The following is a 72,089-nucleotide window of genomic DNA, read 5'->3' as shown; positions in this document are numbered from 1 at the left end:
TTTTCCTGCATAGAGAATTAGGAGGGAGGCAGCTGCCTTCCGCTTTTTCGGCAAGTGAAAACAAAAGATTGTTCTAATAACAAGCATTGCACTTGGTGGGTTTCTGTCATTTGGAATTCGAACTAACACAGCACAGTTGAGAATTGTGTTCACACATTCAAGCCTCTGTCGTTGTAGCAGTAATTAACCATGATCCTTGTCTCTATGTTGTGATGGGTCCTTGAATTTGGGGAATTGGGCCTTAAAAGTCCTTGAAAAGTTCTTGAATTTGAAGTTGAAGGACGTGTGGGGACCCTGAATTATGTAAACATTACATGAATAATAAAACACAAATAGGTATGGAATGACACATGGCACATTTATTTTTATGATCTTAATTGTGTATTCTCAGCCAAAGAGAAGTTCAGCATCCCCGAGGCCAGTAGGGTGTATCTGACGGATGACACAGGATTGGAGGTTGATGAGGAGGTGTTCAGTGACGTCCTGGAGCAAAACACAAACATGCTTTGGAATATTGTTGATCCCAATTCAGTGATTGGTAAGTACAGGGTCCCCGCGGGCCGCGGGGTCTTAAAAGTATGTAAAAAAAGTATTCAATTTGAAATTCTCAAAATAAGGCCTTAAAAGTATTGAATTTAGTTTACAAGGTATCAAATTTGGTTTACAACGGTCTCTTTTTCCCCCCTTTGAATAAAGGAATAACTTAACGTCATCAAGAACTGTCAAATGTATAAAATGTTTTTATGATGCGACAAGGATTTTACAGGTAACATTGCTGTGTTACATCAGCACATTGTGGGATGTGGTTTTATGCAGGCAAAGATGGTGGGACTAATGGTGGGTCACCTCGTGAGTCGCAGGTCGGGTCAATGGGCAAGTGCCGTTTTAACCCGAAGTGGCAGCAGGCTCTAACATGAGTGGGTTAGGCCTGTTTCAGGCAACGACCACAAGGCTCTTTGTGCCGGAAAGCGTTCAAGCTGGGGACGTTGGGAATGGCATTTGTGAGATGTGTGTGATTTTATTTCAATAGCCTATACCATAATTGTCCACTCGGGTTAAGCTATTGTTGCATGGTGCAATTGCAGGAAGAGAGGTTACTGTATAGCCTACTGGCTGGTGTTGTGTCAAAAAGTGATTTGCTGCCAGAAACCGATTTCGATCCGCGGGACAGCGCACAGCGCTGCCTCAGTGCCTCTACCCACCCTGTGCACCGGCACACTAGCCGAACACAAAGCACCCCTCCCCGCGCTACACACAGACTCCCGCCCCGCCAGACCCTCGTTCCCCTGGTAATCCAATTCAAAACGCAAATCATTTTTCCCACAAAACCATGACAAACAAATTCTCATTGTTAAGTCAATGTGTGTTTTTTTTCTGCACTGTAGGTTAGTTGAAAATCAACGTGGCATTGGAGGAAAGTGTGTCCGCGCGCGAGCCGTGCGTAATGGGCCTATCCAAATGCGGAGAACAAATTTGCCTGAGTGTGCGACAATCAGTGGGACTTTGACTTTGAATGCTGTCTGTGCTCAGGCGTATGCCTGGTGTAGTGGGGTTGTTTGCACTAAGACTAGCTATTTGCTGGTGTTAAAATTAGAGATGCACCGATTGGCATTTTCCCTGGCCATTTCCGATTTTTGAATAGTCTGACTTGCCGATTCCGATTTTCTTTCTAAGAACAATAATTGACGTGTTATTAAAAAAAAAAAAAAATTTTTTTTACTTTGCTTTAATAGAAAATTAAGATTCATGTCACATTTATCATTTGCATGAGGTAGGACGATCTCCTCTCAAAAAACATCTCAAAATAAGTGTTCCAGGTTACTGGACAGAGCTTTTATTTTTTGTGTAAATACAGTGAATATAAAACAACCAGTATATCCCACAGCTATCATGCATTTACTTTTCCAAAAGAAAAAAGGTGCAACAGAAGAGGGGCTCCAGATGGAAAGTAGCCTATGGCTAAATCTGTTGCAAAGCATCTCTTCCCCTATGGGGTTTAATGTTTTTTTTGTATATGTCCCTGCCAAATAAACGAATAGAATAAAAATAAATAAACGTCAAAATGTTATCCCTGGACAAGGAGTTTATAGCCTATAGGTCTGGAGCCCAGACCTTCGAAGCCATGCCCACTCTACAGTTGTGGATTTGGCTGTTCTTGAGTAGATGAGGAAATGAGTTTTTGAGTTGAGTTTACACACAGTCCGTTTCTTTTAATCCGCCATCCGCAAAAAAAATCATCACGCACAGTAAAGCTTGCACACTGGTGCGATGCGTTTTATGTTTGTCATTCTATTCGCAATACGAAACAACTGTATCCACGTTACAACGTGATTGACTGACAGATAGCAGCAGCAGCTGATCTGCAGCAAGCAGCGGTGATATGGACTGCAGCTGGTCAGGGAATGTAACCAGGACACAGGGCTCGATAGTAGCCTACCTTCACTTCGCCAAGTTGCGCTGTGGCCAGGGAGAGAGAGGGGCCAGTGAGGTGAAGCGAGCCGCTCAGACTGGAGTAGACTCCAGCCGAGCGGGACTCGGCAATGTACCCTGCTCCTCCGCGGCTTATTTTCAACTTGCATGTGTGACAAACTACGATTTCCACAATGAGGACGACATGCTGGCGTGTTTCCTTTTGGCTGCTTGCGGTGCGCGCACGTCACGTGAATGCATGCATCGTGCAGCTGCAGGTAATTGACCAAACAAAAAAAGGGGAAAGCCGACCGGCGCACAGAATCGGCTATGTGGACTGACCGGGGCCGGTCACCGGTCGAGGCCGATCACGTGAAAATCGGCCATTTCCGGTCATGTGCCGATCGATTGGTGCATCCCTAGTTAAAATTGAGAGCACCCACGGCCCCTTTTTCTAACACATTGCACTGGAACGCCTATTTCGGGACGGGCAACGCCCAAACCTCTCTTTGCGCTCGGCACATACCGACGGTATCTTCCCCACAGCGCTAAATGACACTTGCGCGAGACATGATAGGCTAGAGGCCCACGGACACGTCTGGGCCACGCCTACACCTGTGTCATCCCAGCGCAAAACAGGACGGTGGAGGCAGGCGATAGCTTAAGACGCTGGGAAGATAGCAATAAGGGGCGCAAACGATAGTGCCCTAACAGTTAACAGCGAAATCTATGCAAATCTTGTACTTGTTTATTTTAATGGACTATGCATACTGGCTTCCTTCTCAGAGTCTCCAGCAGGGTCCTCGTCATGTACAGACACCCTGTCTCTCTCATCACAATCATCCACCCATTCATCAGAGAGTGACAGCACTCTGACAACCCCGAAGAGGCAGCGCGTTGATGACAGTTCCACAAAGGCCAAAGAGGTGATCTGTTTGAGTAGAAATTATTTTAATAATTAATGCTGAACATTTATCATATTTTCAGTATTGTGTGTTTTTCCTTAAATGAGAACTTCACTGAAAAACAATGCTGATTTATTTTGCACATGATCTCACACAGGGGTTTTCAAAGTGGAAAGCGGGCCTCCCCAGGCGGCTTCATGCAGTTTCAGGGAAGGCTCAGTGAATGAAAGTGAAAAAATATGACCTCAGTTATCAAAAGGAGATCACATAATAGCCTAAATGTATGCGATTTGGTTAAAGAGATAGTTCAGAGATTCAGTAGTTGTGTGGAATTTAACGGTTTTTCCTTCTACCCCAGAGTCAGAAACTAATACATGCCTTAGGATAGGGCAGACCTTTTATGTATTCTGTGTATTCTGAAGTATGTCAAACAGCGATATCGGGTTATCTGGGCTCAATTGTTAACGTATATGAGATCAAATATATAATCATGGTCCCAAAGGCATCTAGGGATTGAGCGAGAGGGGCGATTTCTTTCCCCCCAGCTTTGTCTGGGGGGATCCCACAGTCTCAGACTTTGAAAACCACTGATCTCACACATCTGAAAACTGTAAACCAGGGGCTTTTAAAGTATGAGACTGTGGGCCTCCCCCCAGACAATGCTTGGAAACCCCCCCTCCCCCGTTAAATTCCTGAATGCCTATGGAATCATGTTCTTTGCTCCCACACAACAATTGAGCCAAGATAGCCTGATATTGCTGTTAACCATACTTCAGACTACACCAAATACATAAAAAGGTCTGTCTGAAGGCATTTAATTGTTTCTGACTCTAAGAAAGTGGGGGGGGGGGGGGGACTGTCAAATTCCCTCAAACGACCCTTTGAACTTTCTCTTTAACCAAATCACACATATTTAGGCTATTCTATGAGATCTCATTTTAACAACTAATGTAAAAAAAAAATCACTGCCATTCACTGGGCCTCCCCTGAAACTGCTTGGAGCCCCCATTCCTGGGAAAAGAGGGGGATGGCATACATCCCACTTTAAAAACCTCTGCTCTACACAATTTTGCAGGCATTCATTTAGTTTGACAGTTGATTTGAGTTAAGTTGTGGACCAGTGATGTAATTTGTTCATGAATAACATCACTGACCCACAACTTAACTCAAATCAACTGTTAATAACTGTCAAACTAAATTAATGCCTGCAAAACGGTTTACAGTTATTGGTTATGTGTGAGATCATTTGCAAAATAAACCAGTATTGTTTTTCGGTGAAGCTCACTGACTTGTATCTACCACCTTGGCCTCAAGCTTGTCAGAACAGTTCTGGAAACAAAGCCAGGAGGGGAGAAAATACTTCAAGAATACAGCCAGACCAGGGAACTCACGGACCAAGTACGGCGCAAGCTCGTCAACATCCTTTGTGCTGATATGGTTGAGAAGCATGGGTAAGTATAATGTTGTCAATGGGAGAAGAACTGTCGGCTAACGTGTTGAATAATATAAAACAGTTAATAAATTAAAATTGGTAACTCAATAGAGGGTATGCACACCCACTGGAACACGCCCCCTCAATCGGGAACGATTGTCAAATTCCTCCCTGAGGAGCAGGTGTCAGTTATCTAGGCTGATTACTGCATTCAAGCTCAGTCTTGCTGTGACTCAGTGGCCGTGACCCCACAGTGACTTCTGCCTCTGTGACATCACATGCATACCCTCTATTCTCAGTATTGACAGTGCTGCCGACAGCCCGCAATGCAATACCCACAAGCAGAACCAGCTGAGCGAGGTTCTGCAACAGCATGTGTTGTAGTGTTAAGCGCCCGGCATGGTTTTGCGCAGCCACGACTTTGAGCCTTGCCGCCGACGAGCGGTGACAGCCAGACTGCATACTCGAACGTAACTTGTCCAAAACGTTATCGTGTTGTTTACCAAGAACGTGCAATCATGTCGTTGGGGGAACATTTTATTGTACCTCCATTTCAAAACTCATTCCGGTGAGCCTGCAGAAGGCTTTGCTAGATGAGGGACAAGCACCTTAAATGAGGAAATGGCATTTCCTCATTCCTCACAACAATGAATTGATGGCGCAGAGTCACATTTTCGCCCAGCTGTGGCGACACCCTCGGCGCAGTCAGCGCCGGCGATTTCGCGCGAGCATAATTTGCGCTTTAGGGCTCCAGCCCTAACACTAACCCCTAACACTAACCCTACCGGGCTGTCTGCACTGCAGGCTGTCTGCACTGCAGGTGGTCGGCATAATGAGCGGACCCCGTATTGACTCTGGTCACCCATTATCACTGAGCTGACCAGAGCAGACTTTCAATGAGGCTATTAAATGTCTAATTCTATCTTGTGAAGTTAAAGGCATACGCAAACATTTTTTGGATATTCGCCCATTTGCCATATTGGCGATTAGTAAAAGTATACTGTAGATGCATTTATCTTCACTATGTGTGCATTAGAAAGTACTGCTATTGTAGTGCTAGCTGTAAGTAGCAGTGAGGGGTGAAACGCACTTTCGAATCCATGCCCAGTGAAGATAAATGCATCTACATTATACTTTTACTATCGGCAATATGGTAAATAGGCAAATCTCCAATTTTTTTTGTGTATCCCTGTAAAGTTACATTATTGGCTTTGGATAGGAATTAACATTATAAACCATGTTTTTAACCCGTTCAGGAGTGCTCCATGGATGTCAGGACACAGTATGCTATGGGGATTGTTGCGCTTTTCCCCTCCACTAGAGATCCCTACTCCAAGAAAGGATATGTAAGTAATAAGTATACATCTGTAGGCATGATTAAAGGTTTATGCAAAATTGGGAGTTGAAGATGAAAGCTAAATTTGTGTTATTTTGTTATTATTCTGTTATCTATTTTTCTTGTGAAATGTGCTAGAGGCCTATTTTAAATGTTATGAAGCCAAAACATCTAGATCAAAAGTGAAGCCAAAACATCTACATCACCCCTGGTAGCTGGCTGCAGTATAGGACATAAATACCGCACCCTCCATATGGAGAGGACATGAGCCAAACTAAAATCAAAGTGCGCGTCAAATAATTTCCCCCTAAAGATGGTTTCTGTTATTTTAGGTAGTTCTGTCAGATGGCGGCATGGCTGAGGGGGCTCAGCCCGACTGTACTTTGCAAACTCAGACTCCAAATGGTGTCACACAAGCAGATTTTGGCTTAACTTTTGCAAAGTGGTGCATATAAATGATTACAGTCAATGTTTTTTGCACTCATGCCTCTGTCTTTAGGAGCACTTCTTTGATGTCAGCAGTAATGAGGGCTTCATTGCAACGAAGTTAAAGAACATGATGCGAGAAAACAAATGTGGCAGGAGGAGCAGCAGCTCGCAGAAGCGCCCTTTAGCCACTTCAGACAAAGGACCACAGATTGAAAGAGAGGTGACCACAGAACATCAGCTTGAAGGAGACCAGTGTCGGGAGGCCATATCTCTACTGAAGCACAGCACCGACGCAGACCAGATCCTAAATAAAATGAGACAAACCTTCCAGTACAGACAGCAATTGATTCATGATCCTGAGAAAAGCAGCACAGTGCTTACAGTGTTCCCAAGATTCCTTGACACTAAGGGATTGGTGAGTTGATCTGAAATGATCCATTATGATAGACTGTGTATAATTTAGTGCAACTAAATAGCCATTTCAAATTAAATTGGCTTGCCTGACACGCACAAAAACGATCCACTGCTGTCACCATCATCTGCAAACATACCATATGATGTTCTCACCCCTTCAGGTCCTACAAGATTTCCAGCTGCTGTTTGGAGAAGAGACCTCATCAAAACTTCTGGAGAAGTGGGGAGCCCTGAAGCCAAAAGTCATAAAAGAAGCAAAAGCCCTCACCAAGACAGCCATGCTTGATGCCCTCATCCAATCTGCAGAGGAGAAACCCGATGAAGATGTCCAAGGTAACTGTCAATTGAGCTCAAATTAGTTTATCACCAGCCACACGTCTATAGTACTTGTATTTCTATGACATGAGTGTTTAGATTTATATTCATGATTTATATTGTCCCTCTTAAGGTTGGGATAGTGACATGGCCTCACTGCTGCTGCTGGTGTATCTCCTGCCTCCACCACCCGGTGGAACGAAGAGACCTGTGAAGATCAGTGTCCGGGAAGCTGTGGATCACGTTGCCAAGTTTCACAAGGTCAGTTGCCTTAGATTTGTGCCGTTATCTCGTATTAAAGTGTAATTTCCGATGTCGACACAATATCAGCACTGACTGCCACAACAACAAAAATCACATTTTAATCGTAATTGTTTGTAGCATATTGATTCACTCGGCTCCTAATTGCTCCACGCAATCTCTCTCTGTCGCTTGCTCTCTTTGTTGCTCCCCCTCTCTCACCCGCTGTCTTACTGGACACAACTGTTCGCCGCCCACTGCACATGCAAGTGATGACCCTAGAGTCTAGGGGAGTCTAGGGCCTAGACCACACATGGGCAAAATGCGGCCCCATCTCAATCCGGCCCCCAACATGCTCAAAGGAAAACAAAACAACCAAACAAACAAAAAAGACTGCATTATGTTAATAAATCTGATCCGCTAAAGCCATTTGATATGTATCACTATGATATCAGGAGATTAACAGCAGAAATTACCAATCACAGCAGGAGAGAGGGTTAAAGATAAGACTCCCATGAAAATAGGGAGTGTTTGGCAGTTATGAGTCCCAATGTGTGGCCCTCTGGTGAAAAATGTTGCCCACCCCTGGCCTAGACTGATGAAATTCCAGGTCTGAGTTTAATGTTTTCTAATTTTATCTTACAGTCAACCCGCAGCCTTGAGGAGGTCACTGGTGCAGACCAGAGAAGACAGCCGTACATCCTGGCAGTTGGCACATCACGAACCAGCATCCATGACTACTACATCGTGGTGGACGGTCAACTCCTCCCCTGCAAGGCTAAGTCTCCCCTGTCAGCCTTTGATGAGCTTTTCAAAGCCCATTATGTGTTTGGCATCTCCTATGATCAGGCCCTAAACACTCTGTACACATTTGTGCAGACCACCATCTACAACATAGATGTAGGCCTTTGTCATGAAACCCCAACGGTCAGAATCATGAGATCCAAGCTCCTCAACTAAGTCTCTGTTTAGAGATTTTGGCATGAGGCTCAGGTGTTTTCATTGCAAGTCCACTTTCAGTACTGTTAAAGAGTTGGTTCGGCATCTTAAATGCACACATGCCTTTTATCCTGGTAAGAAATTTCGACTGATATGTGATCAAAACGGGTGCTGCCAGACATTTCAGACTTTCTCCGGCTTCAGAAAACATCTCCACAAGCAGCATGGTACTGGAAATCTAGATGATGATGATGAACCACTCCCCCCTCCAATTGATGTATCTGACCAGCAAAGTGTCTCATCCAGTTTAGAAGAACCAGAAAGTTCAACAAGCGGTACTGAGAATAGACAAAAAAATACCCAAGAAATGTGTGCATCCCTTATTGCAAAACTTCAAAGCAGTGGTGTGGCAACTACTGTCATTACGTCAGTTGTTGAAAATCTGGAAGAGCTTGTACATGAATTGCATTCAAATGTCAAAGATGATGTTACAAACTTACTTCCTGATGATGAGAATATAAGAGCAAAGTTTGAAGATTACTTTGAGAGCCTTGAAAATCCATTTACCAATGTGAATACTGAGTCAAAATGGAAAAAATATTTCCATGATAAGTGGGGTGTGGTAGATCCCGTTGAGATCCCCCTAGGTGTAAGGTACGACACCAGAAGGAATCGAGCCTCTGGCACATATGACCAAGTTCCTGTGACAGACAAGTTTGTTTACATCCCCTTATTGGCAACTTTAAAGTTTATATTCTCCAACAAAGAAATATGCAGCCATTTTGTCCAGCCTTGTGAAGAGAGTGAGCTCTACAAAGACTTTTGTGATGGCAGCTATTTTAAAGGTCACCCCCTCTTCTCCAAAAATAAAAATTCTCTCCAAATACAATTATTTTTCGATGAATTTGAAACTGCCAACGCGCTTGGAAGTAAGCATGGTATCCATAAGGTTGGGAGTCTATACTTTATTTTAAGAAACCTTTCTCCAAAGATCAACTCTGCTCTTATGAATATTCATCTTCTTGCACTCTTTCATAGTGAAGATGTCAAAAAATATGGATTGAATGCAATACTGGAGCCCCTAGTACGTGATCTGAAAGTGCTTGAGTCTGAAGGAATTGAAGTACCTTTCTCTGATGAACCAGTACGTGGAACAGTTGCACAAGTAACTGGGGACAATTTGGGTTTGCACACACTTCTTGGATATGTTGAATCTTTCAGCGCAAACTATTTCTGCCGCCTTTGTCTACTAGACAAACACACCTGCCAAAGGGTTTTCAGTGACGATGATCCAAGTGTAACCTTACGCAGTAAAGAACTACATGTTCAACATTGCAATGATTTGAAAGACCCTACACTGCCTTCATCATTTGGAGTTAAACGACCATCTATACTCAATGATCTGAAGTACTTTCATGTTTCTGACAATTATGCAGTTGACATAATGCATGACATATTGGAAGGAGTGGGACAGCTGGAGATAAAGTTGCTTTTTGGGTGCTTATCTGACAACAAGATCATATCGAAGCAAGATGCTTGTAATAGAATTTACGCGTACAACTATGGATATCTTGAGCGGAAAAACCGTCCAACCAGAATTAATTTGGAGCAAGCTGGTAATGGAATAGGTCTCAATGCCATTCAGACATTTTGTTTGATCCGGAATGTGCCCTTGATATTTGGAGATGTTTTACGAGAAGGAAATGAACACTGGAGACTGTTGCTGCTTTTGTTGCAAATTATCAACATTATATTTTCTCCAGTCATTACTGAAGGCATGACCGTTTTTCTGAAGCATCTTATTGTTGATCACCATCGGCTTTTTAAAGAGCTGTACCCAAAACGCAACTTAATCCCTAAACACCACTTCATGACCCACTATCCCAGATCCATTCGAAAACTTGGTCCTATTCTTCATTTTTGGGCAATGAGATTTGAAGCGAAACATCGTTTTTTTAAGAACAGTGTCAAAAACTTCAAAAACATAACAAAATCTTTAGCCAAAAAACACCAACTGGCTATAGCATACCATTGGGAATCATTGCCATTTAAAAGCCTTGGTTGTGGACCAGTAAAAAAGGTTGAACTTGCTAACCTGACAAATGGTGAATTGATAGCAAACTATCTGCATGTTGACATGGACTGTGAAGTTGATGTGGTGAACTGGATTACATCTTATGGTACAGAGTATCGCCCAGGTCTCCTGGTATGTTCAAAGATAGAGGAGGGGATGCCAATATTTAGTCAAATAAAAGACATTGTCGGATTTGGTGGACAGTATTTTCTTGTAACAGAAGAATTTGAGACACTTGGTTTTGCAGAGCATCTTCATTCCTACCATGTGCTGGAGGGAGTAGGGGGAAATGAATGTTTGTTGAAGGTTGACCAGTTGCGCTTCTTCAAACCATTTGACCTGCAGACAACTTATGGTTTTGACAGAGATGACCAGTACATTGTTCCTGTTCATGTATTTTTGTAAAAGAAAAAGAAAGTGGTTGCCATGGACTATTTGATTTTTTGATTTTTGAGATTGTTGGTGATCAACTTTATTGTAGCAGGACTGGGACAGTTTACTTTATGAAAGATATTAAACACTTCTATGATGGTCAAACTAATGTACATAAGTGAATTTCCTTTGTCATTTTATTTCAATGTGCATTAGTGATTTTAATTTTACATTTCATTTAAATTGACTGAACAGAAGGTCATTTGAACCCAGCCTGCTTCATTACAAAGGAAAGAAAAAAAAACTCACGTTGAACTTGTCTGCATGTTGATCTGGTCAGCCATTTGAACAGCAATCAGTGTACGTAATGTATATGCACTTTAGAGGTGACCAATATGTGGTTGCATTGTTTACAAACTTTACATCAATGTTACATTGATTGACTGTACTTTATTGCACTTTCCTGTATGTTGTAAAATGCTTTTATAGTGTGTTTAATAGGCATGTCAGTTAAAAATATTCCCAGCTTTGTTTGCTGGAACGTTTTAAAATAAAATGAGGTGGACTGCATTTAAACTCATTTGTGTTTATTAAGCTTTGAATTGAAGTCAAATGTTACATTCAAATGTTGGCTTAACACTCATTTCAAACCATAGTGTCATACATAACTTCTGTGGTGGTACATTTAGACTATATAGAGGCCAAAAAAGAGTGAACTACATTTTTATTCTCCATAGTGCCCATAAAACACTGAATTGAGTACATATTAACACTGCATTAAGTAAATTTGTACTCCTTATAGTGCCCTAAAAACACTGGGATAAAGTACATATTAACACTGAATTAAGTAAATTTTTACTCCTTATAGTGCCCTAAAACACTGAGATAAAGTACATATTAACACTGAATTAAGTACATTTGTACTCCTTATAGTGCCCTAAAAACACTGGGATAAAGTACATATTAACACTGAATTAAGTACATGTTTACTCCTTATAGTGCCCTAAAAACACTGAGATAAAGTACATATTAACACTGCATTAAGTACATTTTTACTCCTTATAGTGCCCTAAAAACACTGAGTTGAAGTACATTTTTACTCTTGGAGTGTTATTCTCCTACACCTATTGGTGTAAGGTTACTCTAAATAGTGTTTAAATAGTGCCTTTGAAAAGTAAATTTTTACACTCCCAGTGTCAATCAATTAACTCTAGATTAGTGTACATATTTAACTCTGAGAGTAAGTGTTGGATGAACACTGACTCTTTGGACCCAAATAGACACCGAGTTCGGTGTACATTTTACTCTTAAAGTGTTAAATATACTCTGTCATTTTTGCTGTGCACCGCTCCCCCCCTCCCTTCTCCTGCTCTCTCCTCCTTCTCCCCTCCTCTGCTCCTTCTCCTTCTCCTCTTCTCCCCTATTTTTCCCGAATCCCTGCCACTTCCTGCTCTCCCCTCTCTCACATTCCCCCTGCTCTCCCTCCCCTGCACCCTCCCACCTCTCCTTCTCTGTTCTCTCCTCCCCCACATTTCCCATTTTCTCCCCACCTCCTCCCTCTCCTCCCCCACTAGTTTGGGCCAATAGTCCAATAGTGGGGCCAATAGTCCTAACGGTGGCACTACAGCGACCGTCTAAAGTTTAAAACTTAAAAAATTCATAAAAAATCAGGCATATGTGCTACGGCTTTGCAACTTTCACCGAAATGTGCGCCTAAATGAGGGGAAACTTTTGTACAATGCAACCTATGGCCAATTATGAAGTATAAAGACCGCAAAACGGCAAAAACTGCAAAAACGAATTAAACCCTACTCCTCCCACATTTTTTCTTCAAACGACACCAAACTTCAGCATCTGCATCGTTAGACTGTTCTACACAAAAGTATCGAAACAGATTTTCGATCGGTCAAAAATTGAGCCCACAGTGCATCAAAACATTGAATTCTGGCCCCGTGTATAGCCTAATTACCTTAATTATCCTTGGCAATTAGGTTGTATTTGTGATGTCATCAGTCAGTCAAGCAATTGTGATGCCATCACTGATGTCACTCGAGCAATTGTGATGTCATAATAGCTTAAAGCCTTGAGACTTGCCCAGCCACGACCCATTGCTGCGCAGCAGCCACTTTTTTGGCGCGTAATAACCCCCACAATTTCTGCGCCACATAGACATGTCCGAACTCAAAACATGCGGCTTATTGAGGACAGGTGTGCTATGACTTTTCTAAGGGTTTGGTCAAGCGGTTTGGCACTTCTTTTGAATGGACCCAGACCCGGCCGGGTCCGGGTCGGAACCTCGGGTATTCGGGGGGTCGGGCATACCCGAAGACCTCTAGCTCAAAGCCTTGAGACTTGCCCGGCCACGACCCATTGCTGCGCAGCAGCTATAATTACTATTGTAATTTGTTAATGTTGTGTCAGTTAGCCCTCCCTTCCCTGTTCTCTCCATATAGTCTCCCATACTCCTCTATACTCATACTCTTCCATACGCTCTCTCCTCCCCCACATTTCCCATTCTCTCCCCACCTCCTCCCTCCCCCTGCTCTCTTCTCCCCCACACCCCCCCCTTCTCTTGCTCCTTCCCCACCTCCTATACCCTCCAACATTTCCCATTCCCTCCCCACCCCATCACTCTCTCATATTCCCCCTGCTCTATCCTCATTTCTATATTTTCTACATTTCTCCATCAATTGTTCAAATGTTATCTTTATTCTGTATATTCTTGCTACTGTTGTGTCAGCTAGAATTAGCTAGACATATTTTCTGTGAAGCCCTCTGAGACATGCTTGTGAATTAGGGCTATATAAATAAACTTGACTTGACTTGACTTGATTGTGTTACTTATGGATTGAATTCACATGTGAATGAAAACATATTTGAATGATTTCAAATCCTTGACTTGCTGTGGTAAGTGATGGAAAAAAAAATATATCTATATATATAACTTTATAATTCACAAATTGAAATTGATGATATATGCCAAGTCCTAGAAAGTGAAAATGTAGACAGCGAGGGGAGGCTGGCCAGTGATGATGGTGACAAGACAGGTAAAATCCAGCATTTTAAAACAAAATCAAAATGAATAAAAATATACATTGCAGCTATCGACATAGAGCTGTAGATTTTTATTGCAAGCAGTCTTCCCCCAATCTTTTCCGACTCTGAGCTGTCCGTGGCTAGAAAAGAACGTTGATAGTCCTCTTTTAAATGAATACTGCAAACTCACAGGGCCCAGTCCCAGCTAATGGAGCCCTATGCTAATGCTAGCTACCTAGGCTAGCCGTAGTGCTCAATCTTTTGGGAAACAATGTGAAATAAGCGCTTTGCCAGTTTCCTCTGCTTCTCTCCTCTTCTTCGCCATGCACAAGCTAACTACACATTTAACCCTTGCCATTATCGTTTGATGAACAAACAAAGTAAAGTTGAGTAGTAGCAAGATTGCGTAAATAATGTTTTTTAGCCAGCGCCCCTTCTTCTTCTTCTTCTTCTTCTTCTTCTTCTTCTTCTTCTTCTTCTTCTTCTTCTTCTTCTTCTTCTTCTTCTTCTTCTTCTTCTTCTTCTTCTTCTTCTTCTTCTTCTATTGTTTTATGACGGTTGGTAATCAGCTTTTTGTGCGTTACCGCCACCTACAGGAGTTTGCCCGCAGGGCCTGCGGGCTGGGCGTGGACTGGAAAACCATGAGCCCAGTGCATTGTGGGAAGTGGAGGATTTCTGCCTCCCGCGTAAAGTCCCACGATACTTTCCTGCCGACTGGCCAACTACAGGTAGGACGCTTTGCGGTGGTGGTTTTAGCGTAACCTATGTGGGGTTTGGCATAACCTTCGTTATTTCGAATCCCACATAGGTTACGCCAAACCCCACATAGGTTACGCTAAAACCACCAGCGCAAAGCGTCCTACCTGTAGTTGGCCAGTCGGCAGGAAAGTATCGCGGGACTTTACGAGACTTGGTGACCGAGATCACGTTTGAGGCAATTTGATCCCTGGGAGACTCCAGGAAATGGCCTGGGGCAAAATATCACTCTGGTGGATGGGGCGGCTGTAGCTCAGGAGGTAGAGCGGGTTGTCCACTAATCGCTTTGGCTCAAAGAGGTCGGTGGTTCGATTCCCGCCTCCTCCAGTCTGCATGTCGAAGTGTCCTTGGGCAAGATACTGAACCCCAAATCGCTCCCGATGGTGTGTAGGCACCCTGCGTGGCAGCCTGCCGCCATCGGTGTATGAATGGGTGAATGTAGACTACCTACTGATTGTAAAGCGCTTTGGATAAAAGCGCTATATAAATGCAGGCCATTTAAATGCAGGCCATTTGAGGGATCACATTACGACGATATTTGGCGAAAACGGGAATAAAAATAGCTATTTAGATGCAGGAAAGACAGGCTCACACTTGGCCCCAAATCAGCTCCATTTTACAACTGACTTGGAAGCTATTGATCTCAAAACAACGGTAGGATGGCCAGAAACGCCACGTACATCGCTGGGTGAGTGGCCAAATCATAATTATTGCCAGGAGATGGGTCCAGGTTCAAAAAAACCGAAATTCTCCTTTAATAGATCTTCATATTCACCACGGTAAAGCCATCCTTTAAGTCCTTACACTGGTTGTCAGTGTGTCATAGAATAGATTTTAAAATACTGTTATTAGTCTATAAATCACTTAATGGCCTATGCCCAAAATACACATTTACATTGCTGAATTGCTCCCACGCTACGAAGCGTCTAGACCTCTCAGGTCAGCAGGGTCCAGCTCAGTGGCATGCATTAGGCGAACTAGGCAAATGCTAAGGGCACTTGAGCCGTTAGGGGCGCCAGAGAGGGTTATTTTTATTTATTTTAACAAATACTTTTTCATAATAGGCCTACTATTATTTTGCAATAGTAGACAAAAAATAAGAACAACAACGTCTTAAGTCTTTAAATAATAGTGAAATCATTTTTCAAATTCTGGCTTTCTGGCTGCCTGGGCTGCAGCACTTTCACCATGCTCCTAATTCATACCACCCCACCCCCTGCGCGGCCGTGCCCCCTTCTACCTGCTCGGAGCTTTTTCCCAGAGTGGGGGAAGGGCGATTCTGAGCCTGCACTGTAGGCAGCAGTTTTAGCGGTGACATGACGTCAGTTTGTTTTGATGCTCACTCCACTGACTGACTCCAGCAGCAGAGATGCGCAGCAAGAAGCAAGATAAGCAAATCGCCCAGAGATTAAACACACAACCAGGCCCATAGCTACCATTGAGGACACCGAGGTCATGACCTCGGTATTTTCCACACACACACACACACACTTTTTTTTTTTTTTTTAGAAAAATAGCCCCGGTCCCCAGATCTATTCATCTGTCATTGATGTTTTAATGCGACAGTTGATCGGAAATGCAACAATTTGCTTCCTCTCTGTGTGCTATAGAAGGAAGAGAGATAACTCAGAACATTCAGATTTTGCATTGAGGCTAGATTGGGGCTAGACTTTGGGGACAGTTCTATTGAAGTGAATGGGTAAGTAACTCCCCTGTAAAGTGATGTTTGTGTAGATGGGCCATTGTATTTATTTGAGCAGTATTCTGCTGTGACCTGTATGCAGAATATAAATTATATTATATGGCGAGACGTTTATTTTTTGTATCATTTTAAAGCAACAGCAGTTGTAGTTCTTTATAGATCTAGCTTTCTAGCCTATTAATTCTGCTCTCAAAGTGCACCAGATTGAAGCATTTTACTTTAAAATGGAAAAATAATCTTACCGGGTGGGCACAGCCCCCCCTGGGCCCCCCATGACGTGCTAAAATGACCTCGGTATTCCACAAACCCTGGCTAGGGGCCTGCACACCAAACACCCTAATGTGTAAGTAAGCAAAGTTTGATGTTTTAGTTGAGTTGGGGTTTTAATGTTATGTGAATGTGATGGGTGCAGATTTAGGGGATTTATAAAGACACGTGTGTCCCAGCTAGCAATCTGCCGCTGCCGCTGGTGGCCCGTGGTCGCATTTTGAGCGGCCGAGCGGCGGTGGCATTCCTTCAGCGGCCATCCGGCGGCCCACTGGAGGAACGCCGCTACCTTCACTCTGGCGGAATGCCGCTGGAGGGCTAGCAGCGGCAGGCCGTCGGCAAGCCGCCAAGAATTTTCCCTCTCTAAGTACCACATCAGCGCTGGAGGGGCGTCTGGCCGTGGGCAGATAGGCCAAGATACTCCATCCATTAAACTGCATTCATAAGCATTATGAAACTATAGCTCTAATTTGAAACGATGGGCTAAGTTCTGTTCTCTTTTGTTTGAAAGAGACTATTTAATGGATTTCTGTTTTTATTAGGCTACACAAAGGCAAAAATACCTTCACAGCATTCGAAAATGAACTTAGCAAGATTTTCCAAAGCTCTATAGGCCTATGGATGAAAAACACAAATGCCCAAAAATTATACATTGTATTTGAGAAGTTTATTGTAGCCTATTTAATTTCTGTAGTAATTGTTTTGTCCGTGCAGCATTTACTTTTTATTTATGTTGTTCTCTCAAATTTTTGGGTTAGTCTTTGAATTAAAAAACATAGTGGACAAACATTTCTAATCACCTGTGTTGGAATGTTCTTTGAATACCAGAAATCAAAATCAATAGCTTATAAATTCACCTCGTTGAATAGTTCACGCCTGAGTCGTAAACCAGAGCAAATTAAAATACAACCGGATGGATGTTGGACTTTGAATGGTTTTGAATGACCAAGCAAAGTGGTCTATAGCTTATGTGCTTGATAGTGCATCCATGGCCTAGCCACTTGACTTGATGTCTAGTGCAGTGGTTCTCAAACTTTAAACTGACACAAATTAGACAACGGAGCCTCATTTGATAATATTTTGTCCCAACTGATATGATTTTTAGCTTTTGTGACTACCCTCCCATGTGTGGTCGTCACAATGTTTTATAATATAAAGTGTATGAAACCCATGACCAAAATACTCATGCATTCTGTCATTGTGTTACTTATCTTTGGAATTCTTCTGAAAATGAATTACTTTTTTTGCTGGGTACCCCCTGGAAGCCCCTCAAGGACCCCTGGGGGTACCTGGACCCCACTTTGAGAACCTCTGTAGATTTTTTTAAATCAAAAAGCTCATTTCTGGCAGTTTGTAAGTAAATAAATAAATAAATAAACTTACTGTAATTAAAAAAAGAAATCCATTGTTCTCAGGTGGGACAAGGCCCAAAATGATCACTGTAAGCGGAGTATTGATCACTATAAGCAAATTATTCATAACAGCATGGAATAATTCAGGACCAAGGTTTTTGATCAATATAAGCAGTTGATCACTATAAGTATGTATATATATATATATATATATATACACACAGATCCTTTCCCAAAAATTTGAATATCATGGAAAGTTTTCTTCCATAATTCCTTTCAAAAAGTGAAACTTTCATAGATTATAGATTCATTACACACAAAGTGAAATATTTCTAGCCTTTATTTGTTTCATTTTTCATAATTTTGGCCTACAGCTCCAGAAGACCCCCAATACAGTATTTCAAGAAAGTATTATAGTGTGAAGAAAATCAGCAGTTACTTCTCAGTTATGACTGACTCCAGCCTCAATCCACTCCCTCTGAATCTCTGCCAAATTTTTTGAATCGTCTTTGCTTGACAATCCGCTGAAGTCCACGGTTATCCATGTTATTTCCATGATATTCAATTTTTTTAAAGGATCTGTATATATGTGTGTGTGTGTGTGTGTGTGTGTGTATGTGTGTGTGTGTGTGTGTGTGTGTGTGTACACAAAGGGGAAAAAATCATTTTAGGAGTAGAATGTGAATCTGTATGAATTTTGCAATACAGATGTGGAGACAACAGATCACTTTTTTCCCCTGCAAAATTACTCATAATTGGCCTAATTTTAATTTATGGATAATCTAGCATTGATGCATTTCTACTTGAACATGTCAAATTTGGAATGTTTATAGAAGATAGCAACATATTTTTGGCAAAATATTGTATAGGCCTACACAAAATTTAAGGCACAACAGGGCTGTGTCTACCCAGTTGTAGCCTAATTTAACCTCTGGAACAATTGTTTTGTCCCTGGAATATAAATAAATAAATAAATAAATAAATAAATAAATAAATAAATAAAGTGCAAATAATAATAGGTAGATGTCCAAGAAGAATAAATGTGGGTCATTTATTCACTGGGTATGCAGTGTTATATTTTTCAGCCAGATGCAGGATGATGGCTCTCTCTCTCTCTCTCTCTCTCTCTCTACTTTATTACACTGGTCAGGTCTGCAGTCTATATATCCCCCCCCCCCCATGTCTCATCTGTATCCATTTGTCTGATGTTGTTTTTGTGTGTGTAATGTTAACAGTTTGAAATAAAGATTATTGGGAGGGAGGGGGGGGGGTTGAGAGTGACGATGGGAAGTGAAGAATTTTGGCACTTTTGCGTTGCCGTAGTGTGACGTTGTGTCTGCGTCCAGGCCATTGAGGCTACGTGTGTCCTGGCGCCATTTTATGAATGGGATTTCAGGAAGCAAACATGCGCCCAGAGTACTGAGCAACAATCTTTGAAAAAGTCGTTTTAAACCATAACTTGTCTTCACCTATCTACAAAACACAGGACTGATTATAAAAGCGATATACGGACAATAACAGACCGGTTGGTGGCGATCATCCGCTGCCTTCTTGCAACTTCATCACAAGAAAAACAAGACGTGCACGACAACAAAGAACACTGAAAACTTCGGGGCTCTTTGAAAAGCAGATCGGTAAGAATATTTAACGCTATATTTGTAAATCCTATTGTGCTCTGCTGCGATCTTACCATTAGCCATTTCGCTGGTTAGGCAGATAACAACAAGTTAGATGGCTAATAGTTAAATGACGTTGTGTAGACAGCTGTTTGTGTTACACATAGGCCTACAAGTAGCAGAGGCTAGCGTTAGCCACTCTACCCAGTGAAGAAATGCATGGGCCATCTACATCTTGTTAAAAACCTTCCACGTTTCTTGGAGTAAAACGTAAAAAGGCATCGGTTGCAAACATCTATTTTGTGCTCATTCTGGATATATCAATACACCATTTAACGGTGTTATTCGGCCGTTTAACGTTAACGTACATAATTCCGTTTGCTTTCGCGGCTAACAGACAATTGATTAAACTAACATTACAGAGTACAGACCATTGTTAGTGTGTTGCTGCTCACGTTAATTTACTGCGTGCATATTCTTCTGTTTGCGTGCACGGCCATGTAAGATGAGATCAAAACTAACATTACAGAAAGTTACAGTCTGTGACTGTTAGTCTGTAAATCGTTTGTATTATTTATTTCCTTTTACCCCCACACTGATGCAAGCTCTATTTTGGACCAAACAGGCTTGAGATGAGCCATATGAAGCTGCTAGAGTCCAGCAGCTGCATAAATACAAAAATGTGAAATTATTATCGCTTATCGGACAAGAGAAGCAGATATTTGTCTGTTATAGGTATCAGCTCAAAAATCCCTCCTAGCAGCATCATAAAAGGCATTCAAATAGCTATTTTATTTTTCTAATGTAGCTCCCTTTGTTTGTTTCAGGTTGGGCCAATGGACAGCTTTGTCAGAGACACATTGGCGGAGTGGCAACTTCAAGACCTCGTAGATAGTTTTAAAGGTAAGGTTTCTATTTTATTTTTTATAAATATTCTTATTGAAAATTATTATTTCTTTAGCCATAGCTTGGCCTCGCCTGCCCTATTGGCACGCCCGTGTGTGTGTGTGTGTTGCTCTCACTAAATATTATTGCATCAGTGATGTCACAATGCCTCCATGTGTATGTGTTTGTGTGCCTCATTGTGTGTGTGTGCCCCCCGCCCCCTTTTTGTTTTAATACATATAAAATTGTACTTCAACAAACTGTAATGACTAGTCTTCATGTCCTCAATCTTTCTTGTTCACCTCTCGTCCATCTCTCTCCGCTGCATAGCTGGGTTTCGGAGGAGCCGGCCTTGTCCATGGACACCAATGTGAAAATCATGCAGGCCAGCCTGAAGGCCACGTGCAACGCCGTCAAAGAGAAAAAGACCTGTGACTCCCTCTGCCTGCAAGTGTTCTCAAGTCCAGGAGTCCAAGTCCAGGACTCGTGACTCGACTCGAGGCACTCGTGACTCGGACTTGGCTATCCGCCTCTTCAATGAGACCCGAAAGCCTCCACAAGCCCATGCCCCCCATGGACTTATCCCACAGACACTTGAAGACACTTGACATCTTTCATATGGACATTATTATCCCACGGCCATGGACACAACCATTACACATCACTTAAGGACTTACTGGGCATTTTATTGACTTATTACACGCCACGGACATTTACATGGACTCCACTATGTCACTTTCAAGGTCTGTTACTTTGCACTTTAATGCAAATTAATTTGAAAATTGCCTTTCTGTCTGCCTGATTTGTATTGCTGCGCTGCATACTGCACAAAGGCAAATTCCTCATTTGTAACATTTTGGGGGGGGGGGGGGGGCACCAGCAAAAACCTTGCCTAGGGCACTGGTCCAGCTTATTAACTGTCCCTAGGATCAAATCAAATCATGGGAAGGCTGCATTTACCCACTATGCTTCTGCTAGCTGGAACAAATTGCCTGAAGACCTCAGATCTGCCCCAACTCTACTTACTTTTAAAAATAGACTAAAGACTTTTATATTTACCTTCGCTTTTAATTGCTGACAGCTGTTTCTATTGTAATTACTGCTAAAAACTGCAGGTCGGGGGGATGGTTCCGTAATACGGATATACTCACAAGAGGGTGAGGTGATGCATTAGGAGGGACGCCTATTATGCAAACCCAATGAGTCCTCTATAAGTTTTTAGCTCTTTTTGCAACTGCTGCGCCTGTTGCTTAATGCACTTTGTATCCTCTTTTTTAAAGTTTTACTTTGTTTCGAACTCAAGCTCTCACTCTAGTGCCATCTCCGCTGCGCACGCAGCAACTGGAAGAATGTTATTTTTGCTCCAAAAATGATCTTTATATAAAACCAAACCACCCACCAACAGGTGGCGTGGTACCCCCTGGGGCTGAGGCGGCCACCCTCATTCCTCACCACGTGACTACGTCACGTCCACCCAGACCCAGGAGGCCACTCCTTCGTTCTTCCAGCTCGCTAGTGGACGTGTTTTTGAAGCTCCGTGTGTTAACTCATAGTTTGCGCTCTTAAGCTAAGCTAATTCCGTGTTATTGCCCACCTTAACAAGGCTTGCGTGGACGAGATTCTTCAGGCTTCGGGGACCCAATCCTGCATCTCTTCACCAGCGGCAACGGACGAGCTCATCATAAGCTAAGAGCATCTTGCCTTATTGTGTGGTTAACAATTGTTGCTACCGCCGTGTAGCTTGCTTCGTTCACCCCGGCTGGGGTAACGATAAAGAAAGGGCATTTCTGAGAGTTAACTCGAGTGGTTGCCGCTCTCAGTTATTTGAATAGCTAGCTTGCATCCGGGCGGATAGCATCTTATCTTGTGTGTTAGCACATTGCACTTAGGCTACCGCCGTGTAGCTGGCTGCGTTCTCCCCGGCTGGGGTGACGTTGGTCTGAGAGTGTAACTCAAAGGTTGCCGCTCTCAGTTGTGAATAGATAGCTAGCTTGCATCCGTGCGAATAGCATCTTGCTTTGTGTGCTAGCATATTAGGCGTAGGCTACCGCCGTGTAGCGCACTTACGTTCACTCCAGCTGGAGTAACGTTAAAGAGAGTAGTAACTCAAGAGCTGTGCTCTCAGTTATTAGCTAGATAGCTAGCTCGCATCTGTGCGGCTAGAATCTGGCCATATTGTGCGTTAGCACTTCTGCTACCACCTTCTTACCATTGCACGCGCAGGTTCGTTAGCCTTGGGGCGGCTTACTGCTTAACTTCTGACACGCTAGTCCCTAGCTTCATACGGTAAACTCCCGCTATCCGGGTACAGCCTGCGAGAGCTTGCTACGAGTTAGCTTGTTAACTCGTGCCATGAGCCAGGCGGCTGCCATGGAGAAGGGAGGGACAGCAAGGGGCTGCGAGGTGTTTAGGGCTACGCTGGCCGATTACGATCGGCACGATAGCTGTGTGTTCTGCCTAGGGCACGAGCAAGCTGCACAGGCGCTGCTGAAACCGAGGTTTTGCAGCATCTGTGCTGACTTCAACTTGGCAGTGTTACGACATAGAGCCACCCTCCAAGGCGTACCAGCTAACGGCCAGGCTGGAGGAGAAGGCGTATTTGGCGGCGGGGCAGTCCGCCGCCAAATACAAAGGAAATGGGGATACGCCCACAGGTGAATCTCCGTCACTATCCAGTTCAGCGCCTCCAACCGCACACCGCCCTGCTTGTTCAGGTGGGCGATCGCGCGCTGTATTGTCCGAGCGGATCAGAACATGGCGCCCATGTATGAGCCGCTGGAAGTGAACCAGAGCCAGGCGAATCGCCCCAGGGGGCACCACGCCACCTGTTGGTGGGTGGTTTGGTTTTATATAAAGATCATTTTTGGAGCAAAAATAACATTCTTTCAGTAGCTGCGCACGCATCGGAGATGACACTAGAGTGAGAGCTCTCGTTCTCACTCGTAAAACCCGGGTTGTAGCACAACCCTAACGTTTTGCTGTGATGCTTTTAAATGTCCATTTTATTATCTTCTTTTATTCTTTTATTTTCCTGTCAACCATTTTATGTGAAGCACTTTGAATTGCCTCTGTGTATGAAATGTGCTATACAAATAAACTTGACTTGACTTGACTTGACCTCGTAGGAGGGGTCAACAATCAGCCAAACTGCAAACATTTTATTTGTTTGCCTATAGAGACACTGCGTAACGCGTCATCATTCAGAAACCACGCCCAAGACGGGGGAAAACAGAAAGCCCCCCTCCAATCCTGGCATTCTCCTATGTTACGTGTATGGTTGCGTGTTGCACAGAAATATCGTATATACGGAAGATGAACACTCCAACTTACTTCTTGACAGCTAGATCCACATTTTTCTTCTCGCCAATTCTCAATGGCTTCCTTGTTTTGCTGGCGATTTTTTACATGTGTTGTCTGCGCAGCCCACCACACAACAGCTTTTAGCTATGTTTAATTCAAGGAAAATGACGCTGGTGTGTGGAAATGAATGGAGCCTTTCCCCCTTGATGGGCGTGGCCTATTCCATGCAGTGTCTCTATGGGGCAAACTTGCATTCTGGCAACGCAGTAGTATTAAAGGATGGGTTTTCCGTGGGGAATATGAATATATATTAAATCTCACGCTCCTAAGGTTTTCGAATCTGTTGAAATTTTTGAAATTGGATATTCACTGCCATGCCTATCAAGCATCTATCACATTATTTCCATGTCGCTCTGACGCAAAACGCGTCGGAGCGACACTCCCCGCCTTGCGGAAGTCGTGCACCTATGAACTACAACTGTTGTTGGCCATGGTCCCGCCTCTAGAGGTCCTCCACGCCCCTTCAGAGGCCTTGACAAAAACAAAAAGGCAGCCATCTTTTTCAACCGCCTAGCCTGCTGTAGCTAATATTAGCTTCCCATAGTTCCTTGCAAAGAGACCATATCTCGGGAACGGAAGCACTAATAGACACGGGACTGGCGGCATTGGAAAGCTCGTCAAATTTTACATCTAGTAGTAGGTGGGTTGAAGTAACGAAATCAACGCTGAGCAATGTACCCGTTTTTACACATTTTTACAGAAAATAGTTACAACATCAGATGCGCGTAACTCCTACGAAAATGCCTTAAAATGCATGAAAAAAAATTTATGAAGACATCTCCCGACATATATACTACCGTTTACATTTGGTGCAATTTGGAGGCAATTTTATTTTCGATTTATTTCTTCTTCTTTGTATGTTTTATTGTCGAAGCCTTCTTCTTCTTCTTCTTTGAGTTTTATGGCGGTTGGCAAACATATATGTGCATTACCGCCACCTACTGGAGTTTGATATCAGCCAAATGCCTGAGGGGTGGGCATGAAAACGAAGGCCACGCGAGCCCAGTGCATTGTGGGAAATGTAGTATTTCGAGTCCCCGCACCCGCACCTAACCCCCACCACCCCCCCCCCCCACACACCCAGAGTGGATTTCGGTTGATATCTCTGTGAGTAAACCTCCAATTTCAAAAATTTCAACGGATTCGAAAACCTTAGGGGCGTGAGATTTAATATATATTCATATTCCCCACGGAAAACCCATCCTTTAAGACCTATATCCACACTTTGTTTTAGCGATGTACCAGCGCCGGAGAGAGTAATGCAGTGACTTGAAGTTACTTGGATTAGTAAAACTAATAGCCACTTTCATGAACTCCGGGTCAGGCTCAGGGTTGCTTTCCCTGAGCCTGACCCGGGCAATACGTGAAGTGCACCCTTCCAGACATGAGGCATGTTGCTTTCATACATGTGGAGCACCTCCAGGTGTAAAGTCGAGAGGGGACGGGGGCGGGGGGAAGTGGGGCATGACGACACAATTGGGCGTTGTAAAACTGACAACACAGCTGCACTTCATGCATGGAAGACAGCAGTCTGAGCGTATAGGCTACAGCCTTAATGTCACAAAGTGAATCACATTGACATTCAACAAACTAGCATGACAGGCAGAGTCTGATAACAAGTTGCTAAAAATACATAATAGGCGATAACTGCCCGCTAAGGTTTGCGCATATATAATCGTTTCCGCATAACGCTAATTAATTAAATAACTCACGCCCAGATGCATCAATTTCCTCAAGTCTCAGAAAAAAGTGCTGCAAAGAAATCAAGTCTGCTAAAAATAGCCGGGGTATGGTGGCGCAGTCGGTATCGCTGTCGCCTCACAGTTAGAAGGTCCTGAGTTCGATTCTCGCCTGGGACACTGTGGGCGCTGTGGTTGTCTTCCCCCGCATATCTTCAGTGCCTACTGCCCAGGTGGGTTATCTCGTCGTAAGGGCCTTTCTCTCTGTGTGGAGAACCCCCCAGGGGGTTCCTCCATATGTAACCCCCCCACTAAAAACATGCAGAAGATCAGATCGTCATCGTCATCCGACCAGTGACGACAACATCCGAAGTTGGTCCCCGGGCGCTGTACGAGAAAGCGACCACTGCTCCTGGCCTGCCCCTCGGAGGAAAGGACATGCCTGGATGGGTTAAATGCAGAGGACACTTTTCACCGGCCACCGTCAGCATGAGTGTGTTGTGGCCGCATGCATGTATTGTGGTGTTCGTGTGACAATAAAAGACGGGCTTGTCTGTTACGAGAGTTTTTAAATATACAGTAGACAGGAAGCTAGACATTTTACCTTCAAAGTAAAAGCAATAACTTATTACTTGTTGAACAAAAAACAGATCAGTCGACTCACTACGGGTTAAAATTGACTTTTCGAAGGCAGCAGATATTCTTCCAGTTTATCTCTGTTCTGTATCTTTCGGATCACATACACAAAAAACATTGCACGTGCATTTACTTTATTTAATTTCCTTTATTGCGAAGGTTGTACCCGGAAGTTTCCGTTTTATACTGACTGACTTGACACTGCTTGGATTTTATGTTCACATTTTGCGGTTCTGCTGCACGTGAATCGTTCACAAACGCTATGTATAATAAACGTGAAATCAAAGGCATGAACGCAACCAGATCCAGATAATCTACCTAGCGATGTCCAATACTGGGAAGCAGGATGACCCTTGCGTCCAAAATGCTTGAGTATATTTTGAAGGTGGTGTGCTGCGCGAAGCTTTAGAGCAAAGCCAGCGTTTCAATCCAGCCTATTGGCTGACACACGGAGCAGGTTCGAGCTTCATTTAGAAAAACTGAAACTGCGTGATGTTTGCTCACTCACTCATTCACATCAACTATTTATATAATAATCATCTGTCATGCTGCCTGTCTCTCTCTGGCTCCCCCGCCTCCTCCCACTCGCTTAGCCCAGCTACAGCACTCTGGAGGGGAGGGGGACCGCCTCACCCCTCACTAGGCTAGGATGAGGTCTCAGAGCCGGGTAGGAGGGTCTCGGGAGCGCGCTTAGGTCTCCAAATTGTGTTCATACATACACCGTGGAAATTGCAGTAACTTCCCAGAGCTACACACACAGTGTGGCCACTTCGTGGGTAGCCTTATAGACCCCTTATACAGCTTGTCAACATGGAGCTGCGCGCGCATCGTGTAGGCAAAAAGCCCGGAGCCGCTCATTGACACAGACAGAGCTGTGTGAAAGACGCCGCTGTCAAGACTGCTCTGTGCTCATCTGCGACACACAGTTAGATTTTAGTTTTAAAATGCAGTTCTCGGCTTACTACCACAGCTTATCGCCTAGTGATAAGCAATGTTATGCATCGAAATTAACGTTGGTTAATGGGATACGTCTTACAGACCCATACCATACGCACTGGCGCTGTCAATTCGCCAAGCCTAGAGTGGCCAACAATACATATATCGTGCATTCCTTTATAACTGGGGATAGCGTAGATAATTATTCTGTAACTTGCAAAGATATATTGTTATGTTGATAATGCACACAACTCAATAATGACATTATGTAACGTTACTTGGTGTTCTAACCGAGTGATGTGGCTGAGCAGCCTACAGTTTCAGGCAGCTTACCTGATTATGAAGAGCACTACATTTCGGGCATTTTTAATGATGTCCTCGTTCCAATCAGTTCAACTCAATAATGACATTTGATTTAACGTTACTTGGTTGTTAACTAACCGAGCGATGTGGCTGTCACTAGCAGCCTACTACAGCATACCTGATATGAAATGAGCGAGCACTGCAAAGTCGGGCATTTTTAACGATTTCCTCTTTGGGCTTGCAACCAAAGACACCTACTGTTAGCATTAAATGAGTTGACGGGATTCGGTAAAACTTTAGTCCTTGCTTTGTTGATAGTGTAACAGACTGTTCAGTGTTGTGTTGTGTTGTGTTCTATTGCGTGTGTGCGAGGCTGTGTATGTTCCCTCCGGTTGCCGTAGAACAGGATATGTGGGGAGAATAAAGGTGCAGCTGGTTATAACGTTACAGCCTGGCTCTATCGTTTATTATTTTATTAACCAAGTGTGAATAGGCGGACCCGAATACTCTGCTACAATAGCTTTCCGATTCTGGCATCCCACTGTACAACACGAAGACATGTCTTGCTCGAATAGTTTTCGGACCACTGGAAAACTACTTGACAGGGCTGCGCGGAGTCTGTCTTTCTGCCTCCGTCTTGCGCATCTGATGCTGTTTGTTGTCATTGTGACGTAGGCGTATAATTGGTCTATAGAGAATTGATCTTGATGATATTATGTGCGACCACATCATGGAGTATGCTATGCACATTTGCCTAATTTGCAGCGTCATTGTGATGCCCGCAGCAATCGGCTCCACTGTTCTTTACGGCTGCCGAGCGGGTTGGCGAGGTGGTGGAATCTTCCGTTCCTTGCAACCTCGATGGTATAAGTCATCCACTGTTTAAGACCGTGGTGATGTCTGAGTGAGGTCGAAATAGATCGTAAGTTATGACTATAATTATGGATCTATGAGGTGCATATATGTGTGCACTTCTCAGTGACTTCTCTTCGCCACTAAGCAACTGGGGGCACTGGACTTAAAGATGGGTCAGGGTTTGCGTAGATTATTTGCGTAAGTTGTCTTGTTTACTTTTAAATGGTTTTGTTGTTTTGTTTTTTACATCTATACATCTCTGTGGGAAACCTTTACAAGACGATACTGGGTGGTGAAACACGGATTGGATCGAGTAGATAGTCACTGGACAGGTTAATCATGGTTTTAGTAGGGATTCTACGCCAGGATTGATAGATGAGACGGACTGTGGCAGAGAAGGCTGCTTTGGTGTTTCACTCCCTTGTTGTTTGTCCTGTCTTCAGATGCATTATTGAACACAAATCATCTGCCTGTATCATCTGTCATGAGCATAACATCCTGTTTGTCCTTTGTCAAGGGATTCAAACCTTTAATAAACCCCCTGGAAATGTTCCTCTGGTCTTCAGTCTGATCGGTGTCCCAATTGCTGAGGCTAAAAGAGTTAACCACATTTAGTAGTTTTTACAATTAGGCTATTGGGTGATTAACGTTCATGCATATTAATCATTCGTGCATATCAATTCATTAAACAACAAATCTCACGGCCAGATAGATTTCCTTAGGTACAAAGTGCACACTTGTTTTTTTTTTCCCTCCCGGTCTACCTGTCTTGTATCGTGAAAATGATTAGATGAATGATGAAAACGATGAGAGTGTTGCATTATATATTCAAGAGATTGTCAACCTGGCTGTAAATAGCCTTTCCCAGCATTTAATGTTACCTCGATCACTATTTGACAGATGACTTTTGTGTGATGTGCAAACAGGGCAGGCACTCACTTTGGCACATCGTCACCCAACGTTATCGCCTGAATAATGCTGTGATTTTTCAAGGAGTGGAGAATTGCTTTCTGAAATAATAGCCTGCCTCACATAGACACTGTGGTTCCTGCAGCACACTACAGCACACCACAACATATCCACGTCCCCTCTCCCCCGTCGCCCCCACCACACACATGTGTGAAAGCAACAATGCTTCTTGTCTGAAAGGGTACACTCCAGGTCATGTCTGTCCGGGGAATGCTTTGCCTCAACTACCCTGAGATAATCCAGAGTTTGCGTCTGAAAGTGTCTCATGATGCTCTCTTGCTCTGCCAGCAGCAGCCTTTAGGCTGGACTGTCTGCCTGGCAACAGGTGATGCAGGTCATGTGAGCAGTGTGTAGCTCCAACCTACATTGTTCCTTCTCAGTTTAGTGTCTCGCAACCCAACAGAGGAACATGGCTTCATATCTTCTGCTCTTCTTCATCAGTCTGTATGGAGCAGGTAGGATTAATACATCAAAACCTGATCAATAACTAGATCATACAGGGGATTATATTCTTCAGTTTGAATGAAAATTTCAAATGCCATTATATTTAATGTATATCTGTGACACTTAGAACATTCATTTTGTATTTGATCTCCAGATGCATTTGAGGAATGGTGGGTGGAACGCTGTGTGTTCAACTCCTCTGAGTTGAAGGACATCGAGTACACAGGATCAAAATATTACAACAAGGTTGAGCTCGCCAGGTTCAGTAGCAGTGTAGGGAAATTTGTTGGGTACAACAAGCAAGGGATGAAGCAAGCAGAGTACTTGAACAACAATACTAAATACCTGAAGCGGTTGGCGATGAGCAAGTTCACCTTGTGCAAACCCAACATTGATATTTTATATGCTTACGATATGAGAGGTGAGCTGCTGTTCTTTATAACAACACAATGCATTAAACCGTAATAATAAAAGACACATCACTAATTTAATCATTACCACCTGAGTCTTTGACTTTTAATTTCAAGATAAATGAATCCAATTGGAAATATATTGTGGCAGATTTTAATGTTTCTACTGAATCAAGTTTATTTATACGTTTAGAATAGAGTGATTACTTAGGTATATGCTGTCAACCTGTTTCCTTCTATGAAATATCTACTGTATATTGATTGATAGATCTGTTGATCAGTCAAATCATTCCATGTAAACATTTTTTTATTGAGAACATTCTTACCCATGTGTGTTAATAGTTTCTCACACATTACTTCACCTAAAAAAAAACTTTAAATACAATTGCAGGAAAATAACATTTACATGAAAGGTCTTTCATTATTATGTTATGTATTATGTATTATTATGATTATATGTTTTTCATTCAAATTTGTTGTCTATAAACTCTGAACCAGACTGAAGTAAGTGATGCCATCTGGTGGCAAAACACTGATATTACAGTAGTAGTACTATTACTCTAACCATAGACTGTACAGTGTAACCAGTGATGGGCAAGCTACTCGGAAAATGTAGTACCAGGTACTCCAGATTCAATCTGGGAACCCAGAGTCTATTTTTATTTGAAAAAAGAGCCCTACCGTCAGCTTCCTGTACAGCGTGCGTCTCCTGCCACCGTCACTTCCTTTTCTGTGCTCCACTGTTTACAGTCTAAATAGCAACAAGACGAGGAGCCAGGCACAGCCAGTCAACTTATCCAGTGCTAGAGCATTGGAGTTGTCGCTGTGACATTATTTTCTCCTTTTTGTTCACCTGGCCCGCTTTATACTTGCAAAAGTTACCATTCTCGTCTTTCTTTTTCCTCTCCTTGCAGACCCACGAGATGACTGCCCAGTGCCCGGTCAATAGTTATTGTTATTTTTTTGTTTTTGCTCCAAGTGAAATGTTGTATGGTCACTCATGATTCAGTAGGTCACAGGTTCGGTTGGTCCGAGCCTTAAAACTGGTTATATAAGGATTTATTTTGAAATGTCTATGAAGAAAATCAATGGGGAACTAATCTTCCGGGGCGAGAGATGTCTGTCAAATTGCACACATTGAGACCTTTCAGAGAGGTAGTTTACAAACCAGCTGCCCACACAGCCTGGTCAGATATACCAAATCAACTTATGTTTCAGAATAAGCTGGTCAACAGTATCAACATCAGATGCGGAACAACCAAAGGGATACAGAGGTAGTTATTTTGATTCTAGGACATACAGATCAGAAGTTTTCAGCCAAAATGTAGAGTTGCTTGTTATAGTGCCAATACACATGGGTTTCGTACACTGAGTAGCGGATCAGATTAAAAAAAAAAAAAAAAAAAGTTTCTGGAACCTAATTATAATAACACTGTGTCCTCCAGTCAAACCCTCTGTCAGGCTGACCTCAGTGGCATCCTCTGGTGTGAAACACACGGCCATGTTGATGTGCAGCGCCTATGACTTCTACCCCAAACTGATCAATGTGACCTGGCTGAGAGACGGACAGGAAGTCACCTCTGATGTAATTTCCTCTGAGGAGATGCCGGATGGGGATTGGTACTACCAGTTCCACTCCTACCTGGAGTACACACCCAGGTGAGTCCAAATCCACCTGGAGTACATGCCCAGTTAAGTCCAAATCCACCTGGACTGTACACCCGTCAAGACCCACCTGGAGTACACAGCCAGGTGAGTCCAGATCCACCTGGAGTACACAGCCAGGTGAGTCCAGTTTCACCTGGAGTACACAGCCAGGTGAGTCCAGTTTCACCTGGAGTACACACCAACCAGGTGAGTCCAGTTTCAACTGGAGTACACCCCCAGGTGAGTCCAGATCCACCTGGAGTACACACCACATGAGTCCTGATCCACCTGGAGTACACCCGCAAGTGAGTCCAGATTAATTTCAGTTCCATTTATTTTACAATTAATTAAAATGAATTGAAACATTGTACCTCATGATAAAACATCTATCTAAAATCAAGTTGACAATCAGATCCACCTGCACACACCTAGGTGACTCCTGATCCACACAGTTCAGTCCAGTCCTAAGATGTGACACTAAACAAAACTGTCTGTGTTGAACAGGTATGGAGAAAATATCTCCTGCATGGTGGAGCATGCCAGCCTGTCCGCTCCTCTGATCGAGGACTGGGGTAACTACCTGTCTTCCTGTCTGTCTCCCTGTCTGTCTGCCTGCCTGCCTGCCTGTCTGACTGACTGTCTGTCTGTCTGTCTGTCTGTCTGTCTGTCTGTCTGTCTGTCTGTCTGCTGTCTGTCTGTCTGTCTGACTGTCTGTCTGTCTGTCTGCCCGTCTGTTGACATGTTTCTCTCAACAGATCCATCAATGCCTGAGTCTGAGAGAAACAAGATAGCCATCGGAGCCTCGGGGCTGGTTCTGGGTCTGATCTTTTTTCTGGCTGGATTCATCTACTACAGGAGGAAGGCCCAAGGTGAGTCTACTAGACCAGTTTAGAACAGTCTAAACCAGTTCAGACCAGTTCTGAACATTTCAGACCAGGGCTCCATCCGAATAGTCAATCCTCCTAACTCCTTTTCCTACCATTTCTTTGACCTCGTCGGAAGTAAAACACGCAGTAGTAGAATGTACAAGGTAGGTGTAGGTGCTGTAGGTAACACACTGACTATACATAAGTACCTCATACAACCATCTACTGTAGGTAATACACTGACTATCCATAAGTACCCCATACAACCATCTACTGTAGGTAATACACTGACTATCCATAAGTACCTCATACAACTACCTACTGTAGGTAATAGATTCAAGATTCAAGATTTTTATTGTCACTCCATGGTACAAGTATCACGTGTGAAATTCTTGTGCTGTGGACTCCGTTTACAACATAGTACAAATGTAGGCATATTAGTGCAAAAACAACAAGAGACACAACAAGCAATAAGGCAGTATAGTGATAAGACAAGTCAGAGACAGTGGCATATTCACTGCACATAGGTGCTGTGCATACTTTAGCCGTGCTTAAACATTTTAAATTCGGCGTATTTGACATATAGGTGCAAATAGCATATTCCTTATTAAACATACAATTAAACGTTAGACATACGTAATGGTAGCAGCTACGTACAGTATGGCTACTACACTATTTGTGTATGTTAAGGAGTCTTGTGGCCTGCGGGAAGAAACTGTTCCTCAAGCGATTTGTGCGTGCTTTTGGAACCCTGTATCTTCTCCCTGAGGGTAGCAGGGAGAACAGGCTGTTGTGGGGATGGTTTGTGTCTTTGATGATCTTCAGGGACCTCCTGAGGCACCGCTGTTTATACAGTTCATGCAGATCTGGCAACTCACATCCTGTTACGTGGTGGGCCGCGCGTCTCACTCTCCGTAGCGCCCTGCGGTCCATGGTGGTACAGTTCCCGTACCAGGTGGTGAAGCAGCCAGTCAGCAGGCTTTCAATGGTGCCTCTGTAGAAGTCCGTGAGGATTTCTTGCCTTAGCCCAAATTTCATCAGGCGTCTGAGTCCATGTATTCGCTGTTGGGCCTTTTTGACAACAGTGGCGGTGTGGCCGGCCCAAGTCAGGTCCTGGTGGATGTTGACTCCCAGGTACTTGAAGCTGTCCACCCTTTCCACCACTGTGCCGTTGATGGTGATTGGGGGGTGTGTGCCCCCCCCCCCTCCTGTAGTCTACAATGATCTCCTTGGTCTTGGAGACGTTCAGAGAGAGGTGGTTGTCCTGGCACCATTGTTCCAGGGCCCCCACCTCCTCTCTGTAGGAGAGATAGTCAGTGTAATACACTGACTATACATAAGTACCTCATATATCTATCTACTGCAGGTAATACACTGACTATCCATAAGTACCTCATACAATTACCTACTGTAGGTAACATATTGACTATCCATAAGTACCTCATATAACTATCTACTGCAGGTAATACACTGACTATCCATAAGTACCTCATACAACGACCTACTGTAGGTAACACATTGACTATCCATAAGTACCTCATATAACTATCTACTGTAGGTGTATAAGGCACTGACTATCCATAAGTACCTCATACAACCATCTACTGTAGGTAAGGCACCGACTATCGATAATTATACCATGGTCTGGGTGAATACTCGATTCTGATTGGCTGCAGGGTGTCCATTAAAAAGTGATAATGTACAGTTGGTAAAGTCGTTCAGCCAAATGGTCTGTTCACCATTCATATCAATGCACCATAGTTTCAACAGTGGTATCAAGAGAGCAGTTTGAGCTCTGTTAAGAGCTCAAAAAAAGTAATAAAGTAAGTATTTAAATCACCCCTGTGTGCTCAGTTTATCAAAAATAACTATTATTTACAATTTTGATTTTCGTTTCGGAGATTTCCCTCCTGACAGAATCTTCATTGCGAGCAGAGCGATGTATAATGGAGAGTTCCGACATATCCATTCACTCCAAGGACCCGTTTTTTACCTCACAAAAGTTACAAGAAGTAAGGTTCTGGATTAAGCAGGGCTATCAAGTTACAGCAAAATGGACCCTTTGTGATGTACTTTGAAAGGGTCAGACGTTTAAAAAATTCTAATTGTATATTATCAGCTTTATTTATGCATCCAAACGTAGCACAAGCCCCCTTCCTGGCTAGTCATTTGGCTACATGGTTAATCATTTTCGACCTCCGCTGACGCAAATCTCCGACTTAATCGCTCTGCTCGCCCTGACTGCTTTCACTTCCTGAAATCTCTTCGCCTGTAAATGTTAATATACTTGGCCAATATGTACGTAACATACAAAATAAAGCAAGTGCCCAAACGGCAAACGGTAATGTCTTAATTTAATGTAGAACGCAAAACACCCGCATTCCTGTGATAAAGTTAACGTTTGGGTCGGCTTTAAAAAGGAAGGCGCTGCCTGGTTCCCTGTTGCCAGGAAGGTAGGAGGGACTATTTTATTTCGCGGAAGACTTTGACTTATGAATAACAGCCATTTAAACAGCCATTTAGATTGCTTTATTTATTACACATGGAAATATAAATGACTGGTCTTGTTTTGTTGGCAAGTGACCATGGTATAAGCGGGTTAATGCCCTTCGAGGTGTCCATTATCACTTTTTAAGGGACTTCGCTGAAGCAACCGGTCCTCGACTGTGCCTCGGCCCGGTTCTCGTTTCAGTGTCGTCCCTTAAAAAGTGATAATGGACACCTCGAAGGGCATTAAGCCGCTTATACCATGGTCACTTGCCAACAAAACAAGACCAGTCATTTATATTTCCAATGTACACCTCGTCGGGCATTAACCCTTACGTACCTCATACAACTATCTACTGTATAGAGGGTATGAATGTGATGTCACAGAGGCAGAAGTCACTGTACCCACTGAGTCAGAGCAAGACTGAGCTTGAATGCAGTAATCAGCCTAGATAACTGACACCTGCTGCTCAGGGAGGAATTTGACACTCATTTTGACACTCATTCCTGATTGAGGGGGCGTGTTCCAGTGGGTGTGCATTAGGGATGTTCATTTTGAAAATTTTCCAAAATCAATAATCGGTGAAAATTAACGATCAATTATCGATTATCGATCATATTAATACTTAGAAAATTTTCATTTTTTTTTTTTTTTTTTTTTTTTTTACAAAATGAATGCCTATGGCAGAAAATCCGAAAGACAACTTAGCGTTTTCTTAGTGTTACTATGTTAATTCTATTGGGTCTCATAGATTACTACTTTAATCTATTGTAAATATCAAAAAAACGCGTGCTTTTATTTTGAAAGGCAAAAAGCATTCAACCGGAAGTGAAGTTGTAAAAAATTGTTGCTAACTTCACGGGCATTCTTTCCCCACACGGAAGAACAACCAAAAACAACGAATGACAGCGTTTTCATGTGATGCCTGACAGCTAGTTTGAGTGATGCTTGACAACTAGTCTGCAGGACGATCGACAACGTTTTTGTGTGAGACGTGAGGCGTGATGCCTGACAGCTAGTTTGAGTGATGTCTGACAACTAGTCTGCAGGACGATCGACAACGTTTTTGTGTGAGACGTGAGGAGTGATGCCTGACAGCTAGTTTGAGTGATGTCTGACAACTAGTCTGCAGGACGATCGACAACGTTTTTGTGTGAGGCGTGAGGCGTGGTGCCTGACAGCTAGTTTGAGTGATGTCTGACAACTAGTCTGCAGGAGGATCGACAACGTTTTTGTGTGAGACGTGAGGAGTGATGCCTGACAGCTAGTTTGAGTGATGTCTGACAACTAGTCTGCAGGAGGATCGACAACGTTTTTAGTGAGGCAGGAGGAATGACAGCGTTTTCGTGTGAGGACTGAAGGTGTTTCAGAGCACACTCGACGGTTTACTATAGGAGACATGACAACTGACAACGCTTTAGACTGAGGAACGATAGCCTATACTCTGACTGACGAGGATGCCCTAAAATGGTTGCCGTACACAGGGATACAATAATAATCCCACACATTTGCCCCTGTGTGGCCCGCGATGGAATTGCAAAAAAAATTTTTTTTTTTTTTTTACAGTGCACCTGAACGCAACATGCAAGATACCCGCTGAATAAGTGTCCAAATGTTCATGTCATTCTGGCCAATACTCTTCTGTTATAGCATTTCAGTCAGGAATATGGAATAGCCTATCTTTCAATAATATTTATGACTAAAAGGCTATAAGTAATCTCATGTGTAAGAAATGTCTGTTCTACATTGAAGTAGAAATTTAAATAATTAACTTGTTGGTTTTGGATTTATTTAGCTTCAAGAGTGCATTTTTGTTCTTGTGTGACCCTCAACACAGGCTTTGAGAATCCCGGGCCACTTACTGATACTTATGCTTAAATTAACCAACTCATATTCTGGTTTATTTCAAGAAAAACATTTCGGCAAGTGGAAATTCTAATTTTCTGGTAACTTTAAAATCTAGCAGCCATATTGGCAGGTGGTGAAAAAAGTTAATTTCAAGCCCTGCAGGGAGAGCAGGTGGTGACATACAGTAGGAGTGAGTGAGAAAAGGATCAAATATTGGTGGTTAACTCATTCATGGCCAGTTTAGGACTGCCAATATTTAGCACAGGCCAAAGATTTTCATAATTGTTGGTCATCTTTCAAGACCCACAGTAAATTATCTATTAGCACCAAAGTGATTTGCAATACCTCAAAATGAAGATGTACGTCTCTGGGTTCACCAGGAAAAAAAAAGTGAGCTTTTAGCATGTTCTGTACTCTACTTATAGCCATTTATATACACCCTGTTTTCACCAAAAAGGTCTCTCTGAGAAGATAAATTGCAGAAAATGGCATTTTTGTAAATCACACAATCTCAGGCAGAACCCCCTCTCAATTCTTTTATTTTGAACTGTATTGACATCAGACATGTCAATATTATTCGTTATGACACAAATGAAAAAAAAAAAAATATATATATATATATATATATATACATGAAGTGTTTTTTTTACATTCAACAATACAGTTTACTCAGTGTGAGTGAGTGTGATCATAGAATAGAATGCAGAGATCAGTGTAGTCTCTCTCACACACACACACACACACACACACACACACACTCCTTACCGCGAGATCATCCGGGTCCTGTCGCATTGGAATCCAGTCTTCCTCGCCCTCGACAGGAAAGTGGCTGTGCTGCTTCGCTCTGTGTGAAAGCCATTTCTGTGGCGAGGCTGCTGTTCTCCTCCTCACACAGTTGTGACTCCGTCTCGTCTCTTTCGGGCTGGGACACAGGAACGGGGTCGAGGGACCAGGATCGATCATGTTGGTCACGGGTTTGACTACCGCGAACGATCGATGTCCACTGCCCTGCAGCAAGCCGATCAGCTTGTGCAGCGCGCCGAGGGGCGTTTCAATGGCGTTTCTCCTCTCTGCACAACTTCACAAGGAAGCGCGTTTCTCTGTTTTCTGTTTTTCCTCCTGCTCATTTCAAAACAACAGCTGCGGTATGTGTTTGATCACGTGTTGTCGGCTTTGACTTTGAGGCTAGGGACCTGATAACATGTCACAGGCTGGGGAAGTGTTTGAACTACGCGCTGCACTAATAAAAACAAAAACACGTCAAACACGTCTTTGGCGTGGATGGCTATTCCTGATAACACGTCAAAGACGTCTTTGGCGGTGAATGAGTTAAGACTGCATCACAACTGTTAATTTAAAATGAGTTATTCCTCTAAACCTGGCTTCAAATGCCCTAAATTTTTCGCGCTGGCGCCGTTCAGCCCTCAGCAAAATCTGGTAGCGAGGACATTTTTTTGTGGCCCTTTCTATCATCAAAGTTGCCCATCCATGGGTTACGGCATGACAATATTTGTTCGGCCCCCGGCAACAATCTGTGTTTCTCATGTGGCCCCCCATGAAAAATAGTTGCCCACCCCTGCTCTAAAGCATGGCATCCCCTCCTTTCCTGTTCTCTCCTCTTTCTCTCATACTCCCCCTGCTCTCCCTCCCTACCTCCTCCCCATTCTCTTTCTCTTTCCCCTCCCCTGCTCCTTCCCCACCTCTCATTCCCTGCTCTATCCTCCCCCACATTTCCCATTCCCTCCCCACCTCCTCCCTTTCCCTGCTCTCTCCTCCCCCACATCCCCCCGCTCTCCCTCCCTCCTCCCTTCTCCTGCTCAGAGTCCTGCGCGGGTCTGATTTTCAAGACCCGGTTCCGCCCGGCCCCGCGACGTGCAGTACCGACCCCGCTCCGCGAACCCGCTCATATGATCAGTCAGTACCGCAACCCACCCCGCCCCGCAGACATGAGACCCGCGCCCCGCTCCGCTTCCGCATATATACATTTCTTTGAAGTGAACATAACCAAAGTAACTGCGATCGTTTCACAATTCACACAGGAAGCGAATAGCGGTCTTTTCTGGCCGAGTCACTGACGAGAGCCAACAACGGTGGTCGGTGCAGTCGGACTCGGCAGGCATTGCATAACGTTATTTACAATTAAGCACATTGACGGTGTTTTGTCACTGGTGCCAGTGACAGTGCTAGCTGTCATGCAATGCAACAAGCTAGCTAGCATAGGTCTAGGTCTAAGATACTGAACGAAATGTACTACTGAACTGAAGTCAGTCAGTGACCTATACCTGTCTCTTGTGCCTGCCCTGCCCTGAGTGACGACCTGACCACTGACCCCCCCCTCCAATAAACAAGCCAATACTGCCACTTAGCCGCCAGGATTTGCAACTGCAGTATTTTCTCTGAGTCTGACTGATTGTGACAAAGACGTCAGGTCGTCAGACTCAGACAAAACATGAAGTTACACACTGACTGAATTATTATCGTTATATAAAAAGTAAATAAAAATACATATATTATACAACACCCGCGACCCGGGCCGCATGTTGTTTATTCTACCCAGATCCGAGCCCGCAAATAAAATGAAGACAAAATAACACCCGCCCCCCGCATTTTATTGCGGGTACCCGGCGGGGCCCCGCGGAACCCCGACCCGATGCAGGACTCTGCTCCTGTTCCCTCCTCTTTCCCCCTTCCCACCTCCTCCCCTTCCTGAACTCTCCTTCCCCACTATTCTAAAGCATGGCACCCATTATCTTTATCTTTCCCCACCTCTCCTTCCCTGCTCTCTCCTCGTCCACATTTCCCATTCCCTCCCCACCTCCTCCCTTTCCCTGCTCTCTCCTCCCCCACATCCCCCCGCTCTCCCTCCCTCCTCCCTCACCCTTCTCCCTCTTTCCCCCTTCCCCTGCTCCTTCCCCACCACCTCCCCTTCCCTGCTCTCTCCTCCCCCACATTCCCCATTCCCTCCCCACCTAATTACTTTCCTGCTCTCTCCTCTCTCACATTCCCCCTGCTCTCACCCCCTGCTCCCTCCCCACCTCCTCCCTTTCCTGTTCTCCTCCCCCACTATTCTAAAGCATGGCACCCATTCTACACTAAAGCATGGCACTCCATTATATTCTATATTTCTATATTTTCTATATTTCTTTATCATTGTTCAATGTATTATTATTACTACTGTAATTGCTACTGTTCTGTCAGCAATAATTAGCTAGACATATTTTCTGTGAAGTCCTCTGAGACATGCTTGTGAATTAGGGCTATACAAATAAATTGGACTTGACTTGACTTGGCTTGACTTGATCTGCTGGCCACTGAGCAGCTCCATTTTAGGCAACAATGCGGTTAATTTACAACTTTTTCAGGGGAGGTTTTGCTAGCATAGAAAGGTTAGCAGAGTAGCCAGCGAGCGTTTTCCGGTCACGTCATGCTAAATGGGAAATTATTGAAATTACCCAAAATTATTTTCAGGTTTTTGCCTGGAACAGCTGTGAGATCCATAATAATCAGTGTTTTGGGTAACTCATTACAAAAGTAACACATTACATGTAATATATTACTTTTAGCAGTAACTCAGTAATATAACTTATTACTTATAGGAGTTACTTTGTCAAGTAACTCAAGTTACAAATTGAGCATTTTTTTTTTAAATCAAAGCACATATTGAAATAATTTCCTAATCAAACTGTGTGTTTTGATGCAAATAACCATTATAGATGACAATAACAAAGCAAATGGAAAATTTCGAATTTTGGAGTGTTTACACTAACTTCAAGATGGTTTATGTCATTCTGCTACTGCTGTTATTACAGTGAAAGTAATGCAAAAGTAGTGCAATAAGTAATGAGTTACTCTACACAGACAGTGATATTAGAAAGTAACTTATTACTAGGTAACTAGTAATATGTAGTATATTACATTTTGAAAGTAACTTGGCCAACACTGATAATAATACATGAATAACAACAGTGTCTTCTTCTTTTGTATTTATATGAGTAAATAACAGCAATGTCTTCTTCTCTTGTGTTAAATCAGGTATTCTGGTTCCTGCTAACTGAGGTAAGAATCCTAAACATGTCTGTTGTCTGTCTGTCTTCTGGAAGGAAGCATTATTAAGGAACCCACCGCGGTTCCGGCAAAACCACACCCTGTGCCCGCCTACGCAGCAGTCAAGTGCCGGGATTGGTCAGGAACAAGTATTTTAAAACTCTCGTAACTCTCGTAAAAAACTCTCTCGTAAACTCTCGTAACGGGACAAGCCCTGTCTTTTATTGTCACACGAACACCACAACACATGCATGCGGCCACAACACACTCATGCTGACGGTGGCCGGTGAAAAGTGTCCTCTGCATTTAACCCATCCAGGCATGTCCTTTCCTCCGGGGGGCAGGCCAGGAGCAGTGGAGCAGTTTGTTCCCTTTTTGACAGCTCTTGCCTCTTGACAGCTTGAATCTGCCACACCACAAACACTGAGCCCAGCCCAGCGATTTCATTAACCAACTGAATTGCTCTGGATAGCAGACATTGAAATAAATTATGGTCACAAATGTTCCTTATAATTAATGCTAATGAAAACGTAACACACAAGCTTTTAACACACAATAGCTTTTTAAACACATTTATTTTAAAACATGATTTTAAATGTCATGGGCTTTAGCCAAAGTTTCAACAATAGAGCAGACATATTTTAACGTGCTCTACAATGAAAAATAGAAAGTTAAAAATAGTCCGAACAAAAAACTGCAATCTACAAAAACCTGCAATGATAGAACATCATAGAAGTTGAATCACACACAATCACACATCACAACCAATAAAACCAAAAGTAAAATATATAATTATAAATACTCATAAAACTCAAATGGAATAGTTAAACATGCAACTGTGGCGATCAGGTGAATATAAACACTATAACACTATACACTGGCTGGTACTGCAGGCTGTATGAATTTGAAAGCTGCATAAAACATTTTAAAATAATCTAAAGAGAAAATAATAAGTAAACAGAATAAAGAACCATGCTGGTTGGCATTCAACAGCTGCTTGCTTCTCAAAGTTGGCTTCACCTCTGAAGCCAAACGTCTCGACAAGGGTCAGATCAGAGCAATTTAGAGAGAGGGGGGCGTCAGCGGAGGACTAAAATGAGCAACTCATTAGCCAATGAACAGCCAGGAACAGCTACGGTGGCGCAGTCGGTAGCGCTGCCGCCTCACAGCTAGAAGGTCCTGAGTTCGATTCTCGCCTGGGACGCTGTGGGCGCTGGGGTTGTGTTCCCCCCCCTATCTTCAGTGCCTACTGCCCAGGTGGGCTATCTCGTCGAAAGGGCCTTTCTGTGTGGAGTTTACATGTTCTCCCCGTGCTCCCCAGGGGGTTCCTCCGTACATAACCCCCCCACTAAAAACATGCAGAAGATCGTCATCGTCATCCGACCAGTGACGACAACATCCGAAGTTGGTCCCCGGGCGCTGGAAAGAAAAAGTGACCACTGCTCCTGGCCTGCCCCCCGGAGGAAAGGACAAGCCTGGATGGGTTAAATGCAGAGGACAAATTTCACCGGCCACCGTCAGCATGAATGTGTGTTTGTGGCCGCATGCATGTGTTGGGTGTGTTCGTGTGACAATAAAAGACGGGCTTGTCCGTCTACTAACTGTTTAACTGTCTCACGCTACTTTTGAATGCTAAAATAAAGCTGATAATGTACAATTTGATTAAAAAAAAAAAAAAAAAACTTTCAAAGTACAACACAAACTGTCCATTTTGCTGCAACTCGACAGTGCTGCTTAATCCAGGACCTTACTTCCTGGAACTCTTGAGAGTAAAAAACTGGTCCATTGGAGTAAATGGAGATGTCGCGACTCTTCTATATACACGACTCTGGGTCAGATCAGCGAAATATTCATCCCATTGGCTCACGTGAGTATGGGTGCCTGGCCAATCCCAGCGCTTGACTGCTGCGTTAAGCGGGCACAGGGTGTGTTTTTTCCGGAACTCGGTGGGTTCCATAAAAACAAGACCAGGAGACCTGGTTCTGCCAGACCCAGAAGGAACAAATTCCTAGTAGGCAACACACCTACAAACCACTTCATAAGTTAAAAGTATAAATCATTTTAGGCATTTTGTGTGTGTGTAGCATTTTGTGTATAGGGGTATTTGGTTGTAGATTTGTGTATAGGCTAGACCAGCAAACCTTCCAGTCTGATTACATTCACCTGTCCCTTGTTGATTAGACCCTCATTGATTTTACTTGCTCACCTGACCTGCCCAACGCAGCTTCCCAATGCAATCTGAGTGGCTAAAACATTTTCAACTCATGAATGTTACAAGTGTGTTGTGGGTTTATGGTTGTGTAAATATGATCAATTGCTGTCATACTATTGATTGCCATCTCATTAATCAGTTGGCTGTAGGTGATATTTATACAAATTATCTTCAGGTGTTGTGGGCCCTCTATTGCCCTCTAATGTACTGTAGTTAATGACCACATTTAGACATGTCTTTCTTTTAACTATTCCATAAATAAATAAGTATGATCTAATATGATCTAATGCCCAATAATGAACCAAACTAGGCAGCACAATTACAACAAGTACAGATCCTGTACAGTTACACGGCACATGTTTAAACCAGTTGAATTAAAGGTAATTCAATGTTTGTTAGTGTCCCCATTCACTGCTGGTTCAAATGGTAGCAAGTCCAGACCTGCTCTGTTGCCCCTGGTGGTTCAAATCTGAAGCGTTCCTGAATGGCTGGGGAGGAAAAGAGGGACAGACAGACCGACCAACAGACCGACCGACGGACAAAGCCTCCTGTAGGCCGACCCCCTGGGTCTGGCAAAAAGGGGGAAAAAGAACGCTGGAAGGAAAAGTCAGCAGTAATTAAACATGCTTCCTTGTGTTTGCAGTGCTGCCACCTGCTGCTGGAGAGGAGGAGCTGCTGTGTCTGCTTCAACACTGCTGTGATACACATTGCACATGCGCTCTGATATCAGTGATGTATGGTGGAGATATCATCATCATGATCATTTTTTGCAAGTCCAAGTCAAGTCTCAAGTATTTGTCCAAGCAAAGTCTCAAGTATCGTATGTCTAATGTTACTCAGGTAAACAGGAAAACTACCAAGTAACAAAACTTCTCCAGTCAAATGATACTGGCATTCGATCATTTTTGTGCACAAATCTAGAAACAAGTGTATTTTAAAATTTGTATGGTTTTGCTCGCAGCCAATCACCACAATTGTTCTTCAATTTAAAGTGATTGGCCGACTACCACTAGCCTGACTCCACCAGACGGGGGCGGCATTGTTCCACAAATTCACAATCCACCTCAGTCTGGCCCTGGCCTCAGAGAGGCGCTCAAACCGGCCGCCACGCAGGCGCACCAATCAGCGTGAGCTAGGGGCGGGCTTTAGGCGAGACCGGGTGTGACGCCACCGAGAGGCGCCTCTGCGTTTGTAGTTCTTTCACTATTCAACATGGCGGCGGCTACCGAGGCTAGCTCCAGTGAGCTAGTCAAACATTCTATTCAAAACAATAAGCTAACATAAACATTAAACACTTGATCTTACAGTGAGTACGAAACCGTAACTGTATTGCTGTAACGTTATCAACTATGAACGTTAGTAAACAAGACATTGTTGTAGAATTTGGGGAGATAGCCTTCAGACCGCTAGGCTGGGATAACTTATTAGCAGCTGTAATGGCTAACGGCTAGCCATTCACGCAAGTCACACAAACACAAAGCCCTTCTCACTCTCACCACAGCCCAGTAAACATGCAATCTGTTAAACCATCATTTTTGTTCCAAATCGAAATAAATCATAACGTTAATCAAAATGCCACTGAATTATTAGCTAATCAACACAGAACTGCAAAGATCAGTGTGATGTATTGTCCCTTTACTGCTAGCTGAAGTGTATTCTGCTATGATTGGAATGTTGGCTGCTGTTTAATAAACCACGTTAACTCACGTTGGTGTCCGAGTGACATATTATGTTATACAGGCGAGATTAAATATCTCAGGATACAATACAACAATCAGTTTATCTGATATTTTCCCCCGTTTGCATAAATTATACTGTGAAGTGTGAATATAGCTCTAGCATATAGTAGTCCTATATGTCTGATATTTTGGAGCTGTTATTCGAGAAATTGGTTTATCGATAGAACATACCGGTAGCTCAAGATTTTGCACTTGTACTTTAGATAGGGGGTAAACAAACGTCATGGGAGCCAATACTAGGAATACGGTATATCAACAAGGAACCATTCTAAGTTTGAGATTATATCCAAATACATGCTGCATGGTGTAACCAGGGTGTTTTTCCTCTTCTCTGTTGACGTCCTCTGGGCTCCAGGCAGCTCCCTTTCGCAGATTCATCTCTGACATCAACATCTTTACGAATTTACATCATCTCTTATCATTTTACCCAATCGTGCCTCAAGACCAGCAGATTATGTAACAACAACACCACACACGGCCGTCTTTTCTCCGTTTAGTTTATTATCACAAAAGCAAATAACATTCTCCAGTCATGCGTAAATATCTACCATTCCACTGACACATATGCTAAAATTCACCAGTTAAATAGTAGCGTTAAATCATTATATTGTATCAAAGCATTTGGTTGTTGCCATGATCATAAAGGCTAGAGAGCGTTGCGTCTCCATGACGTTAGCCGTCCAGGGTGTGTGCCACTCCGTTCCCTGAAGAAACGAACAACGATATAGTGAATGAATCGCTGTTAACAACGTTAACATTAATCCTCAATCATCAGACGTAGCACCCCAACCTCCAAATGTTGCTATCGTTAGCGTAACATCAGTTAATCCAATCAGTTACATTTAACGTGCAAAATGGCCTACCTGCACTTCATCCTCAGTCAGACATCTGCAGTAATTTTTCTTTCTTTTGGCAAATTGAATAGTCAATGGTTGCACCCAATATTCACCTTACAAAAACAGCAAAAAATCTGCGACCTCCATGCTAACTATTAGCAATTGTAGTCCTAGCTGATCAGGCGCTGCTACGTCATGAAGGGAAGTCGATCTGATTGGTTGGCGCTGGCAAGCCCAGACGGTGACAGACAGACGGTCCATCCAATCACCTGCCTAGTAGCTTGAAAAAAGTGACCGCCCTCTTCAGCAATGTAGCTTGGCCGAATCCAGATGGATGTTGTTTGTGAAACAGATATTTGAAGCAAACTCATCGATCTGGCAGCGTCAGGTTAGACTACCACAGCAGCTACAAACATACAGTCTGTGGGGGTGAAGTGGTATATGTGACGGAGGGTTAACCTGTTCAGTGTGCCGAGATGAACAAAAATGTATAGAATGATGTACTCTATTGTTTGTTCTATTGCTATCACTTTAAGGGTACTGCTTTTGACATTGTGCTACCCCCAGGGCAACTTTTAAGGTGGAATGTTTTCTTGCAAGTCTTCAATGCATTTGTTGACGCCGTGAATCAATCAACTCACCTTAAATGTCGCTATGACAACTTAATCCATTCCATTAGCTTATTGGCTCATTTGCATGAGCTAGGCCTATGCTTTAGTGATGATTGGCTGTCCAAATGTTTAATAACGAGCAGGAATTTTGGGAAGAAAAGACAAAACTTGGAGAAAGTCTGGCTGATCTGTGGCTCTTGCCCTAGTCTGGCTGCACGGAAACAGGCAACTGGGATAAACCCTCCCCTGCTCTACAGCTGCTCCCCATTGGAGTGACTGTTTCAGTCACTACCGGATGTCTGCTCCCGGCTTATTACACGCTCTGTCATTGGCTCCGACCATGTCAATCAGAGCGGCTTCCGCTCCCTCCTCCCTGTGTGTCGCTGTAAATAGCGCCCTGCCGCCTCAGTGAAAACAACAATTGGATTGTTGGAAACTATTTTCCAAGGGCACTGCTGCTAAGCGCCGCCCATCGCAATTCCACAATGGAGACCTGCGCCGCGAGACTCATCTCACGGTAGGGAGGGGAGGCTGGCCAGCGAGACTACTCTTGCCCACATGTTGCCACTAGGCTACAGCCTAGGTCAACCTGTGCATTAATCCCTGCCTGGTAGCATGACGTACAGCACATGTAGCATGGCGTGTATCTGAGTGTCACTCTGATGTATTTGTGATGTGGCTTCCCCTTCCTGCGTGACATCATTCTTTTCCAGAGACTAACTTCCTCAAACTGATATTTACTAAAGCAGTGGTTTTCAAAGTGTGAGGCGCGCCTCCCTTGGGGTGCGCAAGCCAACTCCAGGGGAGGCGCGACGTGGCATGGGAAAATCAGAGAGAAGAAACCACCGGACGGGTCACAAAAGTAGCCTACGTAGTTGTCTGCAGAGAGCCTGCACGCACACCCTCTGATGATGGAATTTACGTCACACGGACCTACTCGCGGATCTGCAAATCTAGGGGTGCGTTCGGAAACCAGAGCGTGCTTTTGCACAAACTGGACTGTTCATAAATTGGGAGCACTGTTGGAATACAGCGTTGGGTTATTTAGAGCGCTACACTCTCAGAGTGGCAGAGCGCACTCTCGGCACTCCGTCTGAGGAGATTGAGCATCAGAGCGCCAAGAGATGATGAACTGCTAAAATGGTTAAAAAAAACAGAGGAAGAGAAGAGAACAGAAGGAGAGGAGCTGAGCGCAGATAAGAGTGAGCTGTTTGTATGTGTAGCAGTTAGCTAACTGCTAGCCAGTAGCATGTGTTCATAAAACTGATTACCTGTTTGTTAATTCATACAGAAAGACCAAGCTCTGCCTCTTTGAACAGTGGCACTCTCATTTCCGTGCAGGGCGTCAGGTTGGATTTCCGAACACACCCTACCCCCCTTATTTCTACCTGCCATGATGCCTTATGGGTGCTTCTTCCGGTGGAATCATAGCCGCGGGAAGGCATTTATACTAGGGGGGGCTGAGAAAAAAAAGAGGGAGGGGAGCGCGAATGAACAAGCAGGAATGACGGTGAGCAACTCTATAGTGTAAAAACAGCTGAGCAGTGCAGCACAGAGCTGTCCATGGTGCTGATCACCATGGCAACAGTAAACAATCAACGATGTAGAAGTGAAGGCGCGCACATATAGCCAGACACAAATGTATGCTGCACGGCGACAGCTTTAAAAACTCATATTATACACACAACACATAGCCAATAAGCTCAATCTCAAAAGATAAACATAACGTTATATTGTCTTACCTTTAGCACCTGCCTCCCACAACTCCAAACGTTTCCCTCTGGGTTGGCACTGATGGATGTCTTTATCAGGGCATCGGTGTCCAGGCTGTCGAAAATATCGCCATGCACATGCATCAAAGCGAGGTGCGTCAGTCTTTTTTGTGTCATTGCGTAAATATGTCTTGAGACGGCAGCAGAGCGGAAAATGTCCTCTCCGACGAAGCAGCGGAGATGGGGAGACTTAGGCAAAGCTTTATGAGGTTTTCAGTTTCTTTGAAAAGAGACCTTGTTTGTGGATGGAGTTTAGCCATCATTGTAGCTATGTCTTTTACAGTGTTACAGGGAGAATCACCAACGACATCTCCAAACATTTTCAGTTGGTTCTCCAGTCGGGCTGGCCGTTTGCTCTTTGTTGGCTGCCTTAATACCACCTTCTCTCTGAGAGCTGCTGCTTTCATGCCTTCTTGGTCGAATCTCCTCTTTATTTCCCATCATGTAACCAAGTCCACTGCCTCATAAAACTCACGTCTCCATGACTGAGGCGCAACTTCTCCCTGGCTCTGTTCTGGCTCTGTAGTGTGGCGATAACGGGCTGGGGTCTTTGTCACTCTGGGCTCAGCTGGCATTTTCAGTCCTGCTGTGTTGGCTACAGTTTGTAGCATTCTATCCACCACTGCATCATCTCGCAGTTCTTCTATGTTCTTTCCAAGCACATTAGCGCACTCAAGGGCACCCAGTGCGCTCGCTTTGCAGTGCTGCAGGCTCGTGGCCACCGACTCACAAGGACCGAATATAGCTTTTAGGTTTTAGCTTTCATTGCTTGCTTGTGCAAGCCTCCGATCTTGGCTCTGGTCTCTCCTCTCACACTTCTGTCATCTTTAAGCTGCTCCAACATTGCCATGATTTCTCTATAGGCACTGCATACACGCTTGATAGCTAATTGTCCATATGCACCATCTTGTTGGGCATATGGCCAGTATGTTGACCACCTCGTCACAGCCAAACATTGACTCATATTGCTCCTTATGTTTAGATGACTCACGTATTACCACAGCTATGCCCTGAACAAAGTTAATTGAATCAGCGATGAGACTCACCTCACGTGCAGCCTCTTGAAGCAGTAGGTCAAGTGAGTGTTTTTTTTTTTTTTTTTAATCCCATTTTTATCCCCCATTAGTGCTAATTAATTATTTATCCTGGTTGCTACTCCCCCCCCTGTCGATATGGGGAGAGCCGAAACTGGCTTCATGCTTTCTCCGAGACATGGGCAGTAGCCAGCTGCTTCTTTTCACCTGACCGGGCAAGCTTCACCGGTAGGACATAGCACATGGGAGGTTCACACTATTCCAACCAGTTCCCCTCCCTCTGAACAGGCGCCCTTAACGACCAGAGGAGGAACCACATTAGCAACCAGGATATTGCATGTTTTGATGAAGGGGGTTCCTATATGAAGGAAACCCCCGGGAGGCACGGGGAGAACATGCAAACTCCACACAGAAAGGCCCTTTTGACGACCCCACCCGGGCGGTGGGCACTCAAGGACATGCAGACGGGCACGCAGACGGGCACGCATTCCTTCAGCGTTCACAGCGTCCCAGGTGGGAATCGAACCCAGGACCTTCGAGCTGTGAGGCGACAGCGCTTACCACTGCACCACCGTACCCCCCGGTCAAGTGAGTGGTTGGCACAGTGGACAAACAGAGACTCCGGGCATAATTCTTTTAGGCGCGCCTGGAAACCTGAAACCGCCCGGACATATTACTTGGCCCATCAAAACAGTAACCCTGAAGACGTTCAATTGGGATGTTCAGCCTGAGGAATACGTCTTTGATGCACTTGAACAGGGTCTCTCCGCTGCTGTCGGGGGCATTGTAAAAGCCCAGGGATTCAGAGTGAATCTCCATGTTCTCGTCTACATATTGCAGTGTCAATGAAAATTGTTCCATTGTACTGGTGTCCGTGGTGCCATCAGCTGTGAGTCCATAATATGGACTTTTTGACGCAGGGGACACAATTCGTCTTTGAAAAGCGCAGGCGTACTGTTGAATCACTTCATTCTGGATTGTGTCCGAGAGCCAGTTATCTCTCCTAAGAACCCACTTTCTCTCTTTTGGGAGGTTGTATGTACGTTCCAGCATGACTTCATACAATATTCCATCACGGGTGCTATCTCCCCGAAAAGCAATCCCCTTCTTTCCCAGGAAGCACACAGACCTGAACATCAGCTCCAACACATGCCTTGCTGTTCCCTGAGCTTGGTGGGCAGCGTCAGATAAAAGAGCATTAATTGGTGTGTTTTGTAGAACTGCAATTTTTTTGTATGGCATCACTATGAAGCTTTGACTTCTCATGCTCATTGAATTTCTCTGTGGTCCTCCTCCAGTTTGTGAAGCCTCCCTTGACAAATCTGCTGTCCATCCGTACATTATCTTCATTGATTAGACGTTTCTCCACCGCTTTGACACAGCTAAAACAGACAGCGCAATCACCTTCCTCGACATAATGCAGCCATTTCCATTGTTGATCCAGTTAGCATTGAATGATCTGGAAAACATTTATTTTCCAAATTTCCTTCCAGGAAAACTGAAGTTGGCTAGTTGGTGCGGTGCGACTGCCTCGGAAATGTTAGCAGTTTGGCCTGGTGTCGCTGCTGGTTGTGGTGGACGTGGCGCTGGAGCGACATCGGCTTGAATTGGAGGGGCATGGCTCCTGTCAAACGCTCCCCGTCATTGAACGCTGGGCCTGGGGCTGCCGCTTGGAAGGCCGAGGCTGCGTCTGAGTGTGAGCCGAGGAGGGCAGCAGGTGACGCTGCAGGTGGATGATGCACCTCTGCCGCTACAGAAGTGCTGGTGCTCAGACTTGGCTCCGAGTCTGCCTCCGCTTGGCCCGCCAACTCGCTTAACCTCCCTTTGTTTTGTTGAGGCTTTGCAAACAAGTCAGAAATTTGCTTTTGCGCCATTTCGTCAGCTTTCTGTGAAGTCTGCTACATAGCTACATGCGTGTGACAACAGCTAGCTGTGATTACAGTAGCCCCTCCCTTCCTGACATAGTGACCTTACGCTGAACTTGCAATTGTTGTTGCTCTTTTATTTTAACTTTGTATCTTTTCATTTGTTTCCATTAGTGTCTACAATGAATGTTAATGCAATTGCATTAATTTGATTTATTTTTATATTTATTTTGTAACTTTATTTATTTTTGGGTAGGCAAAATATATTTTTCGGTCCTGCCAGCAGGGGGTGCTGGCGCACCTGCAGCACCCGTACTTCCTGCGGTTATAGGTGTAATCCTCCCAGCCTTGTTGCTGACAGCTTGACACCCGTCTGTAATGTTTCAAAGCTGCAGGCGAACAGAGCAAATCAGGTCCAGCTTGACAAAAATCTCACCGATAAATATCCAGAGTTGCTCAAAGAGCAATATAAATAGCGGCTGTGATAGATAAAATTATTGCATTCCCTCAAATAAGTCATCAAACCAGTCTTATTTATTGTGACAAGCAACTCTCTTTTGATTATTAGCCATAATGACTTACCACAGGCCAGCTGTGAAATGATGGTATGTGTTCCTGTAGAAGCCACAAATCTGTATGATAATTCTTGTTTATTCTTAAACATTTTTTAGTGGATTTCATGGAGAACTATACTACACTACCCACAATTCTACAATGTAATGTATTGTCTTTGATTGGGGAAGCTCGCTGTATGGTCGTCTGATTGGTGGCCTGCACTCATTTTCTCTATCTGCCTGTTCTCTCTAGCTACAGACGTACAGTATGTTAATGCTTGCTGTATAAAAAGGTTAAAACCGCCACTGAGTGACTGAAAGTATAATTTATCCAAGCTATTATGAGTCATGCTGCTTTCAACGCTGAAACCCGTTTTGAAATCTGTTAACCGGTTCATTCACATTAATGCACGGAAATGTGCATGTGATAACGCTAGCCATTGAGCTAAAAGTCTACTCTAATGGCAGCCGCTCAGACAGCTGGGCTGTCACTTGGGGAGGCGCTTCCGCTTCCGCTCAGAGTGCTCTCCCATTGGCTGAAACTCTCTGTCACCAGAATGGATTATGGGATTTGCATTTTCCTTTACTCTTAAGATAATAATGTACACACTCTTGTACCCAGCACTTTTTTTTTTCAATGTTTTTTTTGCCCAACTCTGAATCAAATGTTTTATGGTCACAATTCTCTAGCTGGCCGGTTGGCTTGTTCCAGGCTTAAAACTCTTTAGATAAGGCATTTTTGAAAAGTGATTGAGAAGAAATTTCCTGGAAATACTCTTCCAGAACCAGAGGTGACGTGACGATGCTACGACAGAGTTTTAGGGCCATGCATGATGGAAAAAAAAAATTACAGGAGGATTTTCTTTTTTAGTTTCCAAAAAAAAAAATTATAATAATTTTGAGAAAAAAGTCGAAATGTCGTGAATAAAGTCGACATTTCGTGAATAAAGTCGACATTTCGTGAATAAAGTCGACATTTCGTGAATAAAGTCGACATTTAAGCACCAGGCAGAAGATAAAAAAAATCTAAGGAGCAAGTTTTTTTTTGTTTTTTTTCAAGAATAAAGTCGAAATTTCGTGAATAAAGTCGACATTTCGTGAATAAAGTCGACATTTAAGCACCAGGCAGAAGAAGAAAAAAAATCCAAGTAGCAAGTTTTTTTTTTTTTTTTTTTTCAAGAATAAAGACGAAATGTTGAGAATAAAGTAGAAAAATTTCGTGAATAAAGTTGAAATACCATTTTGTGAAAGACGAAATGATGATAGCCTATATTCAATCGTGTTAGTGCGCATATGACTGTCTCTGCAAAATGCCGTGCATAGATGAGTTAGTGAAATTGTACTTCAGAATTGGTTTTAGTAACAAGGAAATCCTCTCTCTTTTAGCGCACAAACACAGTGTGTTAATAAGTATTAGGCCGAAAATTGCGGCTGTTCAGAAGGAGAAACCATACAAACTTGGAGGAGGTGGCCGCATTCTTGCAAACTGAAATAGCTGGAAATGGACAGATGCAAGGATATCGATGGTTACACCTGCGTGCAATACAGAGAGGCTACGTTGTATCACAAGATACAGTAAGGCAATTGATCAAGTTGATTGATCCTGAGGGTGTGGAGGAGAGGCGGGCGCGGCGTCTGAGACGCAGGCATTACCGCTGCAAAGGTCCCAATGCGCTCTGGCATATGGATGGGTACGATAAACTGAAGCCATACGGCATTGCCATCAATGGTTGCATTGATGGTTTTAGTCGTTATGTTTTGTGGATGGAGGCCTACAGAACAAACAACGACCCAAAAGTAATAGCAGACTACTTCATCACATCCATTGCTCGCTTGAGAGGATGTCCGGAGCGACTGCGCGCTGACAGAGGCACGGAGAATGGGCACGTCGAAAATATGCTTGTCTTTTTGCGCAGAAATCACACTGACTCTTTTGCAAAAATCTCACCGATAAATATCCAGAGTTGCTCAAAGAGCAATATAAATAGCGGCTGTGATAGATAAAATTATTGCATTCCCTCAAATAAGTCATCAAACCAGTCTTATTTATTGTGACAAGCAACTCTCTTTTGATTATTAGCCATAATGACTTACCACAGGCCAGCTGTGAAATGATGGTATGTGTTCCTGTAGAAGCCACAAATCTGTATGATAATTCTTGTTTATTCTTAAACATTTTTTAGTGGATTTCATGGAGAACTATACTACACTACCCACAATTCTACAATGTAATGTATTGTCTTTGATTGGGGAAGCTCGCTGTATGGTCGTCTGATTGGTGGCCTGCACTCATTTTCTCTATCTGCCTGTTCTCTCTAGCTACAGACGTACAGTATGTTAATGCTTGCTGTATAAAAAGGTTAAAACCGCCACTGAGTGACTGAAAGTATAATTTATCCAAGCTATTATGAGTCATGCTGCTTTCAACGCTGAAACCCGTTTTGAAATCTGTTAACCGGTTCATTCACATTAATGCACGGAAATGTGCATGTGATAACGCTAGCCATTGAGCTAAAAGTCTACTCTAATGGCAGCCGCTCAGACAGCTGGGCTGTCACTTGGGGAGGCGCTTCCGCTTCCGCTCAGAGTGCTCTCCCATTGGCTGAAACTCTCTGTCACCAGAATGGATTATGGGATTTGCATTTTCCTTTACTCTTAAGATAATAATGTACACACTCTTGTACCCAGCACTTTTTTTTTTCAATGTTTTTTTTGCCCAACTCTGAATCAAATGTTTTATGGTCACAATTCTCTAGCTGGCCGGTTGGCTTGTTCCAGGCTTAAAACTCTTTAGATAAGGCATTTTTGAAAAGTGATTGAGAAAAAATTTCCTGGAAATACTCTTCCAGAACCAGAGGTGACGTGACGATGCTACGACGGAGTTTTAGGGCCATGCATGATGGAAAAAAAAAATTACAGGAGGATTTTCTTTTTTAGTTTCCAAAAAAAAAAAAAAAAATCATTTTGAGAAAAAAGTCGAAATGTCGTGAATAAAGTCGACATTTCGTGAATAAAGTCGACATTTCGTGAATAAAGTCGACATTTCGTGAATAAAGTCGACATTTAAGCACCAGGCAGAAGAAGAAAAAAAATCCAAGTAGCAAGTTTTTTTTTTTTTTTTTTTTTTCAAGAATAAAGACGAAATGTTGAGAATAAAGTAGAAAAATTTTGTGAATAAAGTTGAAATACCATTTTGTGAAAGACGAAATGATGATAGCCTATATTCAATCGTGTTAGTGCGCATATGACTGTCTCTGCAAAATGCCGTGCATAGATGAGTTAGTGAAATTGTACTTCAGAATTGGTTTTAGTAACAAGGAAATCCTCTCTCTTTTAGCGCACAAACACAGTGTGTTAATAAGTATTAGGCCGAAAATTGCGGCTGTTCAGAAGGAGAAACCATACAAACTTGGAGGAGGTGGCCGCATTCTTGCAAACTGAAATAGCTGGAAATGGACAGATGCAAGGATATCGATGGTTACACCTGCGTGCAATACAGAGAGGCTACGTTGTATCACAAGATACAGTAAGGCAATTGATCAAGTTGATTGATCCTGAGGGTGTGGAGGAGAGGCGGGCGCGGCGTCTGAGACGCAGGCATTACCGCTGCAAAGGTCCCAATGCGCTCTGGCATATGGATGGGTACGATAAACTGAAGCCATACGGCATTGCCATCAATGGTTGCATTGATGGTTTTAGTCGTTATGTTTTGTGGATGGAGGCCTACAGAACAAACAACGACCCAAAAGTAATAGCAGACTACTTCATCACATCCATTGCTCGCTTGAGAGGATGTCCGGAGCGACTGCGCGCTGACAGAGGCACGGAGAATGGGCACGTCGAAAATATGCTTGTCTTTTTGCGCAGAAATCACACTGACTCTTTTGCAAGAGACCGAAGTTTCATCTATGGACGCAGCACCGCAAACCAGCGGATTGAATCGTGGTGGGGGATCTTGAGGAGACAAAGTGCGCAGTTTTGGATGAACCTTTTCCGAACCCTCCAAGACGACGGGCATTTCTCCGGGGATTTCTTGGATAAAAGTCTGATCCAATTCTGCTTCCTAAACCTTGTTCAGGTAGGCCTGCAAACTCATTACCTTGGCTCCTTTATCCATAATATACCAATGTGACATATCCTGTCTGTCCCCCTCTCCTTCATTCACCTGCACCTGACCTGCACTAATTTACACACACACACACACACACACACACACACACACACACACACACACACACACACACACTACTAAATTCATAACCAGAAGATATGAATTACACACATACAGAATGACACAACTGATTGACCATTTTATAGCCTATTATATAGCCTACAGTATAAAATCAGTAAACCATGCAACATAATGACAAATAGGCCTACTGAAAAAATAAGTAGGCCTATACAAGAGTTTTAAGTCTATACATTTACATTTACCACTGGCATTCCTCCAGCAAATAAAACATAGGTACATATATCTCACATAATAGTTACAGCTTATTCTACAATGCAGAAAACGTGGGTTGTCTAATATATATATTTTTTTTTATGCAGGATGAACTTGATGAAGTTGTGACAACCTGGAATTCACACAAGATAACAGCAAAGGCAGGCCATGGTGTGATTGGAGGTCGCCCTGTTTTGATGTACACGCTTCCACAGATGTATGGTGGTGAGGACAATCTCAAGACATTCGACATGGAAGAGTGGGCCCTTTGTAAGGAGGAGTGCACCCCCAAAAGCCAATACCCATGTGATGAGACTGTATTTGATCTCTGCTGTCTTCTGATGCAGGAACAAGGATGGGATGCTCCTAGAGATGCATTTTCCGCTGCTGAACTGTACACTTTATTTAGAACTGAAATACTGTTAAATATCTGACGCTGGACAATTCTCTGTACACTAAGGAGCAGCTCTGGTTTAATGTGGGCTTACCAGGGCTAAGCCCCGGGGCACAGGACGTGAAGGGGCCAAGGGCTTAGAGGGAAAAAATAAACAAAAGTTCTGTGGGTGTGTGTGTGCATGTGAGTGTGTGTGTGTGTGCGTGCATGTGAGTGAGTGAGTGAGTGAGTGTGCGTGCTATGAGAGGAAGGAGACATGGAATTATGGCAAGGTATGGCACTCACCATACATTTTTGTCCCGGGAAGGGGGGGGGGGGGGGGTACACCAAAAACAGGGCTGTGTGATATGGTTGAATATCATAATTGTAAGGATTTTTCCCTATATCAATACTGTTGTTCATGCTAATGTTGGTTATTTGGGATGATATTTTAACTCAGTTCATGGAAATTAAACAACCCTCCAACCACAAAGAATTATCTGACATGAATAATCTCTAGTGTACCCACATGTACCAGTTTACAGAGGTTATACTTTCTCACACCTAGTAGGCTGCATTGTTTTTACTGCTGTAGTGTGTTGGTCATGTTTAACAAAAAGTAGGCTACATTAATGTAACTGCTTTGTGGCCAATTCTTAAGGTATAAGTATATATATATATATATATATATGTAACCTCCTCTTGCCCCCTATAGACTCTGACCAGCAGAGTCACATACACAGCAGTATCTAGAATGTGCTGGATGTTATACTGGGCTAAGTATATAATTTCAATAACAGGATCCTGAGTTTCTAGCGGTTGGTGTTGAGCTGGCTAGCTCTCCTATTTATCAGTAAGAGTCAGTTCAGGCTTGAATAAATGAATAATAGTGCGGTGCCTCCACTGTGGAATTACTAGACTCATGCACTATGAGCTAAATGTGTATTCCCCAGAAATAACAGTTAGTATAATATGTAAGTGTAAACCTTCTAATAATAAATCGTTCAGGACAACAAGATAAAAAAAGAATAACAAATATTAAATTTATTTAGATTGTGTTGTATTGGTTTTTCTTTTGTTCGGTTTAGATTTCTTCAAAGTATTTTCTTTTATCACAATATTTCTTTTACGTTTCAGCAAACAATGTTTTTTTATACCCTTTAGATAAACAAACTTCACAATTACCAGAATCTCAAAATAAACAAAACATTCAAGTTTCCCCAGTAATAAAATAAAAGCTACAAAATGTACTTTGTGTTAATTTATCTTAAAGTGCCAAAAATACCCAAAGAAAATATTGTATGGTAGATCACTCACAGTTTCACTCTCAATAGAGTAATAGCGCCCTCTATAGGAAACTTCAGTAAACACAAAAACAAAACCTGAGTTATGTGTGCATGTGTATCAGTGTCTATGTGATGTGTTTATGTGCTAGAATGTGTTAGAGCGAAATGTGTGTGTGTGTGTGTGTGTACAACAACCACAGGCTTCAGTTAACTTTGACAGTAGTCAGCACAGTAACCCCAAACTAAATAGCTTCTCAAAAAGACAAGTAAAGGTTCCCCCTCCTAACCCAGTGTTCAACTAAACCAAGCTTGGATTTTCTAAACCATACATGGGCAACATACGGCCCGCGGGCCGTATGCGGCCCGCGGGCGCCCCCTGTGTGGCCCGCGATGGAATTGCAAAAAAAAAAAAAAAAAAAAAAAAAGTTTTTTTTTTTTTTTTTTTTTTTTTTTACAGTGCACCTGAACGCAACATGCAAGATACCCGCTGAATAAATGTCCAAATGTTCCTGTCATTCTGGCCAATACTCTTCTGTTATAGCATTTCAGTCTGGAATATGGAATATCTTTCAATAATATTTATGACTAAAAGGCTAAAAGTAATCTCATGTGTAAGACATGACTGTTCTACATTGAAGTAGAAATTTAAATAATTAACTTGTTGGTTTTGGATTTATTTAGCTTCAAGAGTGCATTTTTGTTCTTGTGTGACCCTCAACACAGGCTTTGAGAATCCCGGGCCACTTACTGATACTTATGCTTAAATTAACCCACTCATATTCTGGTTTATTTCAAGAAAAACATTTCGGCTAGTGGAAATTCTAATTGGCTGGTAACTTTAAAATCTAGCAGCCATATTGGCAGGTGGTGAAAAAAGTTAATTTCAAGCCCTGCAGGGAGAGCAGGTGGTGACATAGGAGTGAGTGAGAAAAGGATCAAATATTGGTGGTTAAGACTGAATAATGACATCACAACTGTTAAGTTAAAATTAGTTATTCCTCTAAACCTGCCTTCAAATGCCCAAAATTTTTCGCGCTGGCGCCGTTCAGCCCTCAGCAAAAACTGGTAGCGAGGACATTTTTTTGTGGCCCTCTCTATCATCAAAGTTGCCCCTCCATGGGTTATGGCATGACAATATTTGTTCGGCCCCCGGCAACAATCTGGTTTTCTCATGTGGCCCCCCATGAAAAATAGTTGCCCACCCCTGTTCTAAACGGTGGGGCCCATATACGTTGGTGCACATAGGAATCCTGGTTAGAAACCACGCTACTTTTTCAGTTCCAGTGTTTGAGAAAACGATAGTATCCAGTTACTCACGCGACCATAGTTACTCACGCGACCATGACACAGTTTGGAAAGATCCAGGGAAATCCACGAGCAGACAGATGAGGCAGCAGAAAGAACGAGAGCAAAGCAACCGGTCCGTGTTGCGAAGCGTATCCAAACAGCTGAGTCCGTCCTCAAAGGAAATGTTCATTAGCAGCAAGCTAACGATCCAGCCACGTTAATCCTCTTCTCCTTCGTCTGTGAAAGCGATTGCCCGGCGTTGTTTAAGCTGTCTGTCCCTCACGCGGGTTCAAGCAGAAACGTCCGTCTTGATAGTAAGTTACGAGACTTGCAAGTTTATCACTGTTAGTAAGAAAACAACAAAACGGCTTGCCTTGCTTCACTTCACTTCAAACTGTAGAAAAGAGTTTCGGATTGCGACACGCACACGAGTCTCGACTGCAAAGTAATATTTGTGCCAATACTTTTGACGTATTTCAGTCAACAAATATCTAAACGTTAAACTTTGATTTATACTGCACGCAGCTCAGTTCTCCAAGGTCTTTACATGTGTCTCTCTCTGAACAGACTGGTATGCTTTTTCCGGATTCCTCCTAGCCCCACCCCAGAGTCATTTCTCATTGGCTTAGAGCACAGCAGCGCGATCCCCGATTGGCTTAGCAACATGTCACTCAACAACAATAAGAACTTGGCGCAAACAGGAAAACAAAGCATCATGGTACATGTAGTTTCTCATTTAAATTCACCCATACTGAAATAAAAACACTCAATCACATTTCCCATTTGAAAACACACTGTTATCACGTTTCTCATATAGCTATATTTCTGAGGTCTCTACATTCTCCCCCCACCAAAATCCAGCGTGCCCCCATGCTGGGCTACATGAAATCACCAAATACCAGACACCTTGAACTGGCCTTATAGTGTGATGACTGCTAGAATAGTGGGTGGAAATGATGATACCTTATTCATACATGTCACGCATTTAGCAAAAGTGTTACACCACCATGTGTGACAACTATTATAGTGTTCGGGAAACTGTATAGCGTGTGACGTGTCTGAGTGAACATGTGTACGACATACTACTACAGATTTTGCACTTGGCTGTCCCAGCTTAGAATAATATAAACGATCTGCTGGCTTTCTCTCTCTCTCGGATTTCCTTATTTCCGGTTCGGTATTCACTATATTAGATTCATCTGTAGTGTAACTTTCGTTAACATTAGTTTCTTCGACAAGACATTCCTGATCTGCCCCCCCTCTCTCATTCACTACTTCTTCTGTCACAGCAGGTAAATCTTCTGAAGGTTTTGAGCTTGCTGCAACTTCAGTAGCATTTGTAGTGGGATTGATCTCTGTGGGCATTACGTCTTGTTCCTGTTGTTCATGGATTTCTTCAGTATTGTCTTTTTCAGTATTGTCTACGATCAAGTCTTCTGTGTAATGTCCATACTCTGATTCTGAGTCTGAAGAGTTTTGATCTCCCAGGAGCACATCAGATGAGGAGTCGTCTTTGTGAGTCTCAGAGGTTTGATTCTTCTGTTTTGCTTTTCTGCGCCTCAGGGCTCTTTGAGAGGGTGCAGGCGTTGTTTCGATCTCTGTGTTCAATCTGACTTCTTGTCCCAAGGGCAAGAGATGATTTCGGTGCATGACTTTGATGGATCCTGAGCCATCCGCAGACTTTAGACGATAGACGGGCAGATCAGACATTTGACTCTCAACCACATATGGATTTGCACTCCACCGATCAGCGAGTTTCTGTTTCCCTTTTAGACCCAGATTCCGAAGGAGGACTCTATCTCCAGGCTTTATGTCATGGTAGCGCACTCTTTGGTCGTATCTTTCTTTGTTACTTTGGTTCATCTTAGCCGAAGTGGCTTGGGCCAACTGATAAGCTGCTTGAAGCTCTTGTTTCATCTTGGAGACGTATTTTAAGTGAGAAGATGTTGAGGTCCCATCAGCCGACACGCCAAAGCACACATCGATAGGAAGTCTGGCTTCCCTGCCGTACATCAAAAAGTATGGTGAATACCCCGTAGCTTCGTTAGGGGTACAGTTGTATGCGTGGACCAGATGTGCAATGTGCTGACTCCATTTTGACTTTTGACTGGCCTCAAGAGTTCCTAACATATTCAAAAGAGTCCTATTGAATCTTTCCGGTTGAGGGTCGCCTTGTGGGTGGTATGGCGTAGTTCTTGACTTCTTCACACCCAACATTGTTAACATCTCTTTCACCAGCTGACTTTCAAAGTCCCGACCCTGGTCGGAGTGTATACGAGTTGGAAGGCCATAGTGAATAAAGTATTTCTCCCATAGAGTTCTTGCAACTGTTATGGCTCTCTGATCCTTGGTTGGGAATGCTTGTGCATATCGAGTGAAATGGTCAGTCACTACTAATACATTACACACGTTGCGGGAATCAGGTTCAATAGAAAGAAAGTCAATACATACTAGATCCATGGGGCCTGAACTTTTAATGTGGGAAAGTGGTGCTGCTCTTTGGGGCAGAGTCTTTCTTTTGATGCAGCGTTCACATGTCTTGCAATATGTCTCTACGTCTAGTTTCATGCGGGGCCAGAAAAATCTATCGCAGACTAATGCATATGTTTTGTCAAGTCCAAGATGTCCATTATTGTCATGCAACGACTTCAGAACAAGACTCTGGAACTTCTTGGGGAGTACGAGTTGTCGCCGTAAGCGCTGGTCAGACTGTTTGACTGTTCGATATAGCAGACCTTGCTCGATTGACAGCTTTGCCCACTCTCGTTTTAGATGAGTAAGATCGGGATGGTTTGACTGTATTTGACTTGCAGGTGCTTTTTGATTTATAGCTAGCCATGCTTCTCCTATGACTGGGTCATTTTTCTGAGCAGCCTGAAGCTCTCCTGGACTGAATGTGGGCAGTTGATCAGCCACTACTGCAGAAGTATGGCAGAAAGCTTTGGGAACTGCAGACACATGAGCTCCTATTTGTGTAATCACACATGGATGAGAGTGTCCTTTTCGTGTGCTTGAAAGAGTCTTACAGAGAGCACGTACTCCTGGAACTGGAATTTCTTGCCATTCATCATCTGGTGTCATGCTGTCATGTGGACGTCGGGACAATGAATCAGCGTCAATGTTATGCCGGCCTGGTCTATACTTAAGGCTGAAGTTGTAGGTGGACAGTGCTGAGAGCCAGCGATGACCAGTGGCGTCGAGTTTAGCTGACGTGGTCACATATGTCAGTGGATTATTGTCCGTTCTGACCTGGACGGCAGCTCCATAAAGATAGTCATGGAGCTTGTCCACAACAGCCCACTTGAGAGCTAAAAACTCCAGTTTGTGTGCTGGATAGTTTTTCTCAGACGGTGAGAGGCTTCTGCTTATGAACGCAACTGGGCGTAGGCCATCATCATGCTCTTGATATAAGACACCACCTAGCCCGTCCAGGCTTGCGTCCACGTGCAGAACGTAAGGTTTCTGTGGGTCTGCAAACACCAAGACAGGTGCTTTGGTGAGTCTTGTCTTAAGTTCTTGAAAAGCATGTTCGCATTGGTCACTCCATCGAGAGCCAAAGGCTTCAGAAAGCTTGAAGTAAGTCTTGTCAGGTGAGTGTATAGCGTGACGCCCTTTGGAGCGTGAGCATGGAGGATATCCTTGAAGGAGTCCATTGAGGGGACGGCAGAGTTTTGAAAAGTCTTTGACAAAACGGCGATAATAGCCACAAAATCCTAGAAAGGATCTGAGCTCCGTCACTTTTTGGGGTCTTGGCCAAGAGATGACAGCCTCTATCTTGGATGGGTCTGTCGCTATTCCATCCTGCGACACCACATGTCCAACGTAGGTGACAGAAGTCCTTCCAAACTGACACTTGTCAAGTGATAACTTCAGACCTTCCTCTTGAAGCCGGTCAAGCACTTTGAGGAGCCGCTCTTCATGTTCAAGTGTGCGTCCAAACACAATAAGGTCATCCAGGTACACTAGCACCTCCAGAAAGTTCATGTCGCCAACGGTTTTCTCCATGACTCTCTGGAAGGTGGCCGGTGCACCTGAAATCCCTTGGGGCATGCGCTCAAATTGATAAAAGCCCAATGGACAAATAAAAGCGGTCTTCTCCTTGTCTGTTTCGCTCATGGGTATTTGGTAGTACCCGCTCCTCAGGTCAAGGACGGTGAACCATTTACTACCAGACATGGAGTGAAGAGCGTCTTCTATTCTTGGGACAGTGTACTGGTCTGGTACTGTTCGAAGGTTAAGGGTTCGGTAGTCCACGCACATTCGTACCTTCCCTGATTTCTTGCGTACGACTACTATTGGCGATGCGTAGGGACTACGCGATTCAGAGATGATGCCATGGTTTTGTAGTTCTTGTAAGTGCTGGCGCACATCCTCAAAGTCAGCAGGCGGCAAGCGACGTGACCTTTCTCGGAAGGGCCTTGCATCTTTCAGTCTTATTTCGTGGCTGGTGCTTTTAGAACAGCCTACATCCCATTCATGTTGAGAGAAAACCTCTTTCCTTTCCATCATTTTCTCACTGAGACGCCTTTTTGCTTCTTCTGGCATGGGCGAGCTTCCAAAGTCAAAAGATGAAGGGGTCAGATTGGTTACAGCTTCAGCAGCACGCGGTGCTCTCGGCAGAGGAACAGGGGCTACTGGAAAAATGTGGGCTAGGGGAGTTCCACGTTTCAAGCAGACTTCTCTGGATGACAGGTTTGTCACAGTGACAGTAACACGCCTGCTAGAAACGACTGAAGCTGGATGAATTTGAGGCCTCACTCTCAACTCGTCAGGGGTAAAAGTGTCATTTGACTGATCTATCAGTGCTAGTTTGTCTGTGAAATCACCAGGAAACTTTGGGCGGCCAGTGACTTTAACCACTTGTCCGGGTTGCAAGGTGATTGGTTTTGGTTGGGTAAACCACACGGTCCCGTGCTTGTCTACATCTTCAGCTGTGTCAAACTGGGTGATTGTCTCATACGCTTCTCGGAAGATGGGGTGTATGGTCAAACTTCCCAAGAATCGTTCTCCTGCCTGTTCTTTGCAGGTCTCAACTAATTTTCTCACCAGTTGAGTGTTTGTCCCCACCAGCACAGCAACTTTGTCATTGTTCACTGGGTCAGGGCATACTAAGGCCAAAGTGTTAACTTTCTGTGGCACTCCGGTTACCGCTGCAGTGAATTCGAGTTGTATGGACAGATAACCAGCATATGGGTATTTGTGAGAGCTTAAACCCCATATTTCTAAGTCTTGGAGTGGTTGGAGAGCTAAGTGTTTCAGGTATGTGTCATAGAAACTGCGATACAAAATGGTTATTTGGGAGCCACTATCAAGCAAAGCTCTTGCATAGATTCCTTCTATCTGTACCGGTACATCTGAAGTGGGTCCCACTAACCCTGTAGGCAACTGTTTTGAGCCTTGCCCCGTTGGGGGTGAACATTGATTGGAACGTGTTTCACATGGAACCAAGGGACGTTCCTTTACCTGGTTCCAGGGAAGTTTCCCTGCTGCCTGTTTGCTTTGATCAGCTTTTGATTCACTTTTCTTATATCCTCGGGCTCTTTGCATTCTCTCCTTGTATGCCCGTCTTGCCCGCAGTTATAGCAGAAGATTCCGACCTGCTGCGATCTGGACATTTTTACTCTGGTCATATCTCGAACAGCAGCTTCTGGTGTGTGCTGTACAGGCCTTGTCCTTGCTGTCGTATTTTCAGATTTGGGGGTAGTTGGAGCGGTGCTCAACAGTCGGGTCACTTGAGAAGACAGTTCCTTTACATCATTTCTTAGGCTGTTCAGCTCAGACGTAACGGAGGACTGAGGTACAGTGGCGGCGGCAGTGGTAGCAGTAGCTTTCACTCCTTCTCTGGCGCTGATCCAGTTTTCTTCCTCTCTTACATCACGCATCAGCTGAGAGAATGAAGGGGGATTTTGCAGTGAGTGGCTCATTCTCACACGCAGTGCGACCATGTCTTGAGTGAGTGCTCCCTTGACTAGCTGTTCCATCCGAGCTCGGTTCATGTCTTCAGCCTTTAGTCCTCCTTTTAGAAGGGCACGATGGAGAAGTTTGTCAAGGCGATATAGAAACGCAGAGAGCTTTTCTCCTTCATTCTGGTATGTGTGTCTGAATTTAGCCAAAATGTCTGCTCCACTCTCTGTGGTGCCATAAGCTGTGTCAAGAGCAGATAGATAATCGGTGGCTGTGGCGGTGGGAGTGCTAACTTTCAAAAATCGGACGATGTCAGCAGCAGGCCCTTTTAAGCTCTCCACTATGCGCTGTCTCTTTGCGGCGTCTGTGCATTGCCATTCACTGATCATTTGTGTAGCCTGCTCCATCCAGGCATCATATTCCTCTTCACCTGGGGGTACAGGTTTCAGTCCTGAGAACAGTCTCAGCTTTCTGTAGCTAGGTCCATCTGTAGACACTTGGTTGCATTTGTCCACTAGTTTTCCAATAGCAGACACTAGATCCATGTTTACATCCATTTGGGGAGTTTGATTTTCTGATGCAATGGTCCGGAAATCCTCCATAGACTTCCCTTCCTCTTGCAGAAGTAACCTCAGCTTTTTGTGGAAAGCGTCCTCTTCAGGGGCAACTTCTTTTGTCCGAAGGCTTTCCAACGTATTCACAGCCCATGGTCCAACTTCTCCTGTAATACCTATGTCGGGAGGGGCAGTATCAGGGACTAAATCAAGGCTAGTTTCTACTAGTATGAATAACTTGGTACCCGTGCTATCGCCACGGCGACCACAAATTTTTGTACGGCCAAAAAGTTTTACTGTGTTTAAGACTTTAGTAATGGTCTCCTCACTAGTTTCTATTGGCACATCGCTGAGTAATATACCACGAGAAGGATTTACGTTCTCCTGTCGGCTCCATTCACTAGCCTTAGAAAAATCCATTGTCTTGGGTGTATATTTTTTTTCTTTTTCTTTTTATTAGGGTTAACTGTTACTGACTGATGAAAAGACAAACAAATATATATTTTAGCCTGACTGGTAAACAGGAAAAGATCCCAGCGGTGCCTCCAAAATGTAACCTCCTCTTGCCCCCTATAGACTCTGACCAGCAGAGTCACATACACAGCAGTATCTAGAATGTGCTGGATGTTATACTGGGCTAAGTATATAATTTCAATAACAGGATCCTGAGTTTCTAGCGGTTGGTGTTGAGCTGGCTAGCTCTCCTATTTATCAGTAAGAGTCAGTTCAGGCTTGAATAAATGAATAATAGTGCGGTGCCTCCACTGTGGAATTACTAGACTCATGCACTATGAGCTAAATGTGTATTCCCCAGAAATAACAGTTAGTATAATATGTAAGTGTAAACCTTCTAATAATAAATCGTTCAGGACAACAAGATAAAAAAAGAATAACAAATATTAAATTTATTTAGATTGTGTTGTATTGGTTTTTCTTTTGTTCGGTTTAGATTTCTTCAAAGTATTTTCTTTTATCACAATATTTCTTTTACGTTTCAGCAAACAATGTTTTTTTATACCCTTTAGATAAACAAACTTCACAATTACCAGAATCTCAAAATAAACAAAACATTCAAGTTTCCCCAGTAATAAAATAAAAGCTACAAAATGTACTTTGTGTTAATTTATCTTAAAGTGCCAAAAATACCCAAAGAAAATATTGTATGGTAGATCACTCACAGTTTCACTCTCAATAGAGTAATAGCGCCCTCTATAGGAAACTTCAGTAAACACAAAAACAAAACCTGAGTTATGTGTGCATGTGTATCAGTGTCTATGTGATGTGTTTATGTGCTAGAATGTGTTAGAGCGAAATGTGTGTGTGTGTGTGTACAACAACCACAGGCTTCAGTTAACTTTGACAGTAGTCAGCACAGTAACCCCAAACTAAATAGCTTCTCAAAAAGACAAGTAAAGGTTCCCCCTCCTAACCCAGTGTTCAACTAAACCAAGCTTGGATTTTCTAAACGGTGGGGCCCATATACGTTGGTGCACATAGGAATCCTGGTTAGAAACCACGCTACTTTTTCAGTTCCAGTGTTTGAGAAAACGATAGTATCCAGTTACTCACGCGACCATAGTTACTCACGCGACCATGACACAGTTTGGAAAGATCCAGGGAAATGCACGTTCAGACAGATGAGGCAGCAGAAAGAACGAGAGCAAAGCAACCGGTCCGTGTTGCGAAGCGTATCCAAACAGCTGAGTCCGTCCTCAAAGGAAATGTTCATTAGCAGCAAGCTAACGATCCAGCCACGTTAATCCTCTTCTCCTTCGTCTGTGAAAGCGATTGCCCGGCGTTGTTTAAGCTGTCTGTCCCTCACGCGGGTTCAAGCAGAAACGTCCGTCTTGATAGTAAGTTACGAGACTTGCAAGTTTATCACTGTTAGTAAGAAAACAACAAAACGGCTTGCCTTGCTTCACTTCACTTCAAACTGTAGAAAAGAGTTTCGGATTGCGACACGCACACGAGTCTCGACTGCAAAGTAATATTTGTGCCAATACTTTTGACGTATTTCAGTCAACAAATATCTAAACGTTAAACTTTGATTTATACTGCACGCAGCTCAGTTCTCCAAGGTCTTTACATGTGTCTCTCTCTGAACAGACTGGTATGCTTTTTCCGGATTCCTCCTAGCCCCACCCCAGAGTCATTTCTCATTGGCTTAGAGCACAGCAGCGCGATCCCCGATTGGCTTAGCAACATGTCACTCAACAACAATAAGAACTTGGCGCAAACAGGAAAACAAAGCATCATGGTACATGTAGTTTCTCATTTAAATTCACCCATACTGAAATAAAAACACTCAATCACATTTCCCATTTGAAAACACACTGTTATCACGTTTCTCATATAGCTATATTTCTGAGGTCTCTACATATATATAAATAATTCATATTTGGGGGACCTTTAAAAAATGCATAGCCCATAGGCCCATGCTAATCCAGCCTTGCTAAGGAGAATCATTGGTGTGGGCTTCATTATTTCAGAGCCACTTAGGCCACACAATGAAAGTGTGATTTCCTCACCTGGGTAAACCTAGCCTCCATTTCTGATTTTCTGTACTTAATGAATAGTTAAAAAGATGACACAAATTAAATTGATGCACTTTATAATATAAAATCATGAACATGACTTACATTTGCAACAAAAACTGCATCAACACTCAAACACCTTTTTTGGCTATTAGTAAACACGGATGTTTTTTCCAATACTTTGTGTGGGACATCTTGTACCTCATCTTCAGAATCAGAATCAGAATCAGAATCAGAAAGACTTTAATGATCCCCGGGGGAAAATTGGGACAAGTTACAGTTGCTCGTTCACATAACACAGATAGCATAAAATAAAATAAAATAAAATACACAGTAGTAATGCGATAGTAAAATAAGCAGAATGAGAAGAAGAAAGAACACAACATAGCATGGAATAAACAGTATAACAGTATAAACAGTAAACAGTATTAAATGCAATAGGAGCAAAAAAAGTGGAGTACGTCTAAGTAAGCAATACGTAGAGTAAGTATACCTTACGTGCCAATTGTCATTATTGCACACTGAACTTATATTATTCGGCCTGCCCCATACGTTACACGTGGCTCAGCCATGCACTTTTCCAGTTAGCCTATCTTTATTGCACACTGAAGTTATATTATTCGGCTTGCCCTATACGTTACACGTGGCTCAGCCAGGCACTTTTCCAGTTAGCCTATCGGCTGGCTCAGTCTCAGGGAGACTGAGCGTCTCCGAGGTGCTCTTTTAAGAGAGGCATTAAATAGACCAATGGCCACAGGCAGGAATGACTTCCTGTGCCTCTCCGTGTTGCATCTGGGTGGAATCAGTCTCTCACTGAATGTACTCCTGTGTTTGACTAGCACGCCGTGGAGTGGGTGCGAGTCATTGCTCATGATGGAGCGTAGCCTGGATAACGTTCTCTTCTCTGACACCGCAGTCAGAGAGCCCAGGTCCAGCCCCACAATGTCCCTGGCTTTACGGATCAATTTGTTAAGTCTGTTGGCATCCGCTGCCTTCAGCCTGCTGCCCCAGCACACAATAGCATAGAGGAAGGCACTAGCCACTACCGACTCATAGAACATCCTCAGCATGGTCCGGCAGACGTTGAAGGACCTCAGCCGTCTCAGAAAGTAGAGACGGCTTTGCCCCTTCTTGTAGAGTGCATCAGAGTTCTTAGCCCAGTCTAGTTTATTGTCAATGTACACGCCCAGGTACTTGTAATCCTCCACTATGTCAACACTGACCCCGTGGATTGAAACAGGGGTCACCGGAGCCTTGACCCTCCTTAGGTCCACCACCAGCTCCTTTGTCTTTGACACGTTGAGCTGCAGGTGGTTCTGCTCACACCATGTGACAAAGTTGGCCACCACATCCCGATACTCATCGTCATCGCCATATTTGATACATCCCACTATCGCAGAGTCATCAGAGAACTTCTGAAGGTGGCAAGACTCTGTCTGGTAGGTGAAGTCCGTGGTGTAGATGGTGAAGAAGAAGGGAGAGAAGACCGTCCCCTGTGGTGCTCCCGTATTGCTGACCACTCTGTCTGACACACAGTTCTGCAGGCGAACATACTGTGGTCTGCCAGACAGGTAGTCCACAATCCAGGCCACCAGGGGGGCATCCACTCGCATCGCCATCAGCTTCTCACCCAGTAGAGCCGGCCTGATGGTGTTGAACGCACTGGAGAAGTCAAAGAACATTACTCTCACCGTGCTGGCAGGGTTGTCAAGAGCGTAGCCTGGATAACGTTCTCTTCTCTGACACCGCAGTCAGAGAGCCCAGGTCCAGCCCCACAATGTCCCTGGCTTTTTTGTGCAAAATACAAACAATACATCACCTTGTTTACAGAAAATCTTAAGCATAGTCAAACACATGGCTAACCTCCAACATGCTTTATGTATACCTGTGGTGGCTTTTATAAAATAAAAGAAACTGGTATAAAATCACAAATTTGTATTAAAAAAATCACAAAAAATAATGAAAATGGCAAGACTTAACTAAACATTTGCCGTGTAAAGGGACTGTTCTTTTTTTAAAGTGGGGTTGTATGAGATAAGTATCCATATTCAGTGTATGGCCTGGCTGCAGTAGATTCATGTTCTGTTGGGACACTCCCAGTTTGGAGCTAAGCAATGTACTGTTGTGGATAGGGTCAGCAACAAAATGTAGGCTATTTTAGCCACCTAAAAAAGGCCCAGCGAAAAACCCCACAAAAACGATGAGCAGGTAATACACTGACCATGGATTAATACCTCATACAACCCCAGTAAAAAAAAAAGGGAAGTAACACTTTAAGGTCCTTTCCTTTGTTAAATAGTTATGGCATGACTGTGGAGGGCCTGTGTGCACTTGAACTACATCCACAAAAGGCAATTTTAAGGCACAAACATATTCTTCTTGCAGCTAATCAATCATTGCACAACTTTGAACATACTTAGAAATATATAATGCTGAACATGCATTTAAAAGGGAAAATCTCACATAAAACCGTACATTCACAAATATTGACTGACCTGACTAAAACCATAGGAATGTAAATATTTAATTTAGTAGTATTCCCTTTAGCTCATTGTAGCTGCCTCGAGTACTCGCAAATGTTAGTGTCTATTCACAAGTGCATGTTGGTTTCAGTTTGTAAGAATTTAGGCCAGGAAGGGGGTCAGACTGTCGAATCCAAACACTAACCCAGACCCTAACCCCAAACCCCCCTAAAAATGTTTCCATTTAACAATTTGAGACAAATTTGTGAAATAGAAACGTTTTTAGGCCATGGACGTCTCTATTTCACATTTTTCTAAGAGACTGAGCTGGAAAAATAGATTGAGGTAGCCAACCAAAAACAGAATTGCACAAAATGACATTAACACACTGAGAAAATAAACCTCAATATCACTGTTAAGGTTTGCTTGACAGTAGTAAATTGTTCACTGACATGTGGTCAGACTGAGTTTGGACTTCATTTGATAATCACACCACTCAATCCACTATTAAGCTGGTTTGGGTGAGTAATAAGGAGGTAAATACTGTATGGAGGAGGTAAATACTGTATTGTCTCCCGAAGGGGCCGACCCCCCGGGGACCCCTCTCCCATTGCCTAACCCTAACTCTAAACTCTCCCACCCCCCATGCGTAAACCTAACCTATCCCACCCCCCACACCTAACCCAGACCCTAACCTCCCACCCCACCCCGCCCCACACCTAAACCTAACCTATCCCACCCCCCACACCTAACCCAGACCTCCCACCCCGCCCCACGCCTAAACCTAACCTATCCCACCCCCGACACCTAACCCAGACCCTAACCTCTCCCATTGCCTAACCCTAAACTCTCCCACCCCCCATGCGTAAGCCTAACCTCTCCCACCCCTCTATAAACTCCCATTCAAAATTCAAAAAAAACTTTTACATTTAAAATTGGAAATTGTGAAAGATAAATGTTTTTGGCTGTGGACCAAATATTTTACATTTTTCTAAGAGGCGGTGTTGATTTTTCAATACATACTTTTGAGAAACTCTAGCTTACTCAAATCTATCAATACACAAAGATGCCATTATCAATACAACACCTCAGAGGTAGACTTGCAGTTATTGTTAACCTGAGACATAGTTTATGAAAACTGCTTGAAGTCACCTTATACAGAGAAGTGGAGAAATATAGGCTACTGGTATAAAATCACAGCATCTGACAGTTGTCCAATTTATAGGCTACTTAGCATGAATGCTGGAGACCTGAAGACAAACTACACCTATAAAAGGGTTTTGAAGTGCAAGAATAACATCGCTTTTTGTGTCAATTAAGTAAGACAGTGGTTCTTGTCATTTTAGAAACCTTGGCTCGGAAATAGCATGGCCGCAATCATGTCTGAGTCCGGGGCCACATATTGGGCTACACTATGTCCATCACCCAGACGTTGCTGTTAAGGACGTCATTGAATTCAGCACGAAAGACCGGGAAACTTTCGTATGAGTCAGATAGCTGTAGGAACTTTCCACATGTCCGACCAATTGGCCGTCTTGTGAAATCAGACATTACTGTATACTCAACAGTGACACAGTCTGACACAATCAAATTGGATCCTGTGCAGAATCTCAGAAACTTCCCGAGTTTTTCTTCATCCAGTTCCCTGATATACCTTC

General features: G+C 43.5%; 1 protein-coding gene across 1 annotated transcript; it reads left to right on the top strand.

Annotated features, from left to right (window-relative positions):
• Nucleotides 1-20,837: 20,837 nt before the first annotated feature.
• LOC310788582 (H-2 class II histocompatibility antigen, E-S beta chain-like) lies at nucleotides 20,838-43,953 on the top strand (the record flags this gene model as incomplete). Its single annotated transcript, XM_083650113.1, has 8 exons — nucleotides 20,838-20,930; nucleotides 23,013-23,133; nucleotides 29,816-30,082; nucleotides 31,517-31,730; nucleotides 32,223-32,290; nucleotides 32,474-32,587; nucleotides 40,953-40,976; nucleotides 43,820-43,953. 7 exons carry the CDS (start codon nucleotides 20,838-20,840, stop codon nucleotides 40,973-40,975), a joined length of 900 nt encoding a protein of 299 aa, XP_083506239.1. The 3' UTR covers nucleotide 40,976; nucleotides 43,820-43,953.
• Nucleotides 43,954-72,089: the final 28,136 nt, after the last annotated feature.

Source organism: Poromitra crassiceps, assembly GCF_964638095.1.
Source record: "Poromitra crassiceps genome assembly, chromosome: 13".
Lineage (NCBI taxonomy): Eukaryota > Metazoa > Chordata > Actinopteri > Beryciformes > Melamphaidae > Poromitra > Poromitra crassiceps.
This window is presented reverse-complemented; position numbering and strand designations above follow the sequence as displayed.